The sequence below is a fragment of the Lissotriton helveticus genome, chromosome 4_2 (assembly GCF_964261635.1).
Source record: "Lissotriton helveticus chromosome 4_2, aLisHel1.1, whole genome shotgun sequence".
Lineage (NCBI taxonomy): Eukaryota > Metazoa > Chordata > Amphibia > Caudata > Salamandridae > Lissotriton > Lissotriton helveticus.
The window spans coordinates 34,016,165-34,088,253 of record NC_136064.1 but is presented as its reverse complement, the minus strand read 5'-3'; positions in this window follow the sequence as shown (position 1 = coordinate 34,088,253).

Genomic DNA, 72,089 nt, shown 5'->3' with positions numbered 1-72,089 from the left:
GTTGACAACATTATATCAAGTCAAGTCCTGTCCTCTGCCAATTATGGGTTCCACACTCACTCCCTATGTAATAATTTTATTTCAGCTGTGTCATGGGTGGACTATCGCTGTAGTTCACTCAATCTATCAAAACAAAGCACCTAAAGGCATCCATCATATAACCAAAGATAATGTGATCGGCAGGATAATGATATATGATCAGAATTGAATAATCTCTATTTTTCTTTTGTTGTACTGAAGGCCCGGGGGGCAGTGCGAAAGATATCATTACATTCAGCAGTAGCCCTTGATGTAACCGAGTATGGCCAGTGGCAGAGCCACCCCTATAGAAAAGTAAGAGCTTCCTATCCCCACCTGCATGTACTGCTTAAAGTACTGCGAGTCTGCGTCATTCAAAAAAAAGGAAATGAAACATTGAGTGGCCTGACCGTAGCATTAGAAACAGTACGATAGATAGTACGCTACAGAACAGTGCCATAAATTGTAGCCTAAGCAGTGCTAAAGTATTCTAAATATAACTTTACTAGCTTCGTGGACTATGGCTACTATAAGAAATATTATGAAGGCAAAGGATACTTAAATATAAGAATTAACCATTTGATTCGTCATGTGTACAAGAATGATGTTTGATGCTCAATTCACGATGTTGCACATGAAATTCCATTTCCCGACATGTTTCTGGTGCTGCTTAGACCTTATCCTCCCGTGCAAGTGTGTGGAATTTCTTATTGTCGTAGTCATACCTCAATAAAAAACCACACAGCCTGGGGGAAGAGGGTTAGGGTTTTTGAAGATTGGATGGGAATGGGGTTTTTTGGAAAATGTTTTGTGGAGAGAAGACAAAAAAACACTGCATGGCCAAACAACAAATGAAGAGAAACACATTTTTGGATTCAAAGATATCCATACATCTTTTACGGGACATAAAGGTAGTGCACTACTGCATAAAAATAGCAAAGACATGTATGAAATAGCTGGAGAGATGACTTTGAAGTAGAGAACAAAGAAACGCACCTAGTCACATTCGTAGAAGTTAAAAAAATGTATAACAATAACATTTAAAAGATAAGGAGAAGTTAAGAGAGAATACTGTAACTTTTTGTTGTAGTTGTCCTGTTGAATTGGTGAAGTTGCATGCATCCTGCCATTCCTCTTATTCGCGATATACTCCTCCATTCCATCTTACACTCTGTCGATGAATATTGGTGACCAGACACACTGCCTGTTGAGTAATTGCGGATTGCGTCTGAGTTCAGCGGTTTTTCCATGGCACATAGTAAAAGCCGTCCTGTAATTTTTGATGGGAAAAAACAGTAAGTGAACCAGTTAAAAAAATATAAGGTACGCTGTGTAGTGCAAAAATAACACTTTCAGTTTCAGAGTCGACAGTATTACAAAACATACAAGCATCATTTCGAAAGTGCGTACTCTGAGTCTCCTTTTCAAGGATAAATAAGTGTGGGCGAAATTTGCGGATCTTTCCCCTTAAGCTAGGTGTAAAGTTTAAACTGCGATTTTAGAACCCTAACCCTAACCCTAACCCTAGGCCCTAACCCCCCTTTTTCACCATGGATTTAGTCCAAACCACTGGATTCTGATATTAGACCTTCCCAGCAATGCCCCAAGACCCCCCAACCCACCCGCAAAAAAAGTAGAAGACCCCCAAACAGGCAAAAAGCAAAAATACAAAAACGGGGACTTGGAAATATTTAGGCCTAGTTCCAAAATCACTCCATGCGCGCTCTGCAGCTAGGTCCTAACTCCCCTTTCCAACCATGGATTTTCTTCAAACCACTTGCAACCAAAATTAGGCAAGCCCAGCATTGCTCAAAGACCCCCCAACCCCCACAAACACCAGGAGCCCCCCCAAACAGCCCCCCAAAAACAGGCAAGTGAGCAAAAACGGGAAAAAAATGTCACCATGGATTTTGTCAAAACCACTTGATTCCGATATTAGACCTTCCCAGCAATGACCCAAGACCCACCTGCAAAAAATTAGAAGACCCCCAAACAGGCAAAAAGCAAAAATACAAAAACGGGGACTTTGAAATATTTAGGCCTAGTTCCAAAATCACTCCATGCGCGCTCTGCAGCTAGGCCCTAACTCTCCTTTGCCACCATGGATTTTCTTCAAACCACTTGCAATCAAAACTATCCATACACAGCGTTGCTCCAAGACCCTCCAACTCCCCCTCAAACACCAGGAACTCCCCCAAGCAGGCCCCCAAAAACACAAAAGTGAGCGAAAACTCTGAAAAGTGAAACACTTTTTAACCATGCATTTTTTCCAAAACACTTTTATCCGGTATTAGACCTTCCCAGCAATGCTCCAAGACCTGCCAACCCACCCGCAAAAAAGCAGAACCCAACAAACAGGCAAAAAGCAAAAATACAAAAAGGGAGACTTGGAAATATTTAGGCCTAGTTCCAAAATCCCTCCATGCACGCTCTGCAGCTAGGCCCTAACTCCTCTTTCCAACCATGGATTTTCTTCAAACCACTTGCAACCAAAATTAGGCATGCCCAGCATTGCTCAAAGACCCCCTAACCCCCCGAAACACCAGGAACCCCCCCCAAACAGCCCCCCAAAAAAGGGAAAGTGAGCAAAAATGGGAAAAATAAATCACCATGGATTTTGTCAAAACCACTTGATTCCGATATTAGACCTTCCCAGCAATGCCCCAAGACCCGCCAACCCACCCGCAAAAAAGCAGACCCCCCCCAAACAGGCAAAAAGCAAAAATACAAAAACAAGGACTTTGAAATATTTAGGCCTAGTTCCAAAATCACTCCATGCGCGCTCTGCAGCTAGGCCCTAACTCCCCTTTGCCACCATGGATTTTCTTCAAACCATTTGCAATCAGAACTATCCATACCCAGCGTTGCTCCAAGACCCCCCAACTCCCCCTCAACAGCAGGAACCCCCCCAAGCAGGCCCCCAAAAACAAAAAAGTGAGCGAAAACTCTGAAAAGTGAAAAACTTTTTCACCATGCATTTTCTCCAAAACACTTTTATCCGGTATTAGACCTTCCCAGCAATGCCACAAGACCCGCCAACCCACCCGCAAAAAAGCAGAACCCCCCAAACAGGCAAAAAGCAAAAATACAAAAAGGGGGACTTAGAAATATTTAGGCCTAGTTCCAAAATCACTCCATGCGCGCTCTGCACCTAGGCCCTAACTCTCCTTTCCAACCATGGATTTTCTTCTCAAAATTAGGCATGCCCAGCATTGCTCAAAGACCCCCAACCCCCCAAACACCAGGAAACCCCCAAACAGCCCCCCAAAAAAGGGAAAGTGAGCAAAAACGGGAAAATAATTTCACCATGGATTTTGTCAAAACCACTTGATTCCGATATTATACCTTTCAAGCAATGCCTCAAGACCCACCAACCCACCCGCAAAAAATCAGAACCCCCCCAAACTGGCAAAAAGCAAATATCTCATACTTAGAATATTTTCACCCTTCTTTCAATTCTGTCCAAACAAGCTCTGCAGCTAGGCCATAACTCTTTTCCACAATGGATTTCCTTAAAAACAAATGCAATCAAAATTAGACTGTGCCAGCAGTGCTCCCAGACCCCCCGACCCAGCACCGCAAATCTAGAACAACCCCAAAGAAACCCCCAAAAACCTGCAATACTGGTATATTCAAAACTGTCAAATTGCGCTGTTCACAAAAAACACAAAAAACAAACAGCAATTGGTTTCAACAGAGACAGACAGCCATTGCTGTCCACTGCATGCCATCTTCTCATTATTCATTACCTGTTCTACTTTTTGTCCGCATCTTCTTCGGGATGTGAGGGCCCACAGGGTAGCCTCTCCTGTCAATTTCAGAAGTAAGTCTGTCAACAATCAGCAAGCATGTAGTCAGTCAGTAATTTCAGTCCCACATGAGGGGACTTGTCTACGAAGACAAAGTTTATTTATTCTCCATAATTCATCCATCTGCCTTGAGGGAAACGGATAGTGGGAGTCTGGAGGAGGAGGATAGAGGAGCATGATTGAGTTGTGAACTTGTGAACATCAGGAATTCAGACTGTGGCACCTTCAAATCAATCAGGAAAATAAGATGAAGACAGTGCTAATGATGGACTTGTTGTGATTAGGTGATTAGAGTTTTGTTGCGGTAAAAGTTGCAAAACAAAGAAAGACACACAGGAATAAAAGTGAATAAGGATGAAAAAAAAAGGAAGTAATTTTCAGGCCTCGGTGTCAGGGAAGTAGAGCTTGTCCTCAAAGTCTATGAATTGAGACGGGAAAAGGTCAGGTGACAGAGAAGAACTTCCATCTGCGTCACCTAAGTCGGTGTCCTCTTTTTCCTGCGTGCATTCACGTATTTTGTAATCGGGTGGTATGAAGTGCTGATTCATCTGGATTATTATTAACCTCTCCACATTTTTGGGCGAGAGGCGGGTCCTTTTTGAAGTTACAATGGCACCAGCATCACTGAAAACACGTTCAGAAGACACGCTTGCGAGTGGGCAAGGCAAATAATTTAGAGGCCGATTGGTGATCAGTCGCCATCCAGACCTTTTCCTATACCAATACACCAATGGGTTCTCATTAAGACAGACCTCTGTTGGGTCATCCAGATAGGCCTGCACCACCGACTCAAGGTTCTCCAGGGTTGCTCCACTTTGCGTACAATCTGTGGCCTTTGCAGCAGTGTACCGAGCAAACCCAAGCTGAGTTAGCCAATCCGCTTCCGACAATATTTTTTTGGGGCCTGGTGCAGGTGAGGATGATGATGATACGGTTGCTGGTGTTGTTAACGGCTGTGAGGGAAAGTGACTCCCTTCGGCCACGGATTCAGAAGTGGAACTTGACGCCGGATGGCCTGCTTATTCAGTTGTACTTGTGCTGTCTCCTTGCAATTTCTGCCGCTCTTTATCGAACCGAGTGGCTGACAGAGCGAGCCAATGTTTGTACTTTGAAACATCTGCTTCATCAAAAGGAATGAATGCTTTGCTGGCCACTGCCTTTTTGTACTGTGGATCCAGAATAGTGGCACAAACGTAATGTTGTCTGTATGTATGTTTTGAAGCCTTTCATTGTGAAGTAGGCGCCTTAATAACTTCTCCGCCAAATCATATGCTTCTCGCTTTTCAGCATGATCTCTGAACGTTGAAGACACCTCCTTCAGTTGGTGCTCTGCTCGACCGACAATGGGATAGCTTTGCCCAAAGGACAGTCCTCCCTGCTGACTTCAAGTGTGAAGACCTCAAAAGGACAAAGCATGTCTGTCAGGCTTGCAATTAGCTTCCATTCCTCCAACTCTAGCCTCATTTCTTTCTGAGTAGAACCCAGTTTATAGACATACTCATTTATTACCTCCCCACTGCTCGGACAGACGCTCAAGCATGTAAAAGGTTGAGTTCCAACGTGTTGCCACCTCCTGGATTAGTCCTTTGACTGGCAGTTTACGTTCATGTTGAATGCTCCTCAGCTGCTTCCGGCCTTAAAAAAGAATGGCTGAAATGTGTGCGGATTCTTCGGCAGATGGTCAGTAATTTGATGACTGGGTCTTCTTTTTTCAAGAATTCTTGCACCACGATGTTAATACTGTGCGCCAAACACTGCACTCTAAAATATTCACCATCAGTCATGGCCCTAACTATATTACTGCCATTATCCATGGAAACATAATCAACTATGCGATTTCTTGGATGCAGCCATTCTTTGACCTTCCTGTTAAACTCCTCCAAAAGGTTAGCTGCAGTGTGAGATTTCTCCATGGCAAACATGCCTACTGTTGCATGTTTGCGAGTAGCTTGAAAAACTTTCTCCGTGTCAACACCTGCTTGTTTTAACTGTTGTGCGACCCCTGCAAAAGAGACCCAGTGTGCAGTGATGCACATGTAATCAAGGGCTTGGCAACTGGTCCACATGTCTGTTGTCATGTGGATAGTGTGAACAGCACTCTTCAGAATAGCTGCGCCAATCACCTCCAGCACATCTTGATGTAGTGCTGGAACAGCAACCCTGGCAAAATAGGACCGGCTAGGAAACCTTCCATTTAGGGCAGACTGTTGTTGCCACAAATTCAAGAAAACCCACCCCTTCCACGAAAGAGAAAGGGAGATGGTCCAGCGCTAGCATTTTAGCCAGCTTTGCGTTATACAGATGTACCGTTGGGTGGTTGCGTTCAAATGGCGCATCCGACCAAAACATGCTGCTAATGGTGGGCTGGACCGTTTTACGTGATGATGATGATGCAGACATCACACCAGTTAGGCTCATTGATTTAGTTTTTTGCATTGGTGTCTGTCCCAGACTCTTAGTGTGCCTCATACATGTTGCAGGGATAGAGGGTGTGGGCACTACCACTGCAGTGCTGCTGCCAGGGGTACTGGGTGTACCAGAAAAAGTGTTGGTCGGTTCTTGACTTCCCCCCTGCACGATCAGCCCCTCATCATCATCAGATGCAATATCAATGTCTACATTTGGATTTATACTTTTGGCTTCCCGGATCTTCCTTAGGTGCGCCTCCCACTGGATACTGTGGTGTTTTTTGAGATGACCTCTCTGGCCTCCGGTGCCATAGTTGGTACCAATCTTACCCCGACTAACTGCTTTGTCTACAAATCGAACAAATGACCATGCTTTCTGCCTGTTGGATAACAGTAAAGAAGTCCCAAACTGGGGACTGGAGATGTCTGCTGGTGGTGGAGGTGCTACTTTGACTTTCAATGCCAGATGAAGTGGAGAATGGGCGTGGCTGAATTTGTTTCTGTTGTTCACTTTCAGCACCACTACTTGAGGTAATGGAGGTTGAGCTGGATGGAGGTCCCTGCCGGCCCTTCTGACGAGAAAATATGGAAGCTGTAGGTCGTTTTGGTGTTGTAGTTAACTGCGTTGGTGGTGGTACCAGTGCCACGCCACCCACATCCTGCTCAGCAGCCATTCGGGATAGGGTGAAAATGTTTGTCTGCTGCATGCCCGCTGTGGCTGAAGTGACGTCTGTGATGACTGGGTCATCGTCAGACTGTTCATCAGCAGCAGAAGACACCACTTCTTGTTCATTGTCATCATCCATAAGTCGAAGCCTTGAGGGAACCTTCCTTTTAGGCTTAGCTACCTTTGTCGGCTCATGGCGTGCCTCACTCTCAGACTGCATTTGTGGGTTCCAATCAGGATCAAGGTAATCAGAATGAAGGGGGCTTGAAGAAGGACTTGTAGTAGTAATAGCCCTCCTTGACCTTTTTCTTGCTGGGGATGTGGAAGACAAAGGATCAACATCAGGAGGAGTGGCTTCCTCGCATGATACCTCTGCTTCAATATCAATTTCCTGATGTGCCCCTACTTCTGGAGGAACAAACGTTGTAGGCAGTTGGGCCGCTCCATGAACCTCTAGTTGCACCTCTCCATGCGCCTCTCCTTGCATCTCTACTTGCGCCTCTACTTGCGCCTCTCCTTGCGCCTCTACTTGCGCCTCTCCTTGCGCCTCTCCTTGCCCATGTGCTTGTGCTTGTACTAGTTGCACCTGTGGTTGTCGTTGCGGCTGTGGTTGTTGAACACTCCTCAGCTGAGTTACACCCGGCGTTGATTGGATGGTACTTTCTTGTGATGATACAACATCACTGGTCGATGGTGATTGAACAACCAAAGTGGCTGCCGCAGCAGCACTCATGGTCTTGGACCTAACTTGGCGTGGTGGCACTGAGCCCAATGAAGCGGAAGCGCTGCTTCTAGCTTGGTCCCCGGCGGACACCGCTGCTGCTGCAGGCGTAGTTTTTTTTCTCCCAAAAAAGGTGTTGGTGGGCACACCAGTCTCCTTGGTAGGTGGTGCCACTTGCTTCTTCTGCTCTTTCTTACTGGCAGTGGAACTGGCAACTTTTTTCGCTGAGGCGCTACGGCCACCTTTCTTTGGGACCATCTTCTTCAGATGTCAGAACAGCAGGCCGCAGTTGCACGAGTTGCAGAGTTGTCTTGTCTGTGGCCACACGTGACGTCATGTGACGTTGTGCTGCACACACCGCTGCAGGACTTCTTCCTGGCACTGGTGGTTCTCTTGAGCACCTAAAGGCAATGGAAGCCAGAGGAACATCAGTTAAACACCCCAACAAGTCCTAAAACACACAAAAATCACCACAATCCAATGCCATCCATGCCCTCAATGATGTTTAAATTCAAGAGGCCCCATGCAAAGCCTTGCTACATGCACCACTCACTACCCCTGAGCATAATAGGTGAAAGCAGGGCAGACTGGGTGCAGGCCAATGGCTCAGAGCACACTGCCTGGCTTCAGAATGGGCCCTTGACCCCCAGCTACATGGCCAGGCCCTGCCTGGACCAGGCCTCAAAATGACCCCCACCCACATGGCCAGGCCCCAACACCACCCCAAAAAGTCCAAAAACACACAAAAATCAACACAGTCCAATGCCATCCATGCCCTCAATGATGTTTAAATTCAAGACACCCAACAGAAAGACTTGGCCCATGCACCTCTCACTACCACTGGGCCTAATGAATGAAAGCAAGGCAACCTGGGTGCAAGCCTGAGCACACTGCCTGGCTTCAAAATGGCCCCTTGACCCCCACCACATGGCCAGGCCCTGCCTGGACCAGGCCTCAAAATGGCCCCCACCCACATGGCCAGGCCCCAACACCATCCCGAAAATTCGAAAAACACACAAAAGTCACCCCAATCCAATGCCATCCATGCCCTCAATAATGTTAACATTCAAGACACCCCACGGAAAGACTTGGCCCATGCACCACTCACTACCACTGGGCCTACTGGCTAGTGTGGCTTTACAGGCACCCCAAAATAGAAAATAAAAATCCACATATAGTGAGCTAAAATTCAATGACATAAATGAGATTTAAGTTCAACAAAACTCACAGAAACACTTGTATCATGCACCCATGACAAACTCTGGGCCTACTGGATACTGTGGCTACCCTCAATATATTTTTGTTAAAGTTGTGAAAAAGTTTTAAAACTGTAGTTGCAGCAACTGCAATGCCCCAAACAAACAATACCAACTTACTTATAAAATCTCAAAGCCAAAAGTGAAGTCCACTAAGTCCTTAAATACAAATATCCAGCAGTAGCCACAAAAAGTAATCCTTCCAGCTCCAGATCCAAATGAAAAGTGACCAGGAGATTGACAAAGCACTGGGAGGAGCCTGCTGGACAGGAACAGGACGTTGGAGACTCTGGGGCACTTCCTTCCTCCCACCCCCCCCCCAAAAATGGACTCCTTCCACAAAAAAGTGCAGGCAAATCTCAATCTGAGGAGTTATTCTGATCAAAATCATGATTTTCAGAAGGTTTATGCTGTCTGCGGTGGATTTCTTGTGCAGAATTGCAATTTTTGCAATTTCGGGAAAGCGTGCTGTTCAAATCCCCCGCTGGATGTCAGCTGCGTGCCTCATCTACGTGTTCGGCATTGTTTACTCCCGCGATGCGTGATCGCGGCCCCTTATGAAGTACTCGCGTTGTCAAACTCTCGCTGCGCAAGATGGCAAACCGCGATGATGTAATTGCGGTCGAAAAACCCACGCGCGATCACGCAGCAAGATCCAAAATGGCGCAGCACACGCAAACCGGGAGAAAAACAACTCGGCGGACTCAGAATCACGGTAAGTCAACACCGCGCGCGCGATATTGTATTTTTCAAGCACGACCAAGCAAAATATTTCGCAACTTGCGAATTTGCGAATTTTTGACAAATTTGTGCGATTCGCGGGCCGGGAAATTGTCAAAAATCCGCAAATTCGCCCGCGAAACGGGTTTTATGCCCATGCTTAGTGGCATGGCAGAGTGGCATTGTGTGGAGTGGTATTGTGTGGAATGGTGAGTGGCATGCTGTTGTGTGTAGTGCAGCGGCGTGGAGTTGCGTGGATTGGAATTGATTGATGTTGCGTGAAGTAGCATTGCATAGAGCAGGGTGGCATGGCTTAAGATTGAGTGACATTGTACTGAGTGGTGTTGCATGATGTGGCATTGCGTAGAGTAGAGTGGTGTGGCGTAGTGTGCAGTTTTGTATATTGGGCTTGCAGTTTGGAGTGGAGTGGCGGTACTTGGAGCGGAGTGGCATTGGTTTGAGAGTCAGTGCTTTGAGTGGCATTGCTTGGAGTGGAGTATGTTGGGTAGAGTAAAGTCAAGTTGTTTTGAGCACTGCTGCGTAGAGTGACTTTGGGTTGCATGTAGTGGTGTTAGTGAAACAATTGGCTTGAAAGAAAATATCAAATTCACAACCATAATACAGCATTGTACTTCAACTACATAAGGAGAAACACCACAGCTGTGAAAATGTGCATAAACAGTATTAGCAGTAACACTAAGCAGTGTAATTGGTTTCCTGGTTAAACCATTGTAGTTATTTAACATTGGTTCGAAAGAAACCTTTATATTAATATTGTTCAGGAAACCTCTCAGCCACTAATCTGTTAAAAATCCTCATATAATTCTGGTTTGGTAACTGTCCTCTTTAGATGAGACTTGAGAACGTTGATCATTAAAAAAAAAATTTCTGCCCCTTTTTTTTTAGTCGTTAAAACTAACCATTGGCGTAGTTCGCGAAGTAGCGCTACACGTAGCTACGCGAAGTGCACTTTGCACTACACGTAGCACTACGCGAACTGCGTAATACCCTGTTCGCACTGTGCAAAATGCCGTTTTCAATGATTGCACAGTGCGGGCAAGCATCTGGCACTGTGCAATCATTGAAAACAGGATCTTGCACAGTGCGACCTGTAGTTGTCTGCCGCTCTATTAGATTTTTACTTGACCGGCAGCTTTCTCAACTGGTAGTTTCTCATCGCGAGCAGTCGCGAGCATACGCGACCACTCGCAATAAGAAACCTGACCTCCCACGTTGAGAATCTCGACGGGAGGTTTATTTTCCACGCTTGCAATCGGCAACTTGATGTTGCTGATCGCGAATGAGGAAAAAGTCTCGCTGGGATGTAACTGTACTTGCTCGCGGTCGCCAACTTGACGTTGAGGACTGCGAGCAAGCAAAAAATGACCACTGCACTACGCTACACGTGTTTGCACTGTGCTACATGCAGTTCCCGTAGTGCGAGGTAGCGCAAACTTCGCAAACTATGCGAGCGTAGCGTAGTGCTTTGCCCAGGGTTAGTTAAAACACCAATACCAAAACATTTGACAAGGGTTAACGGGATGACCTGTTTATCTGCTATTTACGCAGAGAAACTTTATGTCATGTCCTTTAAAAGCCCTTATCAAAGTGAGAGAAATGCTTGGTTTTCACTCACAAGAGACCTGCCAGTCAGTTATTTGTGCCTGAGCTTGTGCTACTGTTTGGGGGAGATGTCTGCAGTACTTTAAGAACCGGCTTCAGTATTTAAACTATTATTTTTCACCAGTCTTTGTGCCAAATACTTTTTTTGGACTTGTCTTGATATCACCTCTCACTCTCAGGGTGTTTGTACCTCTTTATTTGGATAAAGGAGAAGATTGAGAAGCATATTTTGAAAGAGATTTAAGAACCACTTGAGTGCTTTGACACCTCGTCAGGGGTAGTAAACGCTAAATAAATACAATTACAATTACAAATGGAGTGTTCAGATGTGAGGGCCATCTGGCTTGTTTGGGATGAGGTGCGTTGGAGGCAGGGGGGAGAGGCTACAAGAGAGAGAGCGAGTTAAAACCATCTACTGGAGACATTGACCACAGCATGCACCGAGGCTTCACAGACCTATCAATCAGTTTAACATAAGGATGGGGGAAGCATCAATGGCCTTGAGAACAAGAGGAAAACTAGCTCAAGATTCAGTCCAAACATGCAAACTGTGTTTGTTAAACTTAATGAACATGACAAAGGTGGTAACAACCAACAGAATCATGCAAAAGCAGATAGAGCACCACTGAATTCCCCACGCAATACCCGGCAAAATTAAAATCTAAAAAAAAATGCATGAAAACTCCAGCGTGCGCTGGCTTCTACTTATAGATGTAATTTATTAAAGACCTGGAGCATGTGCCAAGGTGCAACCAGCAAGATGCTTGAGGACAGCAATAAATCTTAAGTGTAAGTAGTGAACATCAGGCCATGGGGCTTTTGTGTTCTAAAAGACAAGAATAAATCTTGTGCACAGCCCTCCCTCTCTATCTCCCTGGCTTCACTGTTCTGCTGTGAGGCAGGACAGGCTGGAGCCCCATGACTGATTCAAAGGGGGGGTTATGAGGAGGTTGAGCAGTGGTGGCTGGTGAATTTGGAATTTGGTTGAGCGAGCGAAGCATGCCAACCCAACTTCCTCTCAAATGGTTAGCGAGAAAGGAGTTCTCCACATCTATCAAATTTTGGAAATATGAGTGCAACTGGTATGTTCTATAGCTCTATTTCCACACAAATTGGTTTACAATCCAGAGATTCTGAAGAGACATACATGAAATATTACAGTTCTTTTATGGTGTGACAGGAATGCCCTAGCCTCCTTAGGACTGTTTGTGGTTCACCATCCTTAGGAAAACTTTAAAAAAAATAGTGACAAGCAATGTGTTTCCAGCGGGTCCCTATGTATTAGATTTTTTAGGATCACCCAGGTACCACTATCACCTTTTTTTATGTTTAAAAAAGCTTTAATCATATAATAAAGATGAACAATTGACATAAGGAAGGAGGATATAAGTACATGAGAAATAAACATATTACACTCCTAATGTCAAAAATTAGAACAATCGAAAGCCGTTTTATGAATTTTTAAAGGGAAAGAGAGAGGGAGGAAAGAGGGAAAGGGGGAGAAATTAAAAAGGAGTGAGAGGGAGAAAGAAAATCATCTAGGCAATAAGAGAGGCAAAAGCAATAAAGGCAATCTGGAAGAGAACAAAAAGAGATTGAATAAACATCTCAATAAACATCTCAATAAAATAATGGAGGAAAACCAAGAAGCTGATAAACAACATCTGATGATACATATAATAAGATATGGGTACAATAGAGAGTAAATCGTTTAAGGGGGCTTAAAATTCTCAGAAGTGATTAGGGGCGGCTTCTTTGTTTTTGCTGAAAGATCTAGATAAACAGTAAGTGGAAGCCAATAAAGCTCAACATTGTGGGAAGGTTTACAGGAAGAGGTGAAGGACACATCAAGTCTGTGAAAGTGACAAATAGAGTTCCACCAATGCTGCATGGAGAGTTTTGCATGGGTTTTCCAATTGGAAGAGATATGCTGAAAAGCGAGTGCAAGCATGAGATCAAAAAGACCGGAGGAGTGTGGTGGTAAAGTGATTGCATCTGATAAACTACCTAGGAAAGGAAGAGAAGGTGAGAAAGGAACAGAAAGTGTGAAAATCTGAGAAATGCACTGCCAAATCTGCTTCCAAAAAATAGAAACTACAGGGCAGTAGAATAATAAGTGTAAAAGGTCAGCATCTGGCGAATTGCAAGTCCAACAGGCAGAATTAGAAATAGAGGAGAAGCGAGAAAGGGAAATAGGAGAAAGATAGAGTGTGTGGTACAGAAAGAAGAGAGATTGAGTGAGAGAGGCAGAGCGAGAAATTTTCAAGGACTTGAGCCAGAGTTTATCCCAAAGGCAAGTGGGCCAAACAGAGCCTAGATCAGCTTCCCAAGAAAGTTCAACTTTAGATTTGGGACGATCTGGGTTAGGAGAGGAAAAGAATTTGTAGACAAGGGATGCTTTAGGAAGAGTAGAAAGGAATGTCAAGAGAGAAGAGGGAGGATCGAGGGGTGGCGTGGGAGACAAGGAATAATAATGCTCGAGAATCACTCCCATGAGAATGGTATATTTATGCAGAAAGGAAGGAGGGCAAGAAAATTGAAATCGGAGAAGCAGAAACGAACAGGGGATTGTACCGTCAAAAAGTTGATGAATCCACATGATGCCCTACGTCTCCAAGAGGACCAGCAGATAGGTCTGTTATTAACGAGAACAAGCAAATTATACCAAATGGGCTGACATAAAAAAGAATCACGGGAGGTAGATGAGAGGGAGAAGAGAGGACGTAGAAGGGAAGAAGTATGTTTGAATAACGGGAAAGAATAAAACGGGGATTTAGAGGGAAAAAGGATAAGCTCTTCAAAAGAGAAGGGGGACAAAAAGACATGTTCAATAGAGAGCCAGAGAGGTGAGAAAGGAGAAACTACACTCCAAAGCCAGCGTGAAGCTTGACGAAGGGAGAAGGATTTATGGTATAGACGAAAGTCAGGGAAGTTAACACCATCATTAGATTTGGGATGACGAAGAGAATAGAGAGAGATTCTGGACTTTTTGCTCTTCCAAAGAAATTTGGAAATAGAAGAGTCAAGACGCTTGAAATAAACAGCAGGGATGTGGACTGGGAGCATAGAGAGCGTGTAGATAAGAATAGGAGCAACCATCATTTTGACCGAGTCTAGCCTACCCCACCATGAAAGGAAAGGTGGATTCCAAGAGGAAAACAATTGGTCAATAAGTGAAAGGACAGAGGACATATGGTATACAACCGTTACAACGCAACTATTACAACGGACTACTTTTACAATGCAATTTTTACAATGCAGGATCCATTACAACGAAATACCATTACAACGCATTTTTTTACAATGCAATACCTTTACAACGCATACCATTACAACGTAAGTATTGGTAAGTATATAATTATAGTAAAAATGTTTTATTTTTGGGTTTTTGGGTAAATGGGTATTTTTAGGGTTCAGGGCAAGGTTTGGGTTTTTGGGTAAAGGGGTATTTTTAGGGTTATGGGCTAGGTTTGGGTTTTTGGGTAAAGGGGTATTTTTAGGGTTCAGGGCCAGGTTTGGGTTTTTGGGTAAAGGGGTAATTTTAGGGTTCAGGGCCAGGTTTGGGTTTTTGGGTAAAGGGGTATTTTTAGGGTTCAGGGCCAGGTGGGGGTTTTTGGGTAAAGGGGTAATTTTAGGGTTCAGGGCTAGGTTTGGGTTTTGTGGTAAAGGGGTATTTTTAGGGTTCAGGGCTAGGTTTGGGTTTTTGGGTAAAGGGGTATTTTTAGGGTTCAGGGCCAGGTTTGGGTTTTTGGGTAAAGGGGTATTTTTAGGGTTCAAGGCCAGGTTTGGGTTTTTGGGTAAAGGGGTATTTTTAGGGTTCAGGGCCAGGTTTGGGTTTTTGGGTAAAGGGGTATTTTTACGGTTCAGGGCTAGGTTTGAGATTTTGGGTAAAGGGTTATTTTTAGGGTTCAGGGCCAGGTTTGGGTTTTTGGGTAAAGGGGTATTTTTAGGGTTCAGGGCTATGTTTCGGTTTTTGGGTAAAGGGGTATTTTTAGGGTTCAGGGCTAGGTTTGGGTTTTGTGGTAAAGGGGTATTTTTAGGGTTCAGGGCTAGGTTTGGGTTTTTGGGTAAAGGGGTATTTTTAGGGTTCAGGGCAAGGTTTGGGTTTTTGGGTAAAGGGGTATTTTTAGGGTTCAGGGCCAGGTTTGGGGTTTTGGGTAAAGGGGTATTTTTAGGGTTCAGGGCCAGGTTTTGGTTTTTGGGTAAAGGGGTATTTTTAGGGTTCAGGGCTAGGTTTGGGTTTTTGGGTAAAGGGGTATTTTTAGGGTTCAGGGCCAGGTTTGGGTTTTGGGGTAAAGGGGTATTTTTAGGGTTCAGGGCCAGGTTTGGGTTTTTGGGTAAAGGGGTATTTTTAGGGTTCAGGGCTAGGTTTGGGTTTTGGGGTACAGGGGTACAGGGTAAAAATAAATTAAAAATAATATTAAATTAAAATAAATTAAATTAATTTTAATTAATTAAATAAAAAAATTATTATATACTTACCATTTTGGGGTACAGGGGTACAGGGTAAAAATAAATTAAAAATAATATTAAATTAAAATAAATTACATTAATTTTAATTAATTACATTTTAAAAAATACTATATACTTACCAATACATACGTTGTAATGGTATGCGTTGTAAAAGTATTGCATTGTAAAAAAATGCGTTGTAATGGTAGTTCGTTGTAATGGTTCCTGTGTTGTAAAGGTAGGCGTTGTAAATGTATGCGTTATAACGTCATACATCCAGGACATATTTAATTTGACTGAAGAAGTAATAGAATTAGAGAACCAAATCCCGAGGTATTTAATCTTGGTACTGTTACAGGCAAAACCTGTAGAAGAGAAGAGATGAGGGAGACAGAACTTCGTCAAAGGGAGAATTTCTGTTTTATCTGAGTTCATTTTGTATCCAGATACAAGGGAGAACTTATGGAATTCGGCCAATAAAGGAGGAACGGAGGACTCCGGACCTGAAATGAACAAAAGGATATCGTCAGCGTAAGCAGAGAGTTTTAATTGTTGATCGCCATATGGGAAACCGGAGATAGAAGAGTTCTGACGAATGGAGGATAAGAAAGGTTCAAGGGCTAACACAAAAAGGAGCGGGGATAGAGGGCAACCCTGACGAACGCCTCTACGAAGATTGAAGGAAGCAGAAAGATGACCATTGACAAGAACAGAAGCTTTGGGAGACAAATATAATAAAGAAACAAGAGATATAAATTTAGGACCAAAACCATGCCAGGCTAGGGAAGCAAATAAGAAGGACCAATCAACCCGGTCAAAAGCTTTCTCCGCGTCAACTGAAATGGCAGCTAAGGGAAACGACAAATATGGAGCCTTGTTTAGGACATTGAGAAAAAGACGGGAGTTGTCAGAAGTAAGTCTACCTTTGATAAAGCCACATTGTTCTTTGCCTATGAGATGTGGCATAAAAGAATCCAAACGCAAAGCAAGTAATTTGGCAAATAGTTTATAGTCAACATTAACTAACGAAATAGGGCGATAGTCCTTGCAAAACTTTGGATCTCTACCCTCCTTCGGAATCAAACAAATGGTGGCATCTTGGAAAGTACCTGCAGCAGAACCCGAAGAAGCGAAAGACTGAAAAAGAGTTAAAAGTTTAGGCAAAAGAAGATCAGAGAAATGCAAATAATATTCCACCGGAAAACCATCAGGACCAGGAGTCTTACCTTTAGTAAGGGAAGAGAGCGCTACAGAAAGTTCGTGAAGAGTAAGATCAAGGTCAAGGGAGGCGAAGTTGAGATGAGACTGAGAAGGTCTAGGGAGTTTCTCAAAATAAGCATGAAGCATAGAAGAAGAAGGAGGAAATTCTGGAGTGTAAAGCTGCTGATACAAAAGTTGGAATTGATCAAGAATCTTGTCAGTCTCATGCAAGAGAGTAATATCCGATGAAAAAATAGATTCAATCCTAGTGCGCTCCTTGCGAGCCTTGAGATAATTGGCCAAAAGTTTACCAGATTTGTTGCAACCGCCGTAAAACCGTGTACTACTCCGAAGAAGGATAGAAGCTGCATTATCCATAGAGAATTTGTTAAAGGAAATTTAAGCGTGCAGGAGTTCTGGGGACATGCATTTAGCAGAAGAGGTGTAGAATTGGTGTTCTAGGTGTTTGGTATGGGCGAGAAAAGAGTTCAGTTTCTGAAGAAATTGCTTCTTTTTCCGAGAAACAAAGTCTATAATGAATCCTCGTGCTGTGGCCTTAAAAGAATCCCAAAGAGTATGAGGGAGAATATCAGCGGTAAAATTGGTGAGAAAAAAATCATCTGTAAAAGTTCGAAAGAAGAGGAGAAGTTGGGATCAGTAAGAAGGGAAGAGTTGAAGCGCCACCGGGAGGATTTAGGGTGAGGGGGAAGTAGATCAATATCCGTAATGATGGGAGCATGATCTGAAATTACAATAGGCTCGATAGAGGAAGAAACAAGAGTTTGAGTGAGAAGCTGAGAGAGAAAAATGTAATCCAGTCTAGAGGAAGACGCATGAGGATGTGAAAAAAAGGAGTAGTCAAGAGTGTCTGGATGAGTGAGTCTCCAAGAATCTGAAAGGTTAGTTTGAGATGTAGTGTCCAGGAATTGTTTGTGGGGTTTGTGGGGAACAAAGCGAACGGTGGACTTTCGGTCCAAAAAAGGGTCAACAACTTGATTGCAGTCTCCACCTAAAAGGAAAAAATCATCTCTATATTGTGTGCACTTGCTCGTGATGAGGGGCCAGAACAAGCAATCAGGTTGGGTAGGTCCATAAACATTGAACACAGTTAGGGAAATGGAATTAAGCAATAATTTAGCCAAAATCCAGCGACCTTCTGAATCCTTTTCCTCCAACAAAACTTTACATTTAAGCTTTTTATGAACCAAAATAGCAACTCCATTTTTCTTGTTATCTGTTGGCGAAAATAAGACAGTACCCACCCAACACCTCTTCAATTTAAGAGATTCAACATCACTGAGATGGGTTTCTTGCAAAAGAACGATATCCGGGTTATAGGAGGATAAATGAGAGAGTACCCTTTGTCTCTTAATGGGATTAAGAAAACCTTTTACATTCCATGAAATAACTCTAAATTATAAACCAAGGTAAATATGATACGATAAATAATAGTGCGAAAGACAGTTTGTTAAAAAGAAGAGATAAGAGAGAGAAGTGAATAGAAATATACAAAAGAACCATAAACACCATAGGAAAAGAGATAGCTGCCAAATAGGAGAAGAAGAAAGAACCATAAATGTCTTGGAAAGAGGAGTGAGAAGAGAAGGAACTGACGAAAAGCAAACCAAAAAGAGAAAAATCTAGGATGAAAAGAAAAAGCAGGTGGCGAAAGAGAAGCCAAGGATCAGAAAAGGAGAATCCAAATTGAGAAAGGCATTGGAAAGGACGAAGAAGGAAATAGAATGGAAAAGAAAGGAGAAAAGGAAAGAGGGAGAGTAGAAGAGACAGTACAAATCCAAAAGGACGACTGAAGTGAACATACCTGGGGGGAACAAACAAGAAGGAGGGGGGACCATGGTGACACCCGACAAGACGAACCGTTCGAAGGGAGAGGACTCCGCCGGGCCAGGAAATGAACTTGGAAGAAAGAAGCAACTACACGAAGTGAGGGAGGAACACATTGGGAACCTGTATGAAGAGGAAAGAAAAAAAACAAAACAGGAGGTAAGTAAGTACTGACAAAATGCTAAACAGAAGAAAGAGAAAAGGAACACCAATATTCATATCATAAAAGAGCAAGCAGAAAAACATCAGAAAAGAGTAACACAGAAAAACAGAACATATAATGTCACAACAACGACATCAGCAATAGGATGCAGTTCCAACGAGGAGAAGACCATCAGCCTGTGGAAGGAAAAGAAGTATCCATGCCGTCATTGGAATGAATCTGAATAAAGTTCTTGAGTTCACCAGGATCTTGAAAGGTCCACGTCTTGTTGTGGTGCGTAACCTTGAATATGCAGGGGTGGAATAATCCATAACGGGCACCAAGTAAGCGCAATGGAGCACGGAGACTGAGGAACTCCTTACGCGTGGAAGCAGTAGCGTTGGAAACATCCTGTGTAAGGAACACACGCTGCCCTAACCAGGAAACATTACGTTTGGCCCGCGCCGCAGATAGAACAGTAAGAAGGTCCGTGAACTTCAGGAACAGAATAATGACTCCCCTAGGTTTGGATGAGGTGGATGATCTGGGACCAAGTCTGTGAGCCCTCTGGATTGATAGGGAAGTTGAAGGAGGCATATCCAAGAGCTTTGGCAGGAAAGAGGTAAAGAACGGGACAGGGTCATCCCCTTCCAAAGTTTCCAGAAGGCCGTAAACACGCAGATTGTTTCGTCTATTCCTGTTTTCCAAATCTTCGGTATGCTGCTGTAAGGCCGGTACTGACTTTTCCAAAGAGGAGATGCGTTGAGCCTGTGATGGAATCTCCAAAACTTGCTGTTCTACAGAAGAAATTCTATCGTCCATAGAAGCCCATTTCTCTCTTAAAAGCTGCATCTCATTACTGGTAGTTTCCACAAATGGACGTAATGCTCTTATTTCATCTAAAATTAGTTCCATAGAGATGGGAGACGAAGGCTTGTCCGGAGACGGAGGATCCTGCTTAGGGAGTTTAGAAGAAGTCAGTGGAGGCGACGCTTTAGAGGAGACATTCTGGCTTGAAGAAGAGCGATTTGGAGCTGAACCAGCCATTGATGTTGTGACAGCAGACGAATCAGGGGAGAAGGTCATTGAATCCTGTGGTGACTTTGATGAGGTAAAGACAAATTTGGGTTGACGCAGCCTGCCCATAAGACGGTGAAGCGTGGGAACCAAAGGCAAAAGAAACACACTCAACGAGATGGTCAAGGTAATGAAGTCTGTTCCTTTCTCACCTTCTCTTCCTTTCCTAGGTAGTTTATCAGATGCATTCACTTTACCACCACACTCCTCCGGTCTTTTTGATCTCATGCTTGCACTCGCTTTTCAGCATCTCTCTTCCAATTGGAAAACCCTTGCAAAACTCTCCATGCAGCATTGGTGGAACTCTATTTGTCACTTTCACAGACTTGATGTCACCAGCCGACTGGACTATGGGAACACCCTCTACGCGGGAACCACAGCCAAACTACAGAAAAGACTCCAGCGCATACAGAACGCCTCCGCCTGACTCATCCTGGACATCCCCCGACACAGCCACATCTCCGGCCACCTGAGGAACCTGCACTGGCTCCCCGTCAGCAAAAGGATCACGTTCAGGCTCCTTACCCACGCACACAAGTCTCTCCACGACCTGGGCCCCAAGTACCTCAACAACCGCCTGACCTTCTACACGCCCACCCGTCAGCTACGCTCTACAAGCCTCGCCCTCGCTGCCGTACCACGCATCCGAAGAGCCACCACCGGAGGAAGATATTTCTCCTACCTGGCAGCCAAGTCATGGAACTCCCTCCCCATCCACCTCCGGCTGACACAGGACCATCTCGCCTCCAGGAAACAACTCAAGACCTGGCTGTTCGAGCAGTAGCGGACCCCTCCCCCTAAGCGCCTTGAGACCCTTCCGGGTGAGTAGCACGCTATACAAATGTGATGATTGATTGATTGATTGAATGGTTAGGAGGAGTGAGAAAATCTGAGAAATGCACTGCCAAATCTGCTTCCAAAAAATAGAAACTACAGGGCAGTAGAATAATAAGTGTAAAAGGTCAGCATCTGGCGAATTGCAAGTCCAACAGGCAGAATTAGAAATAGAGGAGAAGCGAAAAAGGGAAATAGGAGAAAGATAGAGTCTGTGGTACAGAAAGAAGAGAGATTGAGTGAGAGAGGCAGAGCGAGAAATTTTCAAGGACTTGAGCCAGAGTTTATCCCAAAGGCAAGTGGGCCAAACAGAGCCTAGATCAGCTTCCCAAGAAAGTCCAACCGTAGATTTGGGACGATCTGGGTTAGGAGAGGAAAAGAATTTGTAGACAAGGGATGCATTAGGAAGAGTAGAAAGCAATGTCAAGAGAGAAGAGGGAGGATCGAGGGGTAGCGTGGGAGACAAGGAATAATATCGCCCGAGAATCACTCCCATGAGAATGGTATATTTATGCAGAAAGGAAGGAGGGCAAGAAAATTGAAGTCGGAGAAGCAGAAACGAACAGGGGGTAGTACCGTCAAAAAGTTGATGAATCCACATGATGCCCTTACGTCTCCAAGAGGACCAGCAGATAGGTCTGTTATTAACCAGAACAAGCAAATTATACCAAATGGGCTGACATAAAAAGGAATCACGGGAGGTAGATGAGAGGGAGAAGAGAGGACGCAGAAGGGAAGAAGTATGTTTGAATAACGGGAAAGAATAAAACGGGGATTTAGAGGAAAAACAGATAAGCTCTTCAAAAGAGAAGGGGGACAAAAAGATATGTTCAATATAGAGGTGAGAAAGGAGAAACTACACTCAAAAGTCAGCGTGAAGCTTGATGAAGGGAGAAGGATTTATGGTATAGACGAAAGTCAGGTAAGTTAACACCACCATTAGATTTGGGATGACGAAGAGAAGAGAGAGAGATTCTGGACTTTTTGCCCTTCCAAAGAAATTTGGAAATAGAAGAGTCAAGACGCCTGAAATAAACGGCAGGGATGTGGACTGGGAGCATAGAGAGCGTGTAGATAAGAATAGGAGCAACCATCATTTTGACCGAGTCTAGCCTACCCCACCATGAAAGGAAAAGTGGAGTCCAAGAGGAAAACAATTGGTCAATACGTGAAAGGACAGAGGACATATTTAATTTGACTGAAGAAGTAATAGAATTAGAGAACCAAATTCCGAGGTATTTAATCTTGGTACTGTTCCAGGCAAAACCTGTAGAAGAGAAGAGATGAGGGAGACAGAACTTCGTCAAAGGGAGAATTTCTGTTTTATCTGAGTTCATTTTATATCCAGATACAAGGGAGAACTTATGGAATTCGGCCAATAAAGGAGGAACGGAGGACTCCGGCTCTGAAATGAACAAAAGGTTATCGTCAGCGTAAGCAGAGAGTTTTAATTGTTGATCGCCATATGGGAAACCGGAGATAGAAGAGTTCTGACGAATGGAGGATAAGAAAGGTTCAAGGGCTAACACAAAAAGGAGGGGGGATAGAGGGCAACCCTGACGAACGCTCTACGAAGATTGAAGGAAGCAAAAAGATGACCATTGACAAGAACAGAAGCTTTGGGAGACGAATATAATAAAGAAACAAGAGATATAAATTTAGGACCAAAACCATGCCAGGCGAGGGAAGCAAATAAGAAGGACCAATCAACCCGGTCAAAAGCTTTCTCCGCGTCAACTGAAATGGCAGCTAAGGGAAACGACAAAGATGGAGCCTTATTTAGGACATTGAGAAAAAGACGGGAGTTGTCAGAAGTAAGTCTACCTTTGATAAAACCACATTGTTCTTTGCCTATGAGATGTGGCATAAAAGAATCCAAACGCAAAGCAAGTAATTTGGCAAATAGTTTATAGTCAACATTAACTAACGAAATAGGGCGATAGTCCTTGCAAAACTTTGGATGTCTACCCTCCTTCGGAATCAAACAAATGGTGGCATCTTGGAAAGTACCTGCAGCAGAACCCGAAGAAGCGAAGGTCTGAAAAAGAGTTAAAAGTTTAGGCAAAAGAAGATCAGAGAAATGCAAATAAAATTCCACCGGAAAACCATCAGGACCAGGAGTCTTACCTTTAGTAAGGGAAGAGAGCGCTACAGAAAGTTCATGAAGAGTAAGATCAAGGTCAAGGGAGGCGAAGTTGAGATGAGACGGAGAAGGTCTAGGGAGTTTCTCAAAATAAGCATGAAGCATAGAAGAAGAAGGAGGAGATTCTGGAGTGTAAAGCTGCTGATAAAAAAGTTGGAATTGATCAAGAATCTTGTCAGTCTCATGCAAGAGAGTATTATCCGATGAAAAAATAGATTCAATCCTAGTGCGCTCCTTGTGAGCCTTGAGATAATTGGCCAAAAGTTTACCAGATTTGCTGCGACCGCCTTAAAACCGTGCACTACTCCGAAGAAGGATAGAAGCTGCATTATCCGTAGAGAATTTGTTAAAGGAAATTTTAGCGTGCAGGAGTTCTGGGGACATGCATTTAGCAGAAGAGGTGTAGAATTGGTGTTCTAGGTGTTTGATATGGGCGAGAAAAGAGTTCCGTTTCTGAAGAAATTGCTTCTTTTTCCGAGAAACAAAGTCTATAATGAATCCTCGTGCTGTGGCCTTAAAAGAATCCCAAAGAGTATGAGGGAGAATATCAGCGGTAGAATTGGTGAGAAAAAAATCATCTGTAAAAGTTCGAAAGGAAGAGAAGAAGTTGGGATCAGTAAGAAGGGAATAGTTGAAGCGCCACCGGGAGGATTTAGGGTGAGGGGGAAGTAGATCAATATCCGTTATGACGGGAGCATGATCTGAAATTACAATAGGCTCAATAGAGGAAGAAACAAGAGTTTGAGTGAGAAGCTGAGAGAGAAAAATTTAATCCAGTCTAGAGGAAGACGCATGAGGATGTGAAAAAAAGGAGTAGTCAAGAGTGTCTGGATGAGTGAGTCTCCAAGAATCTGAAAGGTTAGTTTGAGATATAGTGTCCAGGAATTTTTTGTGGGGTTTGTGGGGAACAAAGCGAACGGTGGACTTTCGGTCCAAGAAAGGGTCAACAACTTGATTGCAGTCTCCACCTAAAAGGAAAAAATCATCTCTATATTGTGTGCACTTGCTCGTGATGAGGGGCCAGAACAAGCAATCAGGTTGGGTAGGTCCATAAACATTGAACACAGTTAGGGAAATGGAATTAAGCAATAATTTAGCCAAAATCCAGCGACCTTCTGAATCCTTTTCCTCCAACAAAACTTTACATTTAAGCTTTTTATGAACCAAAATAGCAACTCCATTTTTCTTTTTATCTGTTGGCGAAAATAAGACAGTACCCACCCAACACCTCTTTAATTTAAGAGATTCAACATCACTGAGATGGGTTTCTTGCAAAAGAACGATATCCGGGTTATAGGAGGATAAATGAGAGAGTACCCTTTGTCTCTTAATGGGATTAAGAAAACCTTTTACATTCCATGAAATAACTCTAAATTATAAACCAAGGTAAATATGATACGATAAATAATAGTGCAAAAGACAGTTTGTTAAAAAGAAGAGATACGAGAGAGAAGTGAATAGAAATATACAAAAGAACCATAAACACCATTGGAAAAGAGATAGCTGCCAAATAGGAGAAGGAGAAAGAACCATAAATGTCTTGGAAAGAGGAGTGAGAAGAGAAGGAACTGACGAAAAGCAAACCAAAAAGAGAAAAATCTAGGATGAAAAAAGAAAGCAGGTGGAGAAAAAAGAAGCTAAGGATCAGAAAAGGAGAATCCCAATTGAGAAAGGCATTGGAAAGGACGAAGAAGGAAATAGAATGGAAAAGAAATGAGAAAAGGAAAGAGGGAGAGTAGAAGAGACAGTAAAAATCCAAAAGGACGACTGAAGTGAACATACCTGGGGGGAACAAACAAGAAGGAGGGGGGACCATGGTGACACCCGACAAGACGAACCGTTCGAAGGGAGAGGACTCCGCCGCTCCAGGAAATGAACTTGGAAGAAAGAAGCAACTACACGAAGTGAGGGAGGAACACATTGGGAACCTGTATGAAGAGGAAAGAAAAAAAACAAAACAGGAGGTAAGTAAGTACTGACAAAATGCTAAACAGAAGAAAGAGAAAAGGAACACCAATATTCATATCATAAAAGAGCAAGCAGAAAAACATCAGAAAAGAGTAACACAGAAAAACAGAACATATAATGTCACAACAACGACATCAGCAATAGGATGCAGTTCCAACGAGGAGAAGACCATCAGCCTGTGGAAGGAAAAGAAGTATCCATGCCGTCATTGGAATGAATCTGAATAAAGTTCTTGAGTTCACCAGGATCTTGAAAGGTCCACGTCTTGTTGTGGTGCGTAACCTTGAATATGCAGGGGTGGAATAATCCATAACGGGCACCAAGTAAGCGCAATGGAGCACGGAGACTGAGGAACTCCTTACGCGTGGAAGCAGTAGCGTTGGAAACATCCTGTGTAAGGAACACACGCTGCCCTAACCAGGAAACATTACGTTTGGCCCGCGCCGCAGATAGAACAGTAAGAAGGTCCGTGAACTTCAGGAACAGAATAATGACTCCCCTAGGTTTGGATGAGGTGGATGATCTGGGACCAAGTCTGTGAGCCCTCTGGATTGATAGGGAAGTTGAAGGAGGCATATCCAAGAGCTTTGGCAGGAAAGAGGTAAAGAACGGGACAGGGTCATCCCCTTCCAAAGTTTCCAGAAGGCCGTAAACACGCAGATTGTTTCGTCTATTCCTGTTTTCCAAATCTTCGGTATGCTGCTGTAAGGCCGGTACTGACTTTTCCAAAGAGGAGATGCGTTGAGCCTGTGATGGAATCTCCAAAACTTGCTGTTCTACAGAAGAAATTCTATCGTCCATAGAAGCCCATTTCTCTCTTAAAAGCTGCATCTCATTACTGGTAGTTTCCACAAATGGACGTAATGCTCTTATTTCATCTAAAATTAGTTCCATAGAGATGGGAGACGAAGGCTTGTCCGGAGACGGAGGATCCTGCTTAGGGAGTTTAGAAGAAGTCAGTGGAGGCGACGCTTTAGAGGAGACATTCTGGCTTGAAGAAGAGCGATTTGGAGCTGAACCAGCCATTGATGTTGTGACAGCAGACGAATCAGGGGAGAAGGTCATTGAATCCTGTGGTGACTTTGATGAGGTAAAGACAAATTTGGGTTGACGCAGCCTGCCCATAAGACGGTGAAGCGTGGGAACCAAAGGCAAAAGAAACACACTCAACGAGATGGTCAAGGTAATGAAGTCTGTTCCTTTCTCACCTTCTCTTCCTTTCCTAGGTAGTTTATCAGATGCATTCACTTTACCACCACACTCCTCCGGTCTTTTTGATCTCATGCTTGCACTCGCTTTTCAGCATCTCTCTTCCAATTGGAAAACCCTTGCAAAACTCTCCATGCAGCATTGGTGGAACTCTATTTGTCACTTTCACAGACTTGATGTCACCAGCCGACTGGACTATTGGAACACCCTCTACGCGGGAACCACAGCCAAACTACAGAAAAGACTCCAGCGCATACAGAACGCCTCCGCCTGACTCATCCTGGACATCCCCTGACACAGCCACATCTCCGGCCACCTGAGGAACCTGCACTGGCTCCCCGTCAGCAAAAGGATCACGTTCAGGCTCCTTACCCACGCACACAAGTCTCTCCACGACCTGGGCCCCAAGTACCTCAACAACCGCCTGACCTTCTACACGCCCACCCGTCAGCTACGCTCTACAAGCCTCGCCCTCGCTGCCGTACCACGCATCCGAAGAGCCACCACCGGAGGAAGATATTTCTCCTACCTGGCAGCCAAGTCATGGAACTCCCTCCCCATCCACCTCCGGCTGACACAGGACCATATCGCCTCCAGGAAACAACTCAAGACCTGGCTGTTCGAGCAGTAGCGGACCCCTCCCCCTAAGCGCCTTGAGACCCTTCCGGGTGAGTAGCACGCTATACAAATGTGATGATTGATTGATTGATTGAATGGTTAGGAGGAGTGAGAAAATCTGAGAAATGCACTGCCAAATCTGCTTCCAAAAAATAGAAACTACAGGGCAGTAGAATAATAAGTGTAAAAGGTCAGCATCTGGCGAATTGCAAGTCCAACAGGCAGAATTAGAAATAGAGGAGAAGCGAAAAAGGGAAATAGGAGAAAGATAGAGTCTGTGGTACAGAAAGAAGAGAGATTGAGTGAGAGAGGCAGAGCGAGAAATTTTCAAGGACTTGAGCCAGAGTTTATCCCAAAGGCAAGTGGGCCAAACAGAGCCTAGATCAGCTTCCCAAGAAAGTCCAACCGTAGATTTGGGACGATCTGGGTTAGGAGAGGAAAAGAATTTGTAGACAAGGGATGCATTAGGAAGAGTAGAAAGCAATGTCAAGAGAGAAGAGGGAGGATCGAGGGGTAGCGTGGGAGACAAGGAATAATATCGCCCGAGAATCACTCCCATGAGAATGGTATATTTATGCAGAAAGGAAGGAGGGCAAGAAAATTGAAGTCGGAGAAGCAGAAACGAACAGGGGGTAGTACCGTCAAAAAGTTGATGAATCCACATGATGCCCTTACGTCTCCAAGAGGACCAGCAGATAGGTCTGTTATTAACCAGAACAAGCGAATTATACCAAATGGGCTGACATAAAAGGAATCACAGGAGGTAGATGAGAGGGAGAAGAGAGGACGCAGAAGGGAAGAAGTATGTTTGAATAACGGGAAAGAATAAAACGGGGATTTAGAGGAAAAACAGATAAGCTCTTCAAAAGAGAAGGGGGACAAAAAGATATGTTCAATATAGAGGTGAGAAAGGAGAAACTACACTCAAAAGTCAGCGTGAAGCTTGATGAAGGGAGAAGGATTTATGGTATAGACGAAAGTCAGGTAAGTTAACACCACCATTAGATTTGGGATGACGAAGAGAAGAGAGAGAGATTCTGGACTTTTTGCCCTTCCAAAGAAATTTGGAAATAGAAGAGTCAAGACGCCTGAAATAAACGGCAGGGATGTGGACTGGGAGCATAGAGAGCGTGTAGATAAGAATAGGAGCAACCATCATTTTGACCGAGTCTAGCCTACCCCACCATGAAAGGAAAAGTGGAGTCCAAGAGGAAAACAATTGGTCAATACGTGAAAGGACAGAGGACATATTTAATTTGACTGAAGAAGTAATAGAATTAGAGAACCAAATTCCGAGGTATTTAATCTTGGTACTGTTCCAGGCAAAACCTGTAGAAGAGAAGAGATGAGGGAGACAGAACTTCGTCAAAGGGAGAATTTCTGTTTTATCTGAGTTCATTTTATATCCAGATACAAGGGAGAACTTATGGAATTCGGCCAATAAAGGAGGAATGGAGGACTCCAGATCTGAAATGAACAAAAGGATATCGACAGCATAAGCAGAGAGTTTTAATTGTTGATCGCCATATGGGAAACCGGAGATAGAAGAGTTCTGACGAATGGAGGATAAGAAAGGTTCAAGGGCTAACACAAAAAGGAGGGGGGATAGAGGGCAACCCTGACGAACGCCTCTACGAAGATTGAAGGAAGCAGAAAGATGACCATTGACAAGAACAGAAGCTTTGGGAGACGAATATAATAAAGAAACAAGAGATATAAATTTAGGACCAAAACCATGCCAGGCTAGGGAAGCAAATAAGAAGGACCAATCAACCCGGTCAAAAGCTTTCTCCGCGTCAACTGAAATGGCAGCTTAGGGAAACGACAAAGATGGGGCCTTATTTAGGGCATTGAGAAATAGACGGGAGTTTTCAGAAGTAAGTCTACCTTTGATAAAACCACATTGTTCTTTGCCTATGAGATGTGGCATAAAAGAATCCAAACGCAAAGCAAGTTATTTGGCAAATAGTTTATAGTCAACATTAACTAACGAAATAGGGCAATAGTCCTTGCAAAACTTTGGATCTCTACCCTCCTTCGGAATCAAACAAATGGTGGCATCTTGGAAAGTACCTGCAGCAGAACCCGAAGAAGCGAAAGACTGAAAAAGAGTTAAAAGTTTAGGCAAAATAAGATCAGAGAAATGCAAATAAAATTCCACCGGAAAACCATCAGGACCAGGAGTCTTACCTTTAGTAAGGGAAGAGAGCGCTACTGAAAGTTTGTGAAGAGTAAGATCAAGGTCAAGGGAGGCGAAGTTGAGATGAGACGGAGAAGGTCTAGGGAGTTTCTCAAAATAAGCATGAAGCATAGAACAAGAAGGAGGAGATTCTGGAGTGTAAAGCTGCTGATAAAAAAGTTGGAATTGATCAAGAATCTTGTCAGTCTCATGCAAGAGAGTATTATCCGATGAAAAAATAGATTCAATCCTAGTGCGCTCCTTGCGAGCCTTGAGATAATTGGCCAAAAGTGTACCAGATTTGTTGCGACCGCCGTAAAACCGTGCACTACTCCAAAGAAGGATAGAAGCTGCATTATCCGTAGAGAATTTGTTAAAGGAAATTTTAGCGCGCAGGAGTTCTGGGGACATGCATTTAGCAGAAGAGGTGGAGAATTGGTGTTCTAGGTGTTTGATATGGGCGAGAAAAGAGTTCCGTTTCTGAAGAAATTGCTTCTTTTTCCGAGAAACAAAGTCTATAATGAATCCTCGTGCTGTGGCCTTAAAAGAATCCCAGAGAGTATGAGGGAGAATATCAGCGGTAGAATTGGTGAGAAAAAAATCATCTGTAAAAGTTCGAAAGGAAGAGGAGAAGTTGGGATCAGTAAGAATGGAAGAGTTGGAGCGCCACCGGGAGGATTTAGGGTGAGGGTGAAGTAGATCAATATCCGTAATGACGGGAGCATGATCTGAAATTACAATAGGCTCAATAGAGGAAGAAACAAGAGTTTTAGTGAGAAGCTGAGAAAGAAAAATGTAATCCAGTCTAGAGGAAGACGCATGAGGATGTGAAAAAAGGAGTGGTCAAGAGTGTCTGGATGAATGAGTCTCCAAGAATCTGAAAGGTTAGTTTGAGATATAGTGTCCAGGAATTGTTTGTGGGGTTTGTGGGGAACAAAGCGAATGGTGGACTTTCGGTCAAAAAAGGGTCAACAACTTGATTGCAGTCTCCACCTAAAAGGAAAAAATCATCTCTATATTGTGTGCACTTGCTCGTGATGAGGGGCCAGAACAAGCAATCAGGTTGGGTAGGTCCATAAACATTGAACACAGATAGGGAAATGGAATTAAGCAATAATTTAGCCAAAATCCAGCGACCTTCTGAATCCTTTTCCTCCAACAAAACTTTACATTTAAGCTTTTTATGAACCAAAATAGCTACTCCATTTTTCTTGTTATCTGTTGGCGAAAATAAGACAGTACCCACCCAACACCTCTTCAATTTAAGAGATTCAACATCACTGAGATGGGTTTCTTGCAAAAGAACGATATCCGGGTTATAGGAGGATAAATGAGAGAGTACCCTTTGTCTCTTAATGGGATTAAGAAAACCTTTTACATTCCATGAAATAACTCTAAATTATAAACCAAGGTAAATATGATACGATAAATAATAGTGCGAATGACAGTTTGTTAAAAAGAAGAGATAGGAGAGAGAAGTGAATAGAAATATACAAAAGAACCATAAACACCATAGGAAAAGATATAGCTGGCAAATAGGAGAAGAAGAAAGAACCATAAATGTCTTGGAAAGAGGAGTGAGAAGAGAAGGAACTGACGAAAAGCAAACCAAAAAGAGAAAAATCTAGGATGAAAAGAGAAAGCAGGTGGAGAAAAAAGAAGCCAAGGATCAGAAAAGGAGAATCCAAATTGAGAAAGGCATTGGAAAGGACGAAGAAGGAAATAGAATGGAAAAGAAAGGAGAAAAGGAAAGAGGGAGAGTAAAAGAGACAGTACAAATCCAAAAGGACGACTGAAGTGAACATACCTGGGGGGAACAAACAAGAAGGAGGGGGGACCATGGTGACACCCGACAAGACGAACCGTTCAAAGGGAGAGGACTCCGCCGGGCCAGGAAATGAACTTGGAAGAAAGAAGCAACTACACGAAGTGAGGGAGGAACACATTGGGAACCTGTATGAAGAGGAACGGAAAAAAACAAAACAGGAGGTAAGTAAGTACTGACAAAATGCTAAACAGAAGAAAGAGAAAAGGAACACCAATATTCATATCATAAAAGACCAAGCAGAAAAACATCAGAAAAGAGTAACACAGAAAAACAGAACATATAATGTCACAACAATGACATCAGCAATAGGATGCAGTTCCAACAAGGAGAAGACCATCAGCCTGTGGAAGGAAAATAAGTATCCATGCCGTCATTGGAATGAATCTGAATAAAGTTCTTGAGTTCACCAGGATCTTGAAAGGTCCACGTCTTGTTGTGGTGCGTAACCTTGAATATGCAGGGGTGGAATAATCTATAACGGGCACCAAGTAAACACTATGGACCACGGAGACTGAGGAACTCCTTACGCCTGAAAGCAGTAGCGTTGGAAACATCCTGTGTAAGGAACACTCGCTGCCCTAACCAGGAAACATTACGTTTGGCCCGCACCGCAGATAGAACAGTAAGAAGGTCCGTGAACTTCAGGAACAGAATAATGACTCCCCTAGGTTTGGATGAGGTGGATGATCTGGGACCAAGTCTGTGAGCCCTCTGGATTGATAGGGAAGTTGAAGGAGGTATATCCAAGAGCTTTGGCAGGAAAGAGGTAAAGAACGGGACAGGGTCATCCCCTTCCAAAGTTTCTGGAAGCCCGTAAACACGCAGATTGTTTCGTCTATTCCGGTTTTCCAAATCTTCGGTATGCTGCTGTAAGGCAAGTACTGACTTTTCCAAAGAGGAGATGCGTTGAGCCTGTGATGGAATCTCCAAAACTTGCTGTTCTACAGAAGAAATTCTATCGTCCATAGAAGCCCATTTCTCTCTTAAAAGCTGCATCTCATTACTGGTAGTTTCCACAAATGGACGTAATGCTCTTATTTCATCTAAAATTTGTTCCATAGAGATGGGAGACGAAGGCTTGTCCGGAGACGGAGGATCCTGCTTAGGGCGTTTAGAAGAAGTCAGTGGAGGCGACGCTTTAGAGGAGACATTCTGGCTTGAAGAAGAGCGATTTGGAGCTCAACCATCCATTGATGTCGTGACAGCAGACGAATTAGGGGAGAAGGGCGTTGAATCCTGTGGTGACTTTGATGAGTTCTCAGTCACATTAGAGAGTCAATAGAATCAACGGAATCAGTAGGAGGAGACACTGGAGGCAGGAAAACTGATATTGCGTAAGCACAATGAAGAGCAGCATTGAGAGAGAGGGGCAAGGTCCAAGAGGGGAAGTTGCAATGTGTTGAAGCGCTTGAGGACTGCAAACCAGTTCAAATACAATGGGAAAATGCTCCAAGTAGCGCCATAGGTGAATACTGTAAAATGGTGGAAGGAGCCTCTGAGGAGAAAGAAAACACCATAATGAGAGAGAGATGAAAGCTCACCGTGGGCAGGGTACAAGCACATAGGCAAAGGAGGCAGGTTCCACTTTGCAGCAATGAAAAAACGGCATCACAGGGTCCAGGTGGAGCGGGAAACCAGCCAGCAGATGTGCGCTACAAAGCTTTGAGGAAGCCGCGGCTCGTACGTCAGCTGCGGCACATCTCAAAATGGCGGGCGGAGGCAGCGCGACTTTCCCGTCACGGAAAAACTTAGTAGGGACGAAGCAGGAGGAGTCAGAGAGTCATTATCCAGGTCCCGGCAGGTTCCGACGCTCTGGGAAGCTGTTTTCAGCGAAAAAGGTGTCCGCTACGTGCAGATAGCTGAGGGAATGCCTCCAGGCACAGCGGAGCTCCGCAATCAGACGGCCATCTTGAGTAGCGTCTAAACCACGCCCCCACCACTATCACCTTTGATCATGGCTTAAATTGCTTTGCTGCAAAGATCATCAAATATAGCACCTACTTCTAAGTACTATTAAGTAAAGGTAGGTGAGTCAAGAAATAAGGGAGAGCTGAGCCAATGCTCTGACCTGGCTCTAAGAACCCATGCACATGCAATGAAACTGTTTCACATGTAAATTGTGCAGCAATAATGTCAAATATGATAAACCCTCTCAAAAGTTAAAAAAGTGTATTTCTTTAACACACTGAAGCATTTCACCTTAATACATTAGATTATAGCACACATTGAGAGGCATTTAATAGAGGGGATAGCACCTTAGTACAATAGATTGTATAATACATTGAGAGGCATTTGATAGAAGTGATAGCACCTTAGTACATTAGATTATACCATTAATTGAGAGGCATTTAATAGACATGATAGCACCTGAGTACATTAGATTATATTAGTACATTGAGAGAAATTTAGTAGAAGAGATAGTTTAAACAAAATGGACTTAGAACTATTCATGCAACCTCTCCCCACAGATGACAATGCTCCCTTTTTAGGAAATCTTTAAACAAATGTTTTTTTGTCTCCAGCATCAAGTAGATCTAGTGTTTGGTCAGCCCAGTTCTAGGATGCTAGCGCCAACACTCAGCATTCTCGTGCTTTACAAAAACTTTACTTACTTACAAAACCAGAAATGAACTAAAAGACAAGTAATTTGTCAAGCGCATTCTAAATGTGGCACAGACTGTTATTATACATGGAACAACATTAAGGTATTTTCAACTAAAAATGAAGTTCTTGTACAGCACACCTCATGCACTTATGAATTTGAAGATGCTCTCATACATGATTATGAAGAAAAAGGAAACATGGCGAAATAAAATAACTGCAAGGGGTTTACACAGTTTAATCAACACTTCAGCTGGGATTGTTAACAGTTTTTCAGGTTTCACTCTGAGCAGTTCAGTCACTAATTTGTTAGCTCTTTTTTGCCTCCAATTTGCCATCAAATTTTAATGCTGTATTTTTAATTTTGGGACATGGAGCGAGAGCTTGGGTGGGAAGCAGAAGCCACTCACTGTCTGTCTCTAGAGGGTTTCCAATTTATCTTTACCCTTAAAGTTATATGGCAGCTATAGTGGGATAACTTTCAGAGTGGAAAGGTTTATTGTGAACTGCGGCAAATTTAAAATTAATTACAAATTATTTTTTAGGTCGAGCCTGAGCAACGCATGCGGTTCTCTGCAAGGCATGCTGTATTAGTGTATGCACTTGAAGCTCATCTCACTCTCCGCCCATATTTGTTATTGGCTTGTGTCTTTGTGCTTTGTAAATTCTGGCTTCTGATTCGGTAATAGGCTTGTGTCATGGTACTTATAGAGCGCACTGTCACTAGACGGTCACCTTGCGGTGTCGCCTATTCGGCTTCCTGGCGCTGATACTCATACCGCTGTGGAACCCCTCCTGGCTTTCCCTGTGAAGTGTCCACTCCTGGGCACCCCCAGGGTAGATCCAGGCATCCTTAGTGCTGTTGGGGCCGGTGTGGAGGCTAAGCAAGCTATTGCCCAGAGTTGCAGCGTGGGGCCCGTGATTAGAATAGGCACCGAGGCGAGAATTAACAGGTCTGAGGAAATTGAGCCCGAGACCCCGCCAAGGCGGTAATCGAACCCTGGTCCCTGGCCAGAACTCTGCATCAGGGTCTGCCGCTCTAACCATTGAGCCACACTCCTCCTAACCATTCAATCAATCAATCAATCATCACATTTGTATAGCGCGCTACTCACCCGGATGGGTCTCAAGGCGCTTAAGGGGAGGGGTCCGCTACTGCTCGAACAGCCAGGTCTTGAGTTGTTTCCTGGAGGCGAGATGGTCCTGTGTCAGCCGGAGGTGGATGGGGAGGGAGTTCCATGACTTGGCTGCCAGGTAGGAGAAGGATCTTCCTCCGGTGGTGGCTCTTCGGATGCGTGGTACGGCAGCGAGGGCGAGGCTTGTAGAGCGTAGCTGACGGGTGGGCGTGTAGAAGGTCAGGCTGTTGGTGAGGTACTTGGGGCCCAGGTCATGGAGAGACTTGTGTGCGTGGGTAAGGAGCCTGAACGTGATCCTTTTGCTGACGGGGAGCCAGTGCAGGTTCCTCAGGTGGCCGGAGATGTGGCTGTGTCGGGGGATGTCCAGGATGAGTCGGCGGAGGCGTTCTGTATGCTCTGGAGTCTTTTCTGTAGTTTGGCTGTGGTTCCCGCGTAGAGGGTGTTCCCGTAGTCCAGTCGGCTGGTGACGAGTGCCTGGGTGACCGTCTTCCTGGTATCGGTCGGGATCCATCGGAAGATCTTACGGAGCATGCGCAGGGTGTTGAAGCACGATGAGGAGACGGCGTTGACTTGTCTGGTCATCGAGAGGGAAGAGTCCAGGATGAAACCCAGGTTGCGTGCATGGTCGGTTGGCTTGGGAGCGGTGCCCAGGGCCGGGGGCAACCAGGAGTGGTCCCAGGCGGAGGGCGATGGTCCCAGGATGAGGACTTCCGTCTTGTCTGAGTTCAGTTTCAGGCGGCTGTTCTTCATCCACTCGGCGACGTCTTTCATCCCTTCGTGCAGGCTCGTTCTGGCGGTGGCGGGGTCTCTGGTGAGGGAGAGGATCAGTTGGGTGTCGTCGGCGTAGGAGATGATGTTGAGGTTGTGCTGCCGTGCGATGGTTGCAAGAGGTCTCATGTAGACGTTGAAGAGGGTGGGGCTGAGTGATGATCCATGCGGTACGCCACACTCCTCCTTGTTAGTCCCTCCTTAGACCCGCCTTGTCTTTATTTGTAACCTCCCATGAGGACTGGCCCTTTCACTTCTATTGTTACATCGTCTGTGTTATTCAGTCTGTAAGCACTACAAAGGTTGGCTAGCTCAGTCAGCCATTCGTTTTGAAAGAGAGCGGAAGGAAACTGTAGGAGAAGACAGTACTACTAGTGAATCAGCAGTCCATCAGGCGTCCCAAAAAAACACTTCTGCATCTGTGCCTGTGGCAGAAGTGAGTGACTTTTCCTCTGAGCCGTTAACCACACCAGGAACCGTATCATCTGCACCAGGCCCAGGCGATATGTCTGAAGCGGATTGGCTAAGTGATCTAGGGTTTCCTTGTCCCAGAAAGGACACAGAAGTGCAAAGTACAGGAATCCGGGAGAACATTGTTTCAATGGTGCAGGCCTATCTGGATAACTCAACAGCGGTCAATATTACTGAGGACCCATTGGCGTATTGGCATGGGAAAAGAAACATATAGCGAGAGCTCACCAACCTGGCTATCAATTACTTGTCTTGCCCACTCACAAGCGTGTCTTCAGAACGTGTTTTTAGTTCTGCTGGTGGCATTGTGACTTGCAAAAGGTCCCGCCTCTTGCCCGCAAATGTGGAGCGGCTCACCATGATAAAGATGAACCAGCACTTCATACCACCAGATTACAAAGTACGAGAATGCACGCAGGAAGAAGAGGACACCGACCTACCTGAGGGAAGTTTTCCTCAGTTACCAGAAGTACTACCGACTCAATTTGCAGAGTTTGAGGACAAGCTCTGCTTCCCTGACAGCGAGTTCTGAAAATTAGTCAATGATTCATTAACTTTATTGTTCGTCCTTATTCACTTTTATTCCTGTGTATCTGTCTTTCTTTGTTTAGCAAGTGCTTCATCACATTCACAACAAAACTGTAATCACCCAATCAAACAACAAGCCCATCAGCAGAACTGTCTTGATTTTGATGCCGCAGCATTCCTCAGGTTCACAACAGTTAGTTGACAAGAACTCAGTCCTGGTCGTCTATCCTCCTCCTCCAGACTCACCCTATCCATTTCCCGTAATGCTGATGCCTGGATTCTGCACAATGAAGAAACTTACGTTGGCGAGTCCCCTAAAGAGGGACTGGAAGTAGTGAGTCCTCATTTAAATACATTTTGCTAAGTGTGACTTTTTTTCCCCGATTTGCTTTTTGGCTGTTTGGGGGGTGTCAAACTTGTTTGCGCTTGGGTTTACGGGTCTTGGCTGGGCCATTGCTGGCAAGGTCTATTAGGGATGAAATTGGTTAGGCATTTACTTTGGAAAACATTTGGTCATTTACACGTGAACGTTTAGGCGTTATTATTGCTCGTTTGCCTGTCTTAGGGGTGCTGTCTGTGGGGCTTCTAGGTTTTTGGGGTCTGTGAGCACCGCCGCTATATTTATAATGTTGATTGCTTTTGTTTTGCAGAAAATCCACGCCGGGAAACTTCAGTTGGGGCCCTGCTACAGAACGCTTTAGGACAATGTGAATTCCAGGTGGAGCCAGCCCTCAAACACAAATTACAGGTAAGATAAGCGTTTGGATGGGAGGTAGTATAATGGAGTATTAGGAGAGGCGAGAGAGTGACAGTGGTACTAGTAGTAAAGTCCTAGGACTCTTGAATTAACAAACTCTGTGAAAGGCATTTACTTTGGAAAACATTTGGCCAATTACACGTGAACCAACACGATGACAGTGTTCAGTAAAACGAAATTACTGCTAAACCACCACCCACCAGGCTCAAAAGTAGTAAAAAACAGGTATGCTCAGATAAAGTTTGAAAAAGTGCATTTTTATATCCCTAACAAAATAAACTCCCGCAAGACCCTCCCTAACCCCAACAAATAAATAGTCCTTCAAAAGTCCCCAAAAACCCCAACTCCCAATTCCCACCCCCCAAAAGTCTCTAAAAAAGGGGCAAGGGACACTCTAGGGATGCATGGTGTTGACTTTGGCCTGCAGGGCATCATGCCTTAGGGCCAGGGCATCGTACTGCTCCCGCAGGGTGGCGTGATCTAAGCGGAGGCCCTCCAACAAATTTTGATATTCTTTCAATTTCCGGACCTCCGCCTCCAGGTCTGACACTCTGTGGATTGCACGGCGCAAGCGAGCCTTTAGAGTGCTGTGAGGGGCAGCCTTTGCTGCTTGGCGGTGGCGTCTGCCAGCACGGCTCCGTTTCGCCGGAGCACTGCGCTGACCGGCAGAACGTGGGGTCACGGAGGAGGATGCAGATGTCCCATTCGATGTACTCGACTGCATGTCCTCCAGTTCCACCAGCCGCCGATATTGGGCAACAGTAGCATCCAGCCTCCGTTGCCGGGCCAGTACAGCTAGCTTACTCCTTGTTGGTTTTGATGTTTTAGTATGACCAACTATATGAAGAAAGAAAGACATAATCTGTAACCAATGCTCTTTAAGAATATGATTAACACAAAATGATTCAGCAGGAAGTTGTGTCACAGTACAACTAGCAACTAGCCAGCGCAGTACAAAACTATTCAGGCCAGTATCATGGGCGTCCGCAGGGAGGGGCAAGGGGGGGCGCTTGCCCCCCCCCTGGATCGCAGGTCCATCCAGTGCTGGCCCAGTGACAAATTACAATATGGTAATTACAGCAGGCTGGGACCGACAGACAGATAGAGGCAGAGACAGGGACAGAGAGAGAGGAAGACAGAAGGAGAGAGAGAGAGGGATGGAGCCAGAGGGTGACAGAGGGAGGGTGAGGTAGGGGGACAGAGAGAGAGAGACAGAGAGGTAGAGGGAGACAGAAAGAGGGAGACAGAGAGAAAGAGAGAGAAGGAAACAGAGAGAGGGAGGGAGATAGAGAGAGAGGGAGGGAGACAGAGAGAGAGACAGAGAGAGAGACAGAGAGAGAGAGAGAGAAAGAAAGATGTGTGTAATGTGTATGCCAGGTCTGGTGGCTCAGTGGACGAAGGCATCCGCTGCAGGGGCATGAGTTCAACTTCATGGTCATAGTTTTTTTGTTGCTCTAGATCCACCCCCCTCCCCTATGGGGTTCTTTGTTTATTTAAGCTCTATGTCGTGTTATATTTAAAAAATATATATTTAATACTTGTGCTCAATCATGTCAGGAGTAGGACTCAGGAGATGGTGATGATGTTGCACCCCCCCCTGGAAACATTTCATAGTATTTTCGTAGTTCATCCAGTGACCGTCTACTCTCTGTAGATACACATCATATGCTATCTAAGAGTCAGATAGTACCATGATCCAACTTACCTGTACCCGCCACCACCACTGTCTGCTTCCTCACAGTCTGTTCTTGGGCCATTTGCGCCGCATCCTCCCCAGAATCGTCCTCGGACTCGGAGTCGATCACCACCACCACATCCGAGCTGGCCCCGCCACCAGATGTTCCACCTACAAAGTAGATTTAAGAATGTTAGATTACACCACTCACTAGTATTTGGTCTAGGAATGAAGAAATGTGAAAACAACAGAAAAAGTAATTGACTGTCTATTCTAGTCTAAAGTAAAAATGTCCCTCCTTCCAGGGAAGGCTGTTGTCTTGCTGCACTTTTTTGTCACAATTGATGAATGCTTGCTTAATTTTAACACACACAACGTTTTTCTCTGAACAGACAGAAGCTGGACTTCTAAGGACAAGAGCAACATCAACTTCAAACCAGGTGAAAGCTCGGCTCGACCACAAGAAATGTGTTCCATTACTCATCAACTCAGCACCAAGCACTTTTCCATTTCCAGCTAACTTTATTTTAATATATGCGTTTACTTTTACTTTTAATAAAGCTTTTAAACTTGAATAGACTCTGTGGTTTTTGGTCCTCCAGACTAGAGTGACTGAGCGAAAAGTTTTGCAATTTTTGCAAGGATGAGTCCGTGCCGCAGACACTACCAGGTTTATACAGTGTGCCAAACATGCCACTCTGAAATATTATTACTCTGGTCTTTGGTGTCCATAGTTTGGTTTGTGGAGAATTGTCCCTGCAACAGTAGTATTATGGATTTTGCTCCTATCTAAACACTATTTCAAAAAAATTAAATTAGGAACGCTTGGACAACAATAGGTCCTCTATTTTTAAATGAAAACTTACTGGGGCCAGCAAAGGAGCACTCGCCGCCCTGGCCTGCATCCTCCTCCTTTGGAGCCACAGCATCCTCCTGTTCCGTCCGCTTGCCCCTGGGCGGACCTGACGTACAACATAAAAGAAAGAACAGAAAACATTGATGATTGCTGCTTGTCGATGTCCTTGTCAACCAAATCAAACATTTAGAAAGAACAAAAACCAACTATTTAAGCCAAAAAGAGGGCTACAAAGGAAGGACTGCACCTGAGCCTCTACTCTAGGGGCAGATTTACAAGGCCCTTGCAGCTCTTTTGCTCCGTTCTTGCGTCACTTTTGTGACGCAGCGCCACTACAAGAGAGGCGCCATGGTGTGGCGTATATTAACAACGTGACGCATATGGGAGATGCATCCCATTCTAAAGCCCTGCGCCATAAGGGAGCGTTCCAGCGCAAGGGAGGGCGTTCTTGCGCAGGAATGCATGCTAAAAGTGGCTATGGGGAATATATAAAAATTTCAATCAGTCATTTAGGACAATGATGCGTCACTGAAACCCTGCGCCTGCATGAAGCAGACGTACGGCTTGACGCAGCATTGCTGGAGCTGCGCCATCGTTGCAACGCAACTCCATCAATGAGACGCCTTTACGGCACCGATGCGTAACGCTTCAGTGACGTTTTGGGACCATGGTGTGCCGCATTGTAAATACGGGCTCACCATGGGTGGTGCTGGCATGCCGCACACTTTGCAAGGATGCGCAGGTAATTGCTAATCTGACACTTAGGGGCATACTTTCGAGTTCTGGGCTGCACACCTCCAGAGGTGCACCAGAACAAATGCGTAACGCAAAACTAACCTTGCGTCACGGCAGATGCGCCGCAATTACAATGCGGCAAACCCTGGCGCAAGGGTAGGCAGATGCGTGACGCATCTCGTGACGAAAGAGGGGCGCATCTCTAGAGTCGCGTCGCAGGCGCGATGCAACTCTAGCAATGCTCAGGGCTGCCCAATACTCAACATACCGCATCAGTCCTTACGCCTGCTTCAAGCAAGCAGGCATAAAGAATTGACGTAGCAGCGTCGCGGAAGTGCCTGCGTTAAATCTTGTAGATTTCACGCAGGCACTTTTGCGAGGCGCACAGCTGCCTGACCGCCACCTCTCCCCCCCCCCCTGCGTGGGAACGCACCCATTGTGGCGCAGGCCCAGGCCTTAACGTGGCGCATCTCCCTAGATGCATCACGTTGTACATGACTCGCAGGGATGCGCCACGTTTACGTCGCTGTGCGTCAGGTAAGGCAGCGTAAACGTGGCGCAAGGGGCTTGTAAATCTGCCCCTTTGTGTCTTGCATTACGCAGTTCTGTAAAGTACACTCATACATTACTCAGCCCAATTAAATGAACACAAAATAGAAAACAAATAAGCAGTGGCACCGCCACAGAGAAGGAGAGCAGTGCACCTGAAATGCAGAGAAGATTTTGAAATATTAATTTACCTCTCCTATCAATGTAATCGGCAGCATTATTGCTCTTTGTAAAAAAGTTAAAACAAACATTTGCAATAAAACACACAGAGCAGGAGAAAAAACAGAGTAGTGAGTGATGAAAAAATTGCTACTACTACTCACCAAGCCCGGGGACCTCCACTCCCAGCAGGTCGAGCAGGTCGCGCTCCCGGTCCAGGATATCGGTCCAGCGGTGGGTCACCTGGTTGTAGGTGCGCTGGACCCCAGAGATGTGAAACAGGGCCCGGCACACCTGCTCCCACCGCTTCCGTCGCTCCTGGCGGTTGGTGTAGCCACCAGCGATCCTGCCGCCTGCCGCGATGGTCTTGGGGAGGCGGCGCTGTACATAGAAAACGAGTGCGCCCACCTCCTCAGGGCTGAAGATCTCCCTGGGCACCACCATTTCCGCCCTGAAACGGCCACACAGGAGCCGGGCACGGGCTGCAGGGCCCGTCTTGGGCAGCTTCACAGCTGGCTTCACCATGGTCTGGGCAGGTGTTAGCAAGCAACAAGGAGACAAAATGAAAAAGAATAAGACTAGGGAAGAAGAAAATAAAAGTTTAAAAAAGTAGTTGAAAAGTAAACAAAAGTAGCCTGAAACACAAAAATATAGACCTAGAAAACTAGAGGGATAGAAAAAAAGTTAAATAGATCAAAAAAATATTAAAACAAGCAAAGTATGGCAGAGATATAGAGAGGATAGAAACACCATGCCCAGACATATAGGAATGAATGAAAAACAAGATGGCGGCCCGATCACGTGCGCGTAAGTAAGTTCGCGCGCGATTTCTCTCGCGAACTCGTGCGAACTTGCATTCGCAATGCGCTCATTCCGCGAGATTACACATAGCGGGCGGAAACAGAAATACGTCACGTAAACAAAATGGCGGCGCCCATACTCAACCTTGGGGTAACTCGCACGAGTTTGCGGCTTCCACGGTCGATTTCGCACGACGCCGCGCCTCGCGAATAGCGCGAAATTACCGAAAAACGAGTTTTACAAAAGCAAAACCAACGAGCAGGTGCAAAAGTTCGAGCTCATCATTTGTAACCATTTCCCTGTAGTGCTTCCTGAAGGGGCCCTCCAGAATCCGGTTGCCTACTTGCAACTATTGTGTGACCCTGCTTTGACAGTCACAGAATAGTTAGAAGTATGCCATTGCATCCTGTTAAAAAAAATTTACATTGCAACAAAAAGGAAAGGGAGCAAACAAGCAAGTGCCAGCCTTCTTTAATGTCAGTTGGGGCAGGGCAGGTGTTGTTGTTTGCAAAACTTAAAGCACTTACCAGGTGTGCTTTGCTTTGCCACAATAATGTACACTCACTGGTCAACCAGAGCGTGCTGTGATGACACCGAGGGTGGCATGGGTGTGCCAGCCAGAGGGTGGCATGGGTGAACCAGAGTGCCAGTGTTGACAGAGGATGGCAGTGCTTTGCTTTGCCCCAATAATGTACACTGGTGAACCAGAGGGTGCTGTGATGACACAGAGGGTGACATGGGTGAGCCAGAGGGTGGCATGGGTGAACAAAGAGAGTGCCAGTGGTGACAGAGGGTGGCAGTGATGAAGAAAGCCTTGCAAACAGGCTGGGCACGTAGAAACAACAAGTTCGCAAAACTGGCGACCCGACAAGTAAGTTCGCAATTTGCGAAATTGTACAAAACCCTCGCGAACTTGCAGAAACCCGTGCGAACACACATCCCCAAAAAAATCCGCAAAATCCGCGAGAATTTGCGGATTTTGCGGATTTTCGCAATCCGCAAATTCGCAAATCCGCAAATTCGCGAATTGCGAATCCGCAAAATCCGCCCATGCTTACATTATAGGGAACTTCCTCCACCACCCCTGCCGTTATCAAGTCATTTACAATATGTATCAAAGCTATATGCCTTCTCTAGAGATCTTGTACTGAGGAACACAAGGTAAAACCGCTCCCTCCTTCACAGTAATGCGTACAGAAGGAATAATCATTTGACCCACATCAGTATCGGAAGTAGCCCATAACGTACTTGGAAGGGAAGCTAATGCGTCGGCCTCTTGCATGAGGCACGATCTCTCAATTTCTGGGTAGTTTTCATTCAAAATGACCCGCACCCCTTCAGGGGCACAGCGTATTGTTGCATGAAAATGCTTTAGCATATCAAGTCCCATAATATTATCTGGTGTATTTGGAGATAATAAAAACGGACATGGAGCAGTGAATTTATCAACATGAAATGTAAGGGGTTGAGACAATGGGCTTAGTGAAGGTGTTCCATCGAACCCTATTGCTGTAATCGTTTCGCCAGTCAGGGGAGCCCTTGGAACCAAGTGTTTAGACAGAGCACTACGAGTAGCTCCTGTGTCGACCAGAAACTGATCAGTAGAACCCAAAACATGTGCTGATATATATGGACCCCTTTGATCGACTGGTACTTCAACCGATTCCACACCCCATCCTACACAATCCTATGCATATCTATTATCCTGCGACTCAGTATACTCTCCTTCAGCTATCTGATACTGATTCCGTCGATCAAAAGTATTATGTTCAACCTGACCACGACCCCTCTCTTCAAACCTACCACGATCATTCGCTCCACCTCTTGGTCCTGAATAACTATTCCGTGACCTTCCACTTCCTCGACCCTCTCTGACTACGCTGTTCACGAAGTACCCGACAATCTGCGAGCCAATGTCCAAACTGCTTACAGTATGCACACTGATCCTCAGAAATGTCGGAACGAGGGGGAGACGTAACGTACGATCCTCGTCTACCCCTATCGTTCCCTCTCGATTGCGTAGCACAAACCTGTGCCAACATCACTTTCGTCTTTAAGTCCTTCGCTTTCTTATCACTACTTTCTTTAGCCTCTAGTTCCTGACGTTCATAATACTGAGCCATAGTTAATAAGGAGGCAGGCGTTGCCGTGGTCCATGAACTTTCACTAGCCTGTAATCGCTTTGCAATCTCCGGTAGGAGATTAGCCACATACTTATCTACGAATAAGTGCCTGCCCGTGTCCTCTGTTAATGATTGGCCACTGTAATCATGGAATGCTTCCTCAAAACGTGAAAAGAAATCAGATACCGATTCGTCTGACTTCTGCTTACAAGACGCTAACACTGTCCAATCTATTTTCTTAGGGGGGACAAGCGTTTTTAATTTATTCAAGATAGCTGTTGGCAAATCTAAAATCAACTGACACGGTTTACATGCAGGTTCCCTATCTGAATCAGCTCTCACTATGTCCTTCCAATCTGCGCCTAATATTGTTCGATCGTCAAACTTACGAATCATCCTCCACATATCAGGAGGCAATATCAGCCCAAAGAAAAGATCAATATCAACTAACGTCATAATACACGAAGAAATAGCACCCTCCACACCTTCATAGAAAGCTGCTGGATTTTTACGGGGGTCAGGCAAAGCATTCTTAAGTGCCATAACATCTGCTCTATTCCATGGCGTATAAACCCCATTATACACAAAATAGCCCTTTGAATCTTTAGACGTCTTATCATCATCCGTACCGTCCCCTTTAGGAGGGACATACAAAGGTGCAGCTTCCCGCATAGGCAAAACATTAATTGCAACACTCTTATCTGATCCATAAATAGGGCACACTCGAGAAGTTTCTGTCGATCCAGACGCTGGTGGGTTCGATGCCTTTTTCACCGCTCTCAATCGTGTCGCCTCATCCCGTAACCAAATCAACCGTCGGAAAAATTCCTCCGCATCTGAAAGAGCAAAAACACCTTTACGGAAATTCTCACGACCAACTGATATATCCTTAGGTTCAAACTCAGGAGATTGTTTTCTAAAACGCTCAACAACTTCACCTGCAAGATGATCTAAAAAATACAATCGTTCCTTGTCGGACCACTTGCTCATAAAATCATCAACCTCTGAAACAGTTATAGAATTTACATTAAGTTTACGGGCACTCGAACGCAATTCCGTCATACGCTCGGCATGTAACCTGGTACGTTGTTTGTCCTGATTATCCTCGTCCGATTCCACATCCGGAGCCGTAGGCTGAACATACGGAGGCGGGCAACGATCTAACAATGAAAAATCATCTAATTCATTAGTAAGGACAGGATAAAGAGGACGTCTAATAGGAAACTGACCATTAACCTGCAAGTTACGTTCTCGACTCTCTTTCTCTTTCTGTTCCTGCAATTCCTTCTCCTGTAGCTGCAAAGCTTTATCCCGAGCAGCCTTTCGCTGCTCTTTGTCCTCCAAGGCTTCTGCACGCTTCATTCGTTCACGCACCGCTTTCTCCCACATACGCACACAATCAAACATATCCTGTCTAGACCTGCGCTGAAACAAACACTGTTCTACATACTGGACTTTTCGCAAATCGAATGACCCATGTAGTGGCCATTGCAATTCACGATCAGGTTTAGTGTATTTGTGCCATAACGTGCTATACATTATGGGAGGAAGGCCAGATTTAATGTACATTTCGCGATTAGGAGTCCCCTCTGGGGGAGCCAGCTGAGATTCATTTAATCGATAAGTGGTACCATTTCCAAAGCAGCACATTCCTCGGAGTGTGCTGAGGACAGGCATGTTCAAAATATCACGGAAAAACGCGATATTACATAAAATGGCACTTAAGGGTACTTACGCACAATGTGCCGTTCAAACAAATTCAAAAGCAGAGAAATATCCCTACATGCCTGCCTATGTGAGGTGCACTCCACATATAATTCAAATCATAGGTCCAAACGTTAACTAACTCATACAAATTCAAATTCAAATTCAAATTCAAAAAGCCACTGTAAGTGTCAATAGACTACCTTACCAAACATAAGCTTACCAAATAGCTTCAAAAGTGCCCAGATTCCAACTGCCAAGTTCCGTAGCCGAATCAGCCAAAACAGGCACTACACGACAAGCCAAACGATCAGAACCTCAGTCGAGGACCGGCGCCACCTGGAAGGTCAGATCAGAAGGAAAGGAAAAAACACTGTGGGTGCCAAGACTCGAGTCACTCAGTGGCAGCGTACGCGTCCATAGCGAGTTTCCAATCCTTCGTCGTGACCTCTCCTTCGGGCATCCGAGTCGCCGATGAGGTCCCATCTGGGTCACCAATTGTGGTATCGGGTTCTATCAGGTCTACATACTTGCAGAAACACTCGGACACCATAAAACAGAAGTTGGCACGGAAACTGAAAATGCAAAGAGACAAGTTTATTAGGACCCCATGGGGTGGTGGTACATTCCTACAGCACCCTTCTGCAATGCAAAAAGTTTCACCCCGAACATCGGTGTGCGACCTCTTTTATACAGTTTAAAGGTAAAAAAAAGGTAGGCGGTATACATTTGAACAGTTTTAGGTACATATAAGGGCATTTTTGGAACACAGCCAACATGAGGGAGGGGTTTAATACCACTGGTCAGTTGGGAGGAACATTCCTAAGGAGTGACCACTCTCTAGTCCAAAGATCAGATGTACGCATGCGCGAGACTGACCATTGCTAAAAATAGCCTGTTGCTGGGTAGGGTAAAGGTTCATTGGCATGAAGGAAGGACGAAAGGGCACGCTGACCACGAGGCCGCATGTTCATACAAAATGGAAGCCACCGAACACAAAATGGCCCCCACACGTTTAGTCAAGTTAACAGAAATGTTCGTGTAGCTGAGCTTAACGCTAACTCAGGTACTGCCAAATTACGACACTTGACCCTCACATAGTCGCCAGGACGGAGTTCGTAGGCCTCACCTGTCGATCTGTCAGGAAACGCTTCGCGATTCTGTTGATGAATAGAGATCAAACTGTTGGTTAACTGTGCTAAATAATCATTCATCAGAACACAAGGAACATAATGTATGGGGCGTGGCTTTGGAATTCCCCAAATATTCATCGATCTCCCAAAGACCACTTCGTACGGCGTGAGACCAGATCGTGAATGTGGCACCGATCTTATGGACAACAATGCCAAGGGTAATGCATCTGGCCAATTTAAAGATGTGGAAGCCACTATTTTCGCCAACTTCAACTTTAAAGTAGCATTGTATCTTTCCACTAATCCTGCTGATTGCGGGTGGATGACTGTATAGAATTTCTGTTTGATCCCTAACCCTTTCAGGACATGCTCAACAACTTGCCCAATAAAATGAGATCCTTTGTCACTCCACAAAAGCTTACAAACACCATATCTAGGGAAAAACTCCTTTAGAAGCACCTTTGCTGGGGTGAGAGCAGTATTATCCTTTGTAGGGTATGCCTCTATCCATTATCTGAAGGCACATACCACCACTAGGACATATTTTAGATTATTGCAGCGTTCAAGTTGGGTGTAGTCCATCTGCAAGACTTCAAAAGGTGCGGTTGGTGTAGCAAACCCTCCTATAGGAGTCCGTGTCCCTTTTCCAGGATTATACTGCCAACAGATTAAACAGGACTGTACTACTCTTTTAGCTGTGCTGGCAATATCAGGATGCTCCCAAACGTGTGTAAGCAATTTAGTTATTGCTAGAGCTCCAACTTGTGCCAACCCATGTGCCATTTGAACCATAGGTTGTAAATAGGCTGCAGGCAATTTCCACTTATTCATTTCTTTGTTACGCCAACAACCCTCATCGTCTAACATTCTATCTTTAGACCATTGCTCTTCCAGAGAGGCAGAACTCTGTATATCCAATACTTCCTCTCTAACGTCATGCCAACGCTCAGCTTGAGACTTCACTACATACATGGTAGTAGTGTTTCTCTGCATCGCAGTTTCACGAGCTACATGATCTGCAAAGGCATTGCCTTGTCCTATTTTGTCAATGATTTTCTTGTGTGTGCTACACTTCATAATAGCAACTTTCTTTGGGAATGTAAGTGCAGTCAAGAGATTATGTACTAATTCTCCATGCATTATCTGCATCCCGTGGGATGTAAGAAAGCCTCTTTCCTTCCAGAGTAGGCAAAAATCATGAACCACTCCAAAAGCATAGCAGCTATCTGATTAAATGTTCACACACAAGTCAGTGCTAAGTTCACACGCTCATGTCAAAGCTATTAGTTCAGCTGCTTGAGCCGACTTCTGAGGTATGCTAGCTGTTTCCAATACTGTCTCAAGCGTGGTGATTGCATAAGCAACTAAAGTCATGCCATCTGGTAACTTCAGACAGGACCCGTCAACCCACAGTTCCCCATCTACATCTGGAAGGGGCGTATCTTGCAAATCGATGCAACTCTTTGTCTGTTCCTCAGTAAGGAATATCCAATCGTGAGGTTCCTTAGACTGAGACTGAGTCACAGGATATGGCAACAAAGTGGCTGGGTTCAGTGTCGTGCACCTCTTCAAGGTAATATGAGGTGCTAACAGTGTCAATTCCCATCCTGTCAGGCAAGCATAGTTAAGTGTTGTATCTTGGTCTGATTCAAAAGGGCATCTACTGCATGGGGTACTAGTACGAACAGTTTGTGTGACAGAACTATCCCTTCACTCTGACATATGGACACAGCTGTTGCTGCAACTGAACAGAAGCATCCAGGCAATGCACGAGCAACAGGATCAAGAACTGCAGATAAATATGCACAGGGACGCTGCTTATCACCATGTGCCTGTACTAATACTGACAATGCACATCGATCTTTCTCGTGTACATAGAGTGTAAAAGCCTTCGTGTAATCGGGTGTGCCTAACACTGGTGCAGAGCAAAGAGCTTGTCTTAACTGACAAAAAGCGTTTTGGCATTCATCTGTCCATGGAAGGGGGATCGGAGTGTTTTTTGTCAAATGTGGTAGCAGGAGTTTAACAATGTGTGAAAAGCCCAATATCCATTGCCTACAAAACAAAGCCAAACCAGTGAACGCACGGACATCTTTCTGAGTGGAAGGTACTGGGGTGTCTCAAATTGCTTGAATGTGATCTGGTATCAATGCACGGCCCTCCATAGACAGATGGTGACCTAAGTAGGTTACCTTCGGTCTACAATATTGCAATTTTTTTCGTGATACTTTATGATGGTGTGTAGCACGAAAAGAAAGCAAAGACAAAGTACATTTTTCACACTGCTCAAGCGTATCAGTTGCCAACAAGATGTGATCAACATATTGTTTGAGAGCCACTCCTTCAGACAAATTAAAGGAATCGAGTTGTCGTTTTAAGGCTTGACTATAAATACTCGGACTCTCAGTGTACCCTTGAGGAACAAAATCTGTATGATCGATTATTCAGAGTGAAACCGAACAAATATCGGCTATCAGGATGAATAGGAATCGAGCAGAAAGCATTCTTCAAATCGATTACAGAAAATGTAGTTGCTGTCGGAGGGACCAGGGTAAGTAATGTTGTATGTCAGAAACCACATGGTACTCCGGTACTACAATCTTGTTGACTGCTCTTAAATCAATGATGAATCTTTAATTCCTGGTGTCAGTATCTTTTTTCAAAATGGGAAGAATCGGACTATTTTTCCAAACATTGTGAGGAACTTCTTCCACAACCCCCACTTTAATCAAATCATGAACAATGCGTGGAAGTGCTTCTCCTTCTTTAGAAATGTTATACTGAGGCAGTCTTGGCAAAGAAGCACCCTCCTTGACACTAATATGTACTGGCGGAATAACCATTTGCCCTACATCGGTGTCTGAAGTAGCCCACAAAGTACAAGGGAGTGAGGCTAGTGCAATGTCCTCTTTAACAGTACAAGATCTCTCAGTCACAGGGTAGTTGTCATTCAAAATAACCCGTACTCCTTCAGGAGAATATCGTATCGTAGCCCTGACATATTTAAGCATATCAAGACCCACAATATTGTCTGGTGTGTTTGGAGAAAAGCAAAAACGGACATGGAGCAGTAAACTTAACAACATGGAATGCGATTGGTTGTGACAATGGGCTAAGGGAAGGTGTTCCATCGAAACCTATCGATATAATGGTTAAGCCAGACAGGGGAGCCCTTGGAACCAATTGTTTAGACAAGGCGCTACGAGTAGCTCCAGTATCAACCAGAAACTGATCAGTAGAACCCAAAACATTTGCCATAACATAGGGACTCCTCTGATCTACTGGAACTTCAACTGATTCCTTACCCCATCCTAGGCAATCCTATGCATTAGCAGAATCTTGAACATCAGACGGCACATAGTCGGACCATTGATATTGGTTCCTTCTATCAAAAGTGTTAAACCCATCCTGACCACGTGTATTGGTATCAAACCTAGGTCGATTATTCGTGCTTCCTTTAGGCCCTGAATATCCTGAGCGATTTCTCATTTGTCCCCGATCACGTGGACACTGCTGAGCACGCAGTACTGGACAATCAGAAAGCCAATGTCCAAATTTCTTGCAGTATGCACACTGGTCAACAGATACATTTGAACGAGTATAAGAAGGGAAAGACGAACAATAAGATCCACGTCCGCCTCTATCATTACCTCTAGAAGGCGGTCCATATGCTTGAGCTAACATAACCTTTGTTTTCAACTCTTTAGACTTTTTATCCTCATTTCCTTTAGCTTCTAATTCCTGTCTCTCATAATACTGAGCCATGGTTAGGAGAGAAACCGGAGAAGAGGTAGTCCATGAACTCTCACTAGCCTTTAGGCGAATAGCTATTCCTGGCAAAAGGTTTGCGACATATTTAACGACAAACAGATGCTTACCCGTGTCATCTGTTAATGACTGGCCACTAAAATCGTGGAATACATCTTTAAAGCGTGTAAAGAAATCTGAAACCGAGTCATCTGCCTTTTGTTTACACGACACTAAAATTAACTGACACAGTTTCTGATCAGGTTCTCTGTCTTCATCTAACTGCTCTAAATCTTTCCATAATGTTTCAAATGTCACACTGTCATCAACTTTACGCACAGTTCTCCGCATATCAGGCAGTAATATTAATCCAAAAAACAAATCAATATCAGGCAAAGTCATAGTAGAAGAACTAATTGCACCCTCAACTTCCTCATAGAAGGCTGCTGGATTCTTTCGCGGATCAGGCAATGCATTTTGAAGGGCCATAACATCTGCTCCATTCCAAGCAGTGTAAACCCAATTATAAATAAAATACCCTTTAGCATCTACAGAAGTCTTATCATCATCTGTACCCGTTCCCTTAGGAGGAACATATAAAGGCGCGGCTTCCCGCATGGGTTTCACATTAATTACAACATTCTTATCTCTTTCAAGAGTAGAAGTTTGTGCCATGCTGACATGGGATGTTTGTGCAGCTGCATCTGCTGCCTTTTTCTCCTCTCGCAAACGGGCTGCGTCAATACATACTTTAACCAAGAATCTGATTGTGTCAGGCACCTGGGAAAAGACAAAAAGACCTTCACGTAATTGTTTACCATCAGCTGCTACATCATCGGGCTCCATTTCAACCGATTGTTTCTTAAATCGTTCAATAACCTCTGCGGCAAATGTATTGGTAAAATATATTTGCTCCCTTTCCTGCCAATCTTTTTTACTATCTAAAAGTTCAGAATCAGTGGCAGTACTACGAACGGCTTTACGCGCAGCAGATCTAATGTCAGATGCACACTTAGCAGATAACATTGAACGAGTTTCTCAAGCTTTATCCTGGTCTGTAGGAGAGTCCTCATCTGACTCATAAGGAGCAGTAGGAAGAGTATACGGAGGTGGACAACGATCTAATAAGAGTGAATCATCTTGGGGTTTAATAAGAATAGGATAAAGAGGTCTAAGAACAGCGTATTGGCCATTTACCTGTAACTGACGCTCCCTATCATCCCTCTCTTTAATTTCTTTATTTTTCATTTCTAATGCTTTCGCATGAATACTCTTACATTGTTCTTTTTCAATCAAGGCCTGCTCATGCTTCATTCACTCAGGCACTTCTTTCTCCCACATTCGCACACAGTCAAACATATCTTGCCTAGCCTTTCGCTTAAACATTTGTTGTTCCACATACTGAATCTTTCACAAATCAAATGACCCATGCATAGGCCAACGCTACTTAGGATCTTTACAAGTGTATTTATATCATAACTTGCTGTACATTATGGAAGAAATACCATACTTAACATACATGTCCCTATTAGGCGTCCCCTCCGGGGGGGGGGGGGCTGTTGTGGTTCCTCAAGTCTAGAATTGGTACCACTACGAAGTGTGCTGGAAACAGGCATGCCAAAAATAGTGCAAAATATGCAGTATTATAATCAAAGTAGCGCTTTAGGAACTCTTCGTACGTTACGCCATTCAAACAAAGTTATATAGAGAAAAATCTTCTCATTACCTGCCTATATGAATTGCAATAGATATATAATTGTCAAACAGATTTCAATATTGGCCAATCGTACAAACAAAGCTGCTGTAAGTGTTACTAAACTACCTTACCAATCAAAGGCGTCAAACCAACAGCAAGTGCCGCAGAACGGCTCTTACCAATCAAATGGTGTCCAGGTTCCAACTGCCAAGTTCTCAAATCAACCAAATGGTCCCTGCACGGCGAATCAACAGAAGAGATCTCAGTCAAGGACTGACGCCACCTGAATGGTCAGATCAGAAAGAAAGGAAAAACGCCGTGGGTGCCAAGACTCGGATCTTCTCAGGCAGTGATCGCGTTCAAATCGAGATTCCAATCCTTTGTCGTGGCCAGTCCTTCGGGCATCCGGGTCGCCGATGAGCCCCGCGTTGGAAGCGTCAATTTGTGGTGGTGAGCCTCAGCAAGACCTACAAGTGCTAGGGGTTCTCCCTTCTATGCAGACCAATAGAAAGAAGTTGGCACAGAAGCTGGAATAGAAAAGACAGTTTATTAAACCTCATGAGGTGGAACTACATTCACACAGCACCCTTTGGTAATGTATGAAGTAGCACACTGAATGAAAGGAGCTTGGTCCTTTTATACCCACACAGGGGCTCAAATGAAGGTGGTACAAGAACAGAATGCTGGTTTTATGTTATGTTATGTTATGTTAGACAAAGTTTATATAGCGCACGGCTACTCTAAAAGAGTGTCCCGGCGCTTTCCACAGGCAGCTCAATACCGAATAACATAACAAGACAAGCAAATACAGAAACAGACAGAACAAAACCCACCCAAAAGAAACTAGAGATTAAAAAGCCAAGTTTTCAGGCTCTTCCTAAACTGAAGCAGATTGGGGGTACTGCGTAGCGCCAGTGGAAGAGTATTCCACAGCTGGGGAGCCTTACAGCTGAAAGACCGGCCCCCAGTGCGGGCCTTCCTCACACGCGGAACCACAGCTGTAAAAAGAGATTCAGACCGCAGCGAGCGGGTTGGGCGATAGAAGGCCAGCCTACGCCTTAGGTACCCGGCCCCTGAGCCAAAAAGTGCTTTGTGCATCAGCGTCAGGGATTTAAACATAATCTGCTTCAGGATGGGCAGCCAGTGGAGCATTTGCAGCAGCCCAGAAGCTCGTGCTCGCCTATGCAAACCAAAGATGGCACGGGCAGCAGAATTTTGAGCCACCTGCAGGCGCTGGACTAGATAGTTTTAAATACATATAAGGTCATTCAGAGAGTGTGCAGGCAACAAGTGGGAGGGGCTGACAGTTAGCTAATTCTGGTGGACACATCCTGACAGTTACAAGTTGGGGACAGCTGTAAGCTCAACTGAGCATGTGCGAAGCAGAAGAGGCTAAATATATCTCGTCTCTAGGCAGATTTCAAGAGCAGTTGACAGGAAGGTAGGACAGAGCACATGACGAGCACATGGCAAACAAAATGGCTGCCAGAAATACAAAATGGATTCCACACAACGGACAAGATAGTCTCTAAATATAAGATGTGTTCTGCTAATGCTTAACCTAATGGCTGCTAAATTACAATATATTGTACCGGGCTGCTTGGAAAGTGAAAGCGCGCATGGCGCGCTGAATGTTGCAGGAAAGCATGTTAGGCCTGCAGTAGGAGAAACTCAAAGAAAATAGTGCTTACAGAATAAATAAGACATGTACAAAGAGAAGTAAAAGGGCCGTTCTCATTGGCGTTACAAATGAAGACAAGGGGATACTAAAGAGGGACTAACAAGCCTGTAAATGAATCAGAAGCTAGCATTTACAAAGGACAGTGCCACAAGCCAATGAAAAATATGGGCAGAGAGTGATGAGGTTCTTTGATTTTCGACTTTGTTCCGTATTTGGCCGCCATTTTGTGCCCTGTCGCCATTTTGTATTGCCTTCACTCAGACTGCAAGGCGACCGGAGTGTTTTTGCCGTTTCCAGCTGCTACGTGTCTCTTCTGTTAAAAAGTAACCTCCTGCCCTTGCTTACGAAGCCGATATCAGGGTCTGGCCGAGTCCACTAATCCATGTCTGGACTGACTAATCCCTGTCTCGACTGACTGTTTGGCTTTCGCTATTCTTTCCTTACTCTGTCTTATCCGACTGGCCTTTGCTATTCTTCTCTTGTATTCTCTTGTTACACAACTATCTTTTGAGGCACACAAATATGTCCTGCCACCTGCAAATTAGATTACAGGCACTAGTACTGATAAACTTGTGGGGAGGGTTGACACACGGGGTCTGAAAGAAGGGCGTATTTGAGACATTCGATAGCATGTTTTCCAACTTTTTCTATTGGTTCGCCTTGTATGTATTGGGAGTATACGTTGTAAATATGTGTGCTATAAAAGATTGTGCGCCACGGAATTGAAGTGGCAGTCTCCTGAGAACCTACTTTGTACTTCTGAGACAACTGTGCTTAGCTGCAGCTAATAAACCTGATTTTATACGCCCAACAGAGTGTCTCGTGTCTCTGTCCGACAAGGCAGGTGAACTCGGAGATTTAAGGCGTGCCCTGCGCCGCCAGGCCCATAAGGCCCGGTTCTTCAACTGGCGCCCAACGTTGGGCAGGATCAGCGGTAGCGGTTCAGCCCGAGGGGCGCAAGAAAATTCCGGAGGATTCGCGAACCACATCAAGCAACCCCTGTATGTCGAAGTGGACTCCTTTCTGACGGCTGCTGATGACTGCTGCCCTGACTTCCATCTGCCTTGGCCCCTTTGGTGACGATTGGTATTGTGAGATGTTAGATGGACCTCTGTTGGCGTGAGAGAACATTTAGTTAAGTATTTGTCGGTAGCACCCACTTCTTTGTTTTTGTTTTCCTTTGAGTTTGTTATTCGACTATTGCAATAGCCGAAGCCAAGGGGTAAGTACGTTTGTGCTGTGTGATTTGCTCTAAACCCCTTGAAGTTTGTAAATAGAGCAGTGATTTAACAATGACTGGTCTTAGCAAGTTTAGGAAGTTTTGTTGTTTTGGTTGTAATAGGGATTCCCGGCTGGAGGATTCTTGTCCAATCCCTCCGGTTGGAACTCCCACTTATGAGCTCTATTCAAAACATGGTGTTGGCCCCATTGTCTTTAACGACGCATGGATCCGATACACGAAGAAAGATGGTGTTTTGCAGTGGCCACAAAACGGTAGCTTTGAGTCTGATATGTTAGATAATCTAGAAGCGATTTTGTTCAAAAGAAAAGCCCGGCCGGCAATATTTGATTCTTTCCGCCTTTGGCGTAAGGAAGCCAAACAGAGAGAAATTAAGCAGGCGAAAAGAGATAAGAAAGAGAAAGGTATGACGATTATACAGCATGCCCAACAGTTTAAAGATAATGAGGTAGATCAGGCGATTGAAGTCTCTGACAAACAGCATTGTATGGCAATTGATAAATGTTACCCTGTGTTGCCTACTTCCCCACAGAGTAGGGATCTTGATGAAGATCCCTTAATGTCCCATTTGTTGAGTTTGCTCTATGTACAAGGTGCTAATGCAACCCCAATGTTACCACCTGTCCAGCCACCTGTTGTTCCACCATTTATCCCGGCTCTTCCACAATTGCCTCTTCCAGTATTGCCACCCCCGCCTCCTTTGCCACCAACTCCCGTTCCTCGGTCTCCTGTAACTCAGTCTCCTTTACACCCGGTTCCTCTTGTAACTGTCACCCCTCCTAATGCTTTGTCTCCCGTTTTACGGTCTGATTCTTCCACAACTCTTAAACGATTGGTCAATACTGTTTCTGGCCTTTTATCCCCCCTTTTTGGGTCTTTTAACCTGACTCCTGCTCTTTCTCGAAGGCAATCCCATAGTCAACTCCCAGGTCCCGACGAGCGAATTGTATTCAACAATGTAGCTCACAGATGGATCATGAGTGGTCCACAGTATAGTGTGCAAGATATCATGAGCACCTTTCACCAGTGAGATGCGCCCAGACAGAGATATGTTTTTAATGTTATGTGTGACACTCTCGTCAAAGAATGGGTTGGATATGGATTTGGGTTTAGCTCCCGAGGGTCTGTTAGATGTACAGGCTACATTTGATAAAGGACTTATAGTGGGTTCTGAGGTTGAAAATGCCATAAGGACACTTGTCACTTTCAGGTCTTTATTTTCTTCCCAGACATTTCTTGAACCTGATCCTGCAGTTAGACAGAAAATGAAACACTACCCCATGCGAGAAGTTCCTCCAATATGGAGAGATGCGGTTCCACAGGCAGGCAATATTCCGGGTGTCCCTGCTCATTTCCAGCGTATATGGGTAGATGTCCCTTTGAAACAATCTGAAGTTTTGGCGCTTAAACAGTTTTAACTGGACCCTCGTAAAAATTCTGCTGGGAATTATAAAGAGCTGTTCCAGACTGTTGATGCGTGCGTCATGAATTTGGCCGATATTGATATGTTGATGGCAAATGTGGTCCCACAAGCATTATGGGCTCGGATTCGTAGGGAAGACCACAACCAAGCTTTAGGTGGTGATTGGGCTGCTATAGCTGCCGCAGATGCAGCACAAATAGGTGGTGCTAAATCCGATGCTTTGATTACAGAATTGCCCGGTAGGATAATCACTTTAATGAAAACAATGATGCCTGCCCTACGTGTTAATTGGGATAAGTTGGCTGCATGTAAACAGAAGAAAGATGAGAGTGTTTTCGATTTCTTTACACGTTTTGAGGAGACGTTCATCAACCACAGTGGTCAAGATATGAGTACTGAGTGTGGACAGCGATTATTCGTGGATAAATTTGTATTTAACTTACTTCCAGAGTTGCCGCATAAATTGAAAGATTTTGAAAGTTTGAGGGCTGTTTCTTCATCTGCTCAGATATTAGCCACTGCTCAGTATTACGAGAATAGGGATAAGGAGGAAATTTATAAACTTGGGAAAAAGACTAAAGAATTAAAAACAAAGGTTCTTTTGCAACAGGCTTATCCCCCTCGTTCTGCTCAGCGCCAATTTCAACAGCCTCCCCAGTTTAAGAGGTTATTACAGAAACCTGAACCTTTTGTTCCGCGACCTTTGCTCGGTCCTAATCAATGTGCCTATTGTAAAGAGGAAGTTCACTTTAAGAATAGCTGTCCGGTTTTATTGCAGCGTAATAGTGGGTTTCCAGGGCCGCGAGACCATTGTGGTTTCCAGTCAGCACCCAAGGGTAGGGGGCGGGGTGCATTGTCTCAGGGACAGCGTTCCTTTCCCCCTCAGAATTCTATGAATTATTTTGACCAGCAGAATACTCAGTCTTCACAATATTACAATGACGACTATTGTATTGAAATTGAGAATCAGGATTTTGACTCTAGTTAGGACAGCAATGGACAAAGCAAGGGAGTCGTATCAGTTCCAGTGGATCAGAATGGGCCTTATGTTGAAGTTGTTGCATTGGGTGTTTCAGAGCCATTTCTTTTGGTTACTGGTGCAATGAGAAGTTCTATTATTCACTCCAAACTCCCTGGGGCACCTTTGTCTGGCTTAACAAATGTTTCTGTAGGATTCTCTGGCGCCCCTGTACGTAACCCAGTTTCTTGCCCTTTGCCTATCTCAATTGGTCCTTATAATTTGGAGGCCCCGCTCATTTTAACGACTGGTTGCGGTGAGAATTTGCTGGGTTTGGACTTATTAAAACGTCTTCATGCAACATTGTACTGTTCTCCCTCTGGTGTACATCTTACTTTAGGTGAGAAATTGGTTTCTCCTATGCATTTGTCCAAGGACCAATTCCCACCTGAATTGCATTCCCTTCCTGCTACGCTTTAGGCTACAGGTCCGAATGATGTTGGTTTGCTTCAAATTCCACCTTATGTGGTTACTGTCAAGCCTAATGTTAAATTACCACGCATTCCTCAGTATAAAATTTCTAGTGACGGGGAAAGAGCTCTGTTGGCTATTATCTATGATTTGGTTCAGAAGGGTGTGGTTGAGGAAACTAGAGGAAATGTTTGCAATAGTCCTGTTCTACCTGTTCTTAAACGTACTGATTCTTCTCAGCCTCCTGTCTATCGATTTGTAATCGATCTTCGGGAGGTTAACAAGATTGTTGTGCCCCAGTTTCCTGTCGTCCCAGATATCACTGCCTTGCTCACAAGGATACCTGCTTCGGCTGCCTGGTTTTCAGTTATCGATCTCAAGAACGCTTTCTTCAGTATTTCTATTGCTGAGGAGAGTAGAGATCTTTTTGGCTTCTCTCTTGGGGGCCGAAGTTTCTGATTTAAACGAGCACCCCAAGGTTATTGTGGGAGTCCCTCCATATATAGTCAGGCTTTCAAATCTCAGCTTGATGCTTACACTTTGCCCCCAGGTGCCACTCTTATTCAATATGTGGATGATTTGTTGATCGCTGCTGATGCAGAGGATGTTTGTAAAGATGTGACTGTTTCGTTGTTGCGTTATTTGTCTGATCTACAGCACAAGGTGTCACCCTCTAAGCTCCAATATTGTTACCAAGAGGGTACCTATTTAGTTCATCTCTTGTCGAAGAAGGGAAGGTGATTTACCCCCGAACGTATTCAAACAATTGCACAAATGTCTGTACCATCCACACAGAGGGAGGTGCGTGCCTTTTTGGGCATTACCTCTTATTGTAGGCAGTGGATTCCAAATTTTTCTTTGCTGGCTTAACCTTTGCTGGCACTTACTTTGAAAGACACACCCCAACCTCTTCCTTGGACTGACGAATGTCAGAAGAGCTTCTCTGACTTATGTACTGCCTTGTGTTCTGCCCCTGTGTTAGGTACTCCGAATTACAGTAAGCCTTTCACACTCTAAGTTCATGAAAGAGAGGGCTGTGCGTTGTCAGTTCTAACACAACAATTTGGAGACAAACAGCGGCCATGTGCCTATTTTTCGGCTACATTGGATCCAATAGCCAAGGCATTGCCTAGTTGTCTTAGAGCTACAGCAGCAGCAGCGATCTCCATTCGTCAATCTGCTGGATTGGTACTGGATAACACCCTTGTTATTATGGTACCACATGCAGTGGATACTCTTTTGAACAGAACGAAAACACAGCATCTTACAAGTGCCCGCTTGTCTGGGTATGAGCTAACGCTTTTGGCTAGTCATATACACATCAAGCGATGTAATACTTTGAATCCAGCAACATTGTTACCTATTCCAGAAGAGAAAGACACCCAAGAACAACATGATTTTTTTCTCCGTACAGAGGAGGAAACGAAAGGCAGAATAGATTTAAAAGATACACCACTCGTGGACCCGGATGGGATCCTATGTGTGGATGGGTCTTGTTTTAAGCTCCCTAATGGTAAAACGACTGCAGCTTATGCTGTTACCACATAGCATCCAGTTGTAGAGACAGCACATATTAGGCAGAATTCAGCCCAAGCAGCTGAATTAATAGCTTTGACTAGAGCTTGCGTATTGGCTGAAGGGAAGAGAGTGAATGTGTTCACTGACAGCCAATATGCATTTGGGGTGGCGCATAGTTTTGGCCGCCTTTGGAAAGAAAGAGGATTCTTTACTTCACATGGTACTAAAATACAGCATGGTCAGTTAGTGAATGATCTTTTGGAACCACTTGTTTTGCCGACCCAGATAGCAATTGTGAAGTGTAGTGCACATAAAAGGATCACTGATGATGTGGGTCGCGGGAATGCTTTTGCAGACGAGGTAGCGAAAGAAACAGCGAGAGATGCTACAAGTCGTATGTATGTTGCAGGCCCTGCAAGATGGGTCAGGGAAGGAGGAATATGTGAGGACACAATAGAAAGTGTGAGAATGATTCAAGAAGAGGCTACAGAGAAGGAATTGAGAAAGTGGAGAGGAAGTACGGGAATGTTGGACGCGACAGGGTGTTGGACGGAATTATCAGAACACCAGCGTTGGCTGTTACCAGACGCCTATGTATTGCCTGTAGTTACCATGGCGCATGGTCCAGCCCACATCAGTGCGAAGGGGATATGCAAACTTCTGGCTCTAGTATGGCAGAATGAGGGAATCCCTAAATGTACGGAAAATGTGGTGAAACATTGTATCGTTTATTTGATGCATAATCCAGGAAAGGGAACCCCAACTCCGGCAGGTCATTTTGCTCCCCCTACGTATCCTTTTGAGGTATTGCAAATTGATTACATTCATATGGAACGTTGCAATAACTTAAAGTATGTTCTGGTGGTGGTGTGTGCCTTTTCCAGATGGATAGAGGCCTACCCCCTAAAGGATAATACTGCTTTGTCTACTGCCAAAGTCCTCTTGAAGGAATTCTTCCCGAGGTTTGGTTTGCCGCAAATTGTCTGGAGTGACAATGGAAGTGAATTTGTAGGCCAAATTATGCAGAAGGTGTGTGCAGGCCTTGGTATTAGGCAGAAATTCCATGCGGCAAACCACCCTCAGTCAGCGGGCTTGGTTTAGTGCTACAATGGCTTTGGCATTCCTATCTACGAGAACAACTGTACACTCTCGTTTGGGACTTAGCCCATACGACGTTGTTTTTGGGCGCCCAGCTAACGTTTGGGGAGTCCACGACCTAAAAAGTACTCTGATATTCCGTATCCTATGTTGATTGACTACTTACATGACCTCACCATAAAATTGCGTGTTCTTCATCAGCAGGTTCAAAACGCTTTGCCGGAGGTCTCCGCAGACCCAGGGCACTCCATCCAACCCAGAGACTGGGTCTGTTTGAAGAATTTTCAGCGAAAGAAGAATCTGGAACCTCGCTGGGGGCCGCCTCGACAAGTTCTTCTGGTGACACAAAAAGCAGTGAAAGTCGTTGGAAAGAAGAACTGGATCCATGGCGTGCACTGCAAAAGGGTACCTTTGCCTTTGCCATTTGACCAGTTGGTCCGCAAGGGTATAAGTGATAGTGAGGGCGAAAGGGTCCCCCGGTTGGTACCTTTCAGTAGTGCACGTCTGGATCGGATGAGATCTGAAAAAGAAGACGACGACGTGTTGCTAGAAGCTGTACCATCACATCGGTGACTGAACACAACAAACCCAGAGACTTTGTTTTGGGAGCAAATGGTACCTGACACAACTCGGTACAACCTAAGACCTAGACTGATTAAGGAGAACAATTGAACTTTTTCTTTTCTTTTTTTTTTTTGTTACACTTTAAGAGACATTCTTTTTACTATCCATCAAGTTGCAGGGTCACAGTAGGAGTCTTAGGCTGTGACCTGAGTAGTGACAGTAGGTCTGCAGGACTTGCAGTGTCATAGGATGGCTAATAACCACAATTAAGTGATCTATGAAGATTACCGTTAGCAACGCATTAGAGAATGGATATTGAATTTGAAAAGAATGATAAAAAGCAAAACATGAATAGTAAATATAGGAAATTGTTGTTTAGTCAATGTGGCGTAACCTTGTGCCTTTTAATATGTTCATGTATTTTATTGGATTGTGTGGGTTGGGTCGTTCACACTATGCAGCAAGCACCCGTTCCTGCTTCTGTTTCCTTGCCTTTGTCCACTACTGTTTTTCCGCACCAGTTTTATACACTCCCAGAACACGAACAAATTAGGAGAACAGAATACTTTAACAATTCATTTACCCAGCTGTTGCATCAGCATCAACTGGCAATCAATACTACTGACTGTTGGGTTTGAGGACTCATGCCTCCTAACACAGAGAAAGGGATGCCGTATTTAGTCCTTCCGTTTTCTTATGAAGGTTCCGCTTGGGCTTATTTGGCCATGTTTTCCAACGCATACCAGAATCAACTTCGACATCCTCTTGTTGGTCCATATGGTGGAAAAGCAGATTTTAGTCATAGTTCTGTAATAAAGGGAATAGTGGCTATGGCTAAAGTTGCCGAAAGTGGAAAGATTTCCGTTGATGAGAAACGAGCGTATGATGGTTGGAACGTGACTCGTTACGTTGCTAGCCTCACAGATAAGAGTAGACTAAGGAGATCCCCACCAATTTGGACCATACCTCATCGAGTAAATTTGTGTTTACAAATAAATGGTCAGAATACTAAAAACCAACAGGAAAAGAGTGTTTTTTCTTGAACATACATCTATTCATCCCAGATTTCCTCACCATTAGTACCATTTCAGGGCACATACTTTGTCTGCCATGATAGAGCCTACACATGGCTCCCCTTCAACTTTTCAGGAACATGTTATGTGGCTTTTCTTCTCCCTCCGACATACACTGCTCCTTCAGGTCATCATAGAAATAGATATGGAAGAGGGATTATCGATCTTAAAGACACACCAGGACAAGAGGGAGGGGACTTTCTCAAAGGGTTCCTTCCTTTCTGGGGCCCGATGGCCAATAGCAGAAATATTAGACAGTTAGTTCCTGTTGTTGAGGATACCATAAACGTGACTTCTGGAGCCTTGAGTAATCTAACAGCCGAACTTCAGGTGGAACGCCTTATGACTTTACAGAACCGGATGGTTCTAGATATTGTTCTTGCAGATCGCGGAGGAGTCTGTAAATTGATCGGGTCTAGTTACTGCATTTATATTCCTGATAATGCCCCTACAGTATACCAAGCCATCTCTTAATTGCACGTAATTTCTGAGTCGATTCACCAGGATGCAGGAGATTGGTCTGTGATGGGATGGTTTTGGGGACTACTGTCCACATGGGGATGGAAGGTATTACCTTCCTCGGAATGGATTTGGCCATCATTTTTTCTTGTTGCCTTTGTGTACAGTGTGGCCCTGCCATCTGCGGCCTTTGTACCACTATGTGTGTCCCAAGACCTGTGTCACAGAGAACAGAGCACATTAAAATGATGTTGCAGCAACAGCTCGACGACCTCCTGGCCATTGACATCGACTCAGACTAACTTGAGTCTTTTGTGTTTTGCCTGAGTGATGGCAAAAGGAGGGACTGAGGTTCTTTGATTTTCAACTTCGTTCCGTATTTGGCCGCCATTTTGTGCCCTGTCGCCATTTTGTATTGCCTTCACTCAGGCAGCACGGCGACCGGAGTGATTTTACCATTTCCAGCTGCTATGTGTCTCTTCTGTTAAAAAGAACTTCCTGCCCTTGCTTACGAAGCCGATGTCAGGGTCTGGCCGAGTCCACTAATCCATGTCTGGACTGATTGATCCCTGTCTCGACTGACTGTTTGGCTTTCTCTATTCTTTCCTTACTCTGTCTTATCCGACTGGCCTTCGCTATTCTTCTCTTGTATCCTCTTGTTACACAACTATCCTTTGAGGCACACAAATATATCCTGCCACCTGCAAATTAGATTACAGGCACTAGTACTGATTAACTTGTGGGGAGGGTTGACACACGGGGTCTGAAAGAAGGGCGTATTTGGGACATTCGATAGCTTGTTTTCCAACTTTTTCTATTGGTTCGCCTTGTTTGTATTGGGAGTATACGTTGTAAATATGTGTGCTATAAAAGATTGTGCGCCACGGAATTGAAGTGGCAGTCTCCTGAGAACCTACTTTGTACTTCTGAGACAACTGTGCTTAGCTGCAGCTAATAAACCTGATTTTATACGCCCAACAGAGTGTCTCGTGTCTCTGTCCGACAAGGCAGGTGAACTCGGAGATTTAAGGCGTGCCCTGCGCCGCCAGGCCCATAAGGCCCGGTTCTTCAACTGGCGCCCAACGTGGGGCGGGATCAGCGGTAGCGGTTCAGCCCGAGGGCCGCAAGAAAATTCCGGAGGATTCGCGAACCACATCAAGCAACCCCTGTATGTCGAAGTGGACCGAAGGTCTTTTGCAGCGCGGCTACTCCTTTCTGACGGCTGCTGATGACTGCTGCCCTGACTTCCATCTGCCTTGGCCCCTTTGGTGACGATTGGTATTGTGAGACGTTAGACGGACCTCTGTTGGCGTGAGAGAACATTTAGTTAAGTATTTGTCGGTAGCACCCACTTCTTTGTTTTTGTTTTCCTTTGAGTTTGTTATTCGACTATTGCAATAGCCGAAGCCAAGGGGTAATTACGTTTGTGCTGTGTGATTTGCTTTAAACCCCTTGAAGTTTGTAAATAGAGCAGTGATTTAACAATGCCTGGTCTTAGCAAGTTTAGGAAGTTTTGTTGTTTTGGTTTTAATAGGGATTCCCGGCTGGAGGATTCTTGTCCAATCCCTCCGGTTGGAACTCCCACTTATGAGCTCTATTCAAAACATGGTGTTGGCCCCATTGTCTTTAACGACGCATGGATCCGATACACGAAGAAAGATGGTGTTTTGCAGTGGCCACAAAACGGTAGCTTTGAGTCTGATATATTAGATAATCTAGAAGCGTAGGCGTAAGGAAGCCAAACAGAGAGAAATTAAGCAGGCGAAAAGAGATAAGAAAGAGAAAGGTATGACGATTATACAGCATGCCCAACAGTTTAAAGATAATGAGGTAGATCAGGCGATTGAAGTCTCTGACAAACAGCATTGTATGGCAATTGATAAATGTTACCCTGTGTTGCCTACTTCCCCACAGAGTAGGGATCTTGATGAAGATCCCTTAATGTCCCTTTTGTTGAGTTTGCTCTATGTACAAGGTGCTAATGCAACCCCAATGTTACCACCTGTCCAGCCACCTGTTGTTCCACCATTTATCCCGGCTCTTCCACAATTGCCTCTTCCAGTATTGCCACCCCCGCCTCCTTTGCCACCAACTCCCGTTCCTCGGTCTCCTGTAACTCAGTCTCCTTTACACCCGGTTCCTCTTGTAACTGTCACCCCTCCTAATGCTTTGTCTCCCGTTTTACGGTCTGATTCTTCCACAACTCTTAAACGATTGGTCAATACTGTTTCTGGCCTTTTCTCCCCCCTCTTTGGGTCTTTTAACCTGACTCCTGCTCTTTCTCGAAGGCAATCCCATAGTCAACTCCCAGGTCCCGACGAGCGAATTGTATTCAACAATGTAGCTCACAAATGGATCATGAGTGGTCCACAGTATAGTGTGCAAGATATCATGAGAACCTTTCACCAGTGGGATGCGCCCAGACAGAGATATGTTTTTAATGTTATGTGTGACACTCTCGTCAAAGAATGGGTTGGATATGGATTTGGGTTTAGCTCCCGAGGGTCTGTTAGATGTACAGGCTACATTTGATAAAGGACTTATAGTGGGTTCTGAGGTTGAAAATGCCATAAGGACACTTGTCACTTTCAGGTCTTTATTTTCTTCCCAGACATTTCTTGAACCTGATCCTGCAGTTAGACAGAAAATGAAACACTACCCCATGCGAGAAGTTCCTCCAATATGGAGAGATGCGGTTCCACAGGCAGGCAATATTCCGGGTGTCCCTGCTCATTTCCAGCGTATATGGGTAGATGTCCCTTTGAAACAATCTGAAGTTTTGGCGCTTAAACAGTTTTAACCGGACCCTCGTAAAAATTCTGCTGGGAATTATAAAGAGCTGTTCCAGACTGTTGATGCGTGCGTCATGAATTTGGCCGATATTGATATGTTGATGGGAAATGTGGTCCCACAAGCATTATGGGCTCGGATTCGTAGGGAAGACCACAACCAAGCTTTAGGTGGTGATTGGGCTGCTATAGCTGCCGCAGATGCAGCACAAATAGGTGGTGCTAAATCCGATGCTTTGATTACAGAATTGCCCGGTAGGATAATCACTTTAATGAAAACAATGATGCCTGCCCTACGTGTTAATTGGGATAAGTTGGCTGCATGTAAACAGAAGAAAGATGAGAGTGTGTTCGATTTCTTTACACGTTTTGAGGAGACGTTCATCAACCACAGTGGTCAAGATATGAGTACTGAGGGTGGACAGCGATTATTCGTGGATAAATTTGTATTTAACTTACTTCCAGAGTTGCCGCATAAATTGAAAGATTATGAAAGTTCGTGGGCTGTTTCTTCATCTGCTCAGATATTAGCCACTGCTCAGTATTACGAGAATAGGGATAAGGAGGAAATGGATTAACTTGGGAAAAAGACTAAAGAATTAAAAACAAAGGTTCTTTTGCAACAGGCTTATCCCCCTCGTTCTGCTCAGCGCCAATTTCAACAGCCTCCCCAGTTTCAGAGGTTATTACAGAAACCTGAACCTTTTGTTCCGCGACCTTTGCTCGGTCCTAATCAATGTGCCTATTGTAAAGAGGAAGTTCACTTTAAGAATAGCTGTCCGGTTTTATTGCAGCGTAATAGTGGGTTTCCAGGGCCGCGAGACCATTGTGGTTTCCAGTCAGCACCCAAGGGTAGGGGGCGGGTGCATTGTCTCAGGGACAGCGTTCCTTTCCCCCTCAGAATTCTATGAATTATTTTGACCAGCAGAATACTCAGTATTCACAATATTACAATGACGACTATTGTATTGAAATTGAGAATCAGGATTTTCACTCTAGTTAGGACAGCAATGGACAAAGCAAGGGAGTCGTATCAGTTCCAGTGGATCAGAATGGGCCTTATGTTGAAGTTGTTGCATTGGGTGTTTCAGAGCCATTTCTTTTGGTTACTGGTGCAATGAGAAGTTCTATTATTCACTCCAAACTCCCTGGGGCACCTTTGTCTGGCTTAACAAATGTTTCTGTAGGATTCTCTGGCGCCCCAGTTCGTAACCCAGTTTCTTGCCCTTTGCCTATCTCAATTGGTCCTTATAATTTGGAGGCCCCGCTCATTTTAACGACTGGTTGCGGTGAGAATTTGCTGGGTTTGGACTTATTAAAACGTCTTCATGCAACATTGTACTGTTCTCCCTCTGGTGTACATCTTACTTTAGGTGAGAAATTGGTTTCTCCTATGCATTTGTCCAAGGACCAATTCCCACCTGAATTGCATTCCCTTCCTGCTACGCTTTGGGCTACAGGTCCGAATGATGTGGGTTTGCTTCAAATTCCACCTTATGTGGTTACTGTCAAGCCTAATGTTAAATTACCACGCATTCCTCAGTATAAAATTTCTAGTGACGGGGAAAGAGCTCTGTTGGCTATTATCTATGATTTGGTTCAGAAGGGTGTGGTTGAGGAAACTAGAGGAAATTTTTGCAATAGTCCTGTTCTACCTGTTCTTAAACGTACTGATTCTTCTCAGCCTCCTGTCTATCGATTTGTAATCGATCTTCGGGAGGTTAACAAGATTGTTGTGCCCCAGTTTCCTGTCGTCCCAGATATCACTGCCTTGCTCACAAGGATACCTGCTTCGGCTGCCTGGTTTTCAGTTATCGATCTCAAGAACGCTTTCTTCAGTATTTCTATTGCTGAGGAGAGTAGAGATCTTTTTGGCTTCTCTCTTGGGGGCCGAAGTTTCTGATTTAAACGAGCACCCCAAGGTTATTGTGAGAGTCCCTCCATATATAGTCAGGCTTTCAAATCTCAGCTTGATGCTTACACTTTGCCCCCAGGTGCCACTCTTATTCAATATGTGGATGATTTGTCGATCGCTGCTGATGCAGAGGATGTTTGTAAAGATGTGACTGTTTCGTTGTTGCGTTATTTGTCTGATCTACAGCACAAGGTGTCACCCTCTAAGCTCCAATATTGTTACCAAGAGGGTACCTATTTAGTTCATCTCTTGTCGAAGGAGGGAAGGTGATTTACCCCCGAACGTATTCAAACAATTGCACAAATGTCTGTACCATCCACACAGAGGGAGGTGCGTGCCTTTTTGGGCATTACCTCTTATTGTAGGCAGTGGATTCCAAATTTTTCTTTGCTGGCTTAACCTTTGCTGGCACTTACTTTGAAAGACACACCCCAACCTCTTCCTTGGACTGACGAATGTCAGAAGAGCTTCTCTGACTTATGTACTGCCTTGTGTTCTGCCCCTGTGTTAGGTACTCCGAATTACAGTAAGCCTTTCACACTCTATGTTCATGAAAGAGAGGGCTGTGCGTTGTCAGTTCTAACACAACAATTTGGAGACAAACAGCGGCCATGTGCCTATTTTTCGGCTACATTGGATCCAATAGCCAAGGCATTGCCTAGTTGTCTTAGAGCTACAGCAGCAGCAGCGATCTCCATTCGTCAATCTGCTGGATTGGTACTGGATAACACCCTTGTTGTTATGGTACCACATGCAGTGGATACTCTTTTGAACAGAACGAAAACACAGCATCTTACAAGTGCCCGCTTGTCTGGGTATGAGCTAACGCTTTTGGCTAGTCATATACACATCAAGCGATGTAATACTTTGAATCCAGCAACATTGTTACCTATTCCAGAAGAGAAAGACACCCAAGAACAACATGATTTTTTTCTCCGTACAGAGGAGGAAACGAAAGGCAGAATAGATTTAAAAGATACACCACTCGTGGACCCGGATGGGATCCTATGTGTGGATGGGTCTTGTTTTAAGCTCCCTAATGGTAAAACGACTGCAGCTTATGCTGTTACCACATAGCATCCAGTTGTAGAGACAGCACATATTAGGCAGAATTCAGCCCAAGCAGCTGTATTAATAGCTTTGACTAGAGCTTGCGTATTGGCTGAAGGGAAGAGAGTGAATGTGTTCACTGACAGCCAATATGCATTTGGGGTGGCGCATAGTTTTGGCCGCCTTTGGAAAGAAAGAGGATTCTTTACTTCACACGGTACTAAAATACAGCATGGTCAGTTAGTGAATGATCTTTTGGAACCACTTGTTTTACCGACCCAGATAGCAATTGTGAAGTGTAGTGCACATAAAAGGATCACTGATGATGTGGGTCGCGGGAATGCTTTTGCAGACGAGGTAGCGAAAGAAACAGCGAGAGATGCTACAAGTCGTATGTATGTTGCAGGCCCTGCAAGATGGGTCAGGGAAGGAGGAATATGTGAGGACACAATAGAAAGTGTGAGAATGATTCAAGAAGAGGCTACAGAGAAGGAATTGAGAAAGTGGAGAGGAAGTACGGGAATGTTGGACGCGACAGGGTGTTGGACGGAATTATCAGAACACCAGCGTTGGCTGTTACCAGACGCCTATGTATTGCCTGTAGTTACCATGGCGCATGGTCCAGCCCACATCAGTGCGAAAGGGATATGCAAACTTCTGGCTCTAGTATGGCAGAATGAGGGAATCCCTAAATGTACGGAAAATGTGGTGAAACATTGTATCGTTTATTTGATGCATAATCCAGGAAAGGGAACCCCAACTCCGGCAGGTCATTTTGCTCAACCTACGTATCCTTTTGAGGTATTGCAAATTGATTACATTCATATGGAACGTTGCAATAACTTAAAGTATGTTCTGGTGGTGGTGTGTGCCTTTTCCAGATGGATAGAGGCCTACCCCCTAAAGGAAAATACTGCTTTGTCTACTGCCAAAGTCCTCTTGAAGGAATTCTTCCCGAGGTTTGGTTTGCCGCAAATTGTCTGGAGTGACAATGGAAGTGAATTTGTAGGCCAAATTATGCAGAAGGTGATTGCAGGCCTTGGTATTAGGCAGAAATTCCATGCGGCAAACCACCCTCAGTCAGCGGGCTTGGTTTAGTGCTATAATGGTTTTGGCATTCCTATCTACGAGAACAACTGTACACTCTCGTTTGGGACTTAGCCCATACGACGTTGTTTTTGGGCGCCCAGCTAACGTTTGGGGAGTCCACGACCTAAAAAGTACTCTGATATTCCGTATCCTATGTTGATTGACTACTTACATGACCTCACCATAAAATTGCGTGTTCTTCATCAGCAGGTTCAAAACGCTTTGCCGGAGGCCTCCGCAGACCCAGGGCACTCCATCCAACCCAGAGACTGGGTCTGTTTGAAGAATTTTCAGCGAAAGAAGAATCTGGAACCTCGCTGGGGGCCGCCTCGACAAGTTCTTCTGGTGACACAAAAAGCAGTGAAAGTCGTTGGAAAGAAGAACTGGATCCATGGCGTGCACTGCAAAAGGGTACCTTTGCCTTTGCCATTTGACCAGTGGGTCCGCAAGGGTATAAGTGATAGTGAGGGCGAAAGGGTCCCACGGTTGGTACCTTTCAGTAGTACACGTCTGGATCGGATGAGATCTGAAAAAGAAGACGACGACGTGTTGCAAGAAGCTGTACCATCACATCTGCGACTGAACACAACAAACCCAGAGACTTTGTTTTGGGAGCAAATGGTACCTGACACGACTCGGTACAACCTAAGACCTAGACTGATTAAGGAGAACAATTGAACTTTTTCTTTTCTTTTTTTTTTGTTACACTTTAAGAGACATTCTTTTTACTATCCATCAAGTTGCAGGGTCACAGTAGGAGTCTTAGGCTGTGACCTGAGTAGTGACAGTAGGTCTGCAGGACTTGCAGTGTCATAGGATGGCTAATAACCACAATTAAGTGATCTATGAAGATTACCGTTAGCAACGCATTTGAGAATGGATATTGAATTTGAAAAGAATGATAAAAAGCAAAACATGAATAGTAAATATAGGAAATTGTTGTTTAGTCAATGTGGCGTAACCTTGTGCCTTTTAATATGTTCATGTATTTTATTGGATTGTGTGGGTTGGGTCGTTCACACTATGCAGCAAGCACCCGTTCCTACTTCTGTTTCCTTGCCTTTGTCCACTACTGTTTTTCCGCACCAGTTTTATACACTCCCAGAGCACGAACAAATTAGGAGAACAGAATACTTTAACAATTCATTTACCCAGCTGTTGCAACAGCATCAACTGGTAATCAATACTACTGAATGTTGGGTTTGAGGACTCATGCCTCATAACACAGAGAAAGGGATGCCGTATTTAGTCCTTCCGTTTTCTTATGAAGGTTCCGCTTGGGCTTATTTGGCCATGTTTTCCAACGCATACCAGAATCCACTTCGACATCCTCTTGTTGGTCGATATGGTGGAAAAACAGATTTTAGTCATAGTTCTGTAATAAAGGGAATAGTGGATATGGCTAAAGTTGCCGAAAGTGGAAAGATTCCCGTTGATGAGGAACGAGCGTATGATGGTTGGAACGTGACTCGTTACGTTGCTAGCCTCACAGATAAGAGTAGACTAAGGAGATCCCCACCAATTTGGACCATACCTCATCGAGTAAATTTGTGTTTACAAATAAATGGTCAGAATACTAAAAACCAACAGGAAAAGAGTGTTTTTTCTTGAACATACATCTATTCATCCCAGATTTCCTCACCATTAATACCATTTCAGGGCACATACTTTGTCTGCCATGATAGAGCCTACACATGGCTCCCCTTTAACTTTTCAGGAACATGTTATGTGGCTTTTCTTCTCCCTCCGACATACACTGCTCCTTCAGGTCATCATAGAAATAGATATGGTAGAGGGATTATCGATCTTAAAGACACACCAGGACAAGAGGGAGGGGACTTTCTCAAAGGGTTCCTTCCTTTCTGGGGCCCGATGGCCAATAGCAGAAATATTAGACAGTTAGTTCCTGTTGTTGAGGATACCATAAACGTGACTTCTGGAGCCTTGAGTAATCTAACAGCCGAACTTCAGGTGGAACGCCTTATGACTTTACAGAACCGGATGGTTCTAGATATTGTTCTTGCAGATCGCGGAGGAGTCTGTAAATTGATCGGGTCTAGTTACTGCATTCATATTCCTGATAATGCCCCTACAGTATACCAAGCCATCTCTAAATTGCACGTAATTTCTGAGTCGATTCACCAGGATGCAGGAGATTGGTCTGTGATGGGATGGTTTTGGGGACTACTGTCCACATGGGGATGGAAGGTATTACCTTCCTCGGAATGGATTTGGCCATGATTTTTTCTTGTTGCCTTTGTGTACAGTGTGGCCCTGCCATCTGCGGCCTTTGTACCACTATGTGTGTCCCAAGACCTGTGTCACAGAGAACAGAGCACATTAAAATGATGTTGCAGCAACAGCTCGACGACCTCCTGGCCATTGACATCGACTCAGACTAACTTGAGTCTTTTGTGTTTTGCCTGAGTGATGGCAAAAGGAGGGACTGAGGTTCTTTGATTTTCAACTTCGTTCCGTATTTGGCCGCCATTTTGTGCCCTGTCGCCATTTTGTATTGCCTTCACTCAGGCAGCACGGCGACCGGAGTGTTTTTACCATTTCCAGCTGCTATGTGTCTCTTCTGTTAAAAAGAACTTCCTGCCCT